The sequence below is a fragment of the Bubalus bubalis genome, chromosome 3, assembly GCF_019923935.1.
Source record: "Bubalus bubalis isolate 160015118507 breed Murrah chromosome 3, NDDB_SH_1, whole genome shotgun sequence".
NCBI lineage: Eukaryota > Metazoa > Chordata > Mammalia > Artiodactyla > Bovidae > Bubalus > Bubalus bubalis.
Window position 1 is genome coordinate 173,068,346 of NC_059159.1, and position 70,159 is coordinate 173,138,504.

General features: G+C 58.5%; 1 long non-coding RNA gene across 1 annotated transcript; it reads left to right on the top strand.

Moving 5' to 3' along the window:
- Positions 1-17,440: 17,440 nt before the first annotated feature.
- LOC123332448 lies at positions 17,441-23,816 on the top strand. The gene is made up of 2 exons (XR_006549239.2): positions 17,441-19,004; positions 22,308-23,816. It is a non-coding gene; the product is annotated as an uncharacterized LOC123332448 (long non-coding RNA).
- Positions 23,817-70,159: the final 46,343 nt, after the last annotated feature.

Sequence of the window (70,159 nt, forward strand, 5' to 3'; positions counted from 1 at the left end):
ACTCTACCGCACCCACAGGTAGAGATGGTCAACACTTCACCGTGTTTCCTCCTTTGAATCACACCTTTTGTCTACACGTCTGATCTCCAGCAGGCTTTTGAAGTCAGTCCTGGGGACTTTAAGCCACAGGATCAAGACTCCTTAAGCAAAAAGTTGGTTTTGTTTTCAAGAGGAACATCTAGGCTCCTGGGTGAGTCATTTTCTTAGTGACTGTTCAGAAAATTGAGCAGGGTGGGTCTTGGTCCACCCGTCACCTGAGAGTCCATGTGAAACAGCTGTAACGCTTTGTGAGGTTGTTAGGATGAGCGAGAAGCAGGCGTTTGTAAATCTGGAGTCACTTCACACTGCACAGGGCAGATGGTAGACACCCAGCCAGTGTGTTTGAATTCTTATTTGCTGTCGATGGATAGACGTACACAAAAGCAAGATGGGCAAAATGCTTCTGAAGAGAAAGGGGAAAAGGAGCGAACGGGGTGTCAATGGCTCTCATTGCCATAGACGCCCACAGCACTTCATAGTTTATAAAGTGATTTTTCCATTTCCTATTTCGTCATTGTGACAGGACTCTGGGTAGGTAAGAAAAGGAACCTCATGTCTTTATTTTTACTTTTCAATGAGAAAAGTGAAGCCCAGACTGATTGAATGATCTTCCTGTGGGCACACAGCTGCTGATACTGAAGTTAACCTGTGCTTAAGTGGCCGTACGCCGGGCACCCTGGAGGGCTTCATGTGCTCCGTGTCCTTTAACCATCAGATCGGTCTCAGGGCCTCTTTTAGTCATGTTCCCATTTGCAGAGGAGGGAACTTCTCTGGAGGCTAGGATGCTTTCTCAGGGAGACGCAGGAGCAGGTGGAGAAGCTCAGGCAGCCTGAGGACACAGCCCGGGCTTGTGGCCGTGGCTCTGTGCTTCGGGAGCGGGGTCATCAGCTGCTCACCGTGTTCGTGCACCAGGGCAGGCCTGTGCTGGCCACTCGTCTGTGTGGCTAAAGCTCAATCCCAGGACCCAGCCAAGGTGAAGAGTTTTCCCTTGAGTTATGTCTCATGAGAAGCTTCTCCACGTGTGCTGACGCTATGAAAATAGTTCAACCAGCAGTGACTACCTAGGAAACAGCAGAGGTGAAATGTCGTTACCTAGGAAACAGCAGAGGGTGAAATGTCGTTACCTAGGAAACAGCAGAGGGTGAAATGTCGTTACCTAGGAAACAGCAGAGGGTGAAATGGCGTTACCTAGGAAACAGCAGAGGGTGAAATGGCGTTACCTAGGAAACAGCAGAGGGTGAAATGGCGTTACCTAGGAAACAGCAGAGGGTGAAATGGCGTTACCTAGGAAACAGCAGAGGGTGAAATGGCGTTACCTAGGAAACAGCAGAGGGTGAAATGGCGTTACCTAGGAAACAGCAGAAATGAAATGTCGTTACCTAGGAAACAGCAGAGGGTGAAATGTCGTTCATGGCAGCAGCCGCGGCTGCAGGTGGGCAAAGAATTAACACGAGATGTCTGAGACCCTCGTAAAGAAAACTTATAAAATTTACTAGAAGACAGACATCACATAGGATGTGAAAGAAGGCAAGACATATACCATATTCATGGATGAGGCAACTTGGCATTGTGAAATGTTTCACCCCAGCTCAATACATCTACCCAAGCAGTGCTGTTCCAATAAAAACTCTAGTATAGTTGTTTTAAAGAATCAAACCATTTAAAATTTGTGAAGCAACAAATATCCAGAATAAACAAGACACTTTTGAAAAAGAAAAGAGAAAGGGGAATTAGGCTAATGTATATTAAGACACACTGGAAAGAAGTGATCAGGAAAATCCTGCTTCTGGAGAAAACTGACTTGTAGACAAGAGACAGAAAACAGATGTCAGAAACATGGTTAGAAATTTGGGGGCCTGGCAAATAACAGCACTTCACTGAGGAGAGGATGGGTGATCTGGTGCCCGGCAAGGAGGTGACACGCAGTCTACGGAGAGAAAAATCCTTGGATGCACAGCCTCAGACCAAGCTAAGGCCATCGCTGGAAGGACTGAAGACCCAGAGGGACAGGGGCAGCTGTAAAGGCCACTGAAGAAACGCGAGAGGGTCTCTGTATTCTCAAGTGAGGAGGGGGTTCTCTACCCGTGTGCTTTCTTCCAAAGCACCGCCCGTCACAGAGGGATGGATCCGCTGACCATATGGTGAGGAGCTGGGGGATGGCTCAGAAGACACCGTCAACATTTAAAGCCGACAAGGCATGGCCAGCTGGAGGAGGCGCAACGCTTCTTCAAAATTAAGAAGGAGAAAAGGAGGACAATCAAGAAAAATTTGCCAAGAAAATGAGTAGGCCATTCAGAAGAGGGGGAACCTGAATGCCTGGAAGACACAGCACATGGGCAACCAGAGAAATGCCGAGTTAAACAGCATTGCTCCTTCATCTCGTACTCATTGGACTTTCAAAATGGAAAAGCCTGATGAATCCAGCTGCTGGTAGAGGATGGACAAAAATGGGAATCCAGGTGATGGGGTGGGAGTGGCCTGGGTACCAGCTCTGACAACTGTCTGCAGGCACGGGGTGGTGTTTTAGCACACTCAGTGCAGCGTGAACAGGAGATGCCGGCACCCAAGGTGTGTGACCCAGAAGAGGGGTGAAGGTGGAGGAGACGTGGGGGGCTCTGCGTCGGCCGGGGCCGCATGCAGTCTGCAGCGGGGGCTGGACACGGAGCGCTTTGAGTGCACCGCAGGGCAAGCAGTGCGGAGGCTCAGCCCCATGACAGTCAGTCGGTTCAGACATAAACACGCAAGCTCTCCTGTGTGTTCCTGTTGGGCTGCACCCCGCAGGCTGCAAGCCCGGTGCTCACCCAGCTTTAAGACCGAAGAAAGAGCCTGGAGGCAGAGACAGAGACATCAGTGGTTTCACGGAAGGGGGAGCGTGTGTGTCTGAAGAAGCTCCTGGAGCAACACCCCACCTGGTGCAGTGGGTGGTGGACAGGACGTGTGGCAGCGTTTGCTCCCGGTGGGGAGAGGAGATTGCCAGGTGTGGCTCATCGGTTACCAGGGAAACCCGCAGAGGGGCATGCCCCTTACGACCTCTTTGATAAGAACATCACAGCTGGGGCCTGGGGTCAGTGTGCAGGAGGGTCAGTCACATGGCTAAGGTGTAGGTGAAGCAGGTCCTGGACAGCCGTTCTGAACGACCTGACCACACAGCTTATTCCAAGACAGAAGCAAACACGTGCGGTGGCTTCCTGGAGGTGGACTGGGGCAGGCAAAGGACTGGAGGGTGAACACAGGCGATGAGCCGGAAAAATGTGAAAACAGTGAAACAAAGGCAGGGTGTTTGGCACACTTCAGTGACGATTGCTCCGCACACTGGCTAGAAAAACTCCCGGAAAGTACTTAGAACAGCAAGAGACAAGTAGTGAGAGACGGATCACCGTGCCCGCGGCCGAGTATGGATTTGTGAGCAGGGGGGGTCCTGCTCCCTGTGGCTGATGCTGGCCAGACACGTGCTGGCTCTGAATCCAGCTCTGCTAGACACCAGCCTTTACTGTTTTCCCACTAACCAGACACGTTTGCTTGTGATGCAAAAGCAAGTGGAAGGACTCAGTCTGTGGTCCAGAGGCTGGCTGGTAGCCCTGAGCGAACCCGCACTGACCCGGGCTGGACCCTGATAGCTCTGGCCGCTGGACCAGAGGGGGCGTTGGTGGGTGTTCAGTGTCGCAGAAGCCAGGGGCTGGGGGACGGGAACAGAGTGAAGAGGGGTGGCTGGACATCTGATTCTGATGTTGGCTGTGTGGCGACCAGGAGCCAGGGCCGTGTCCAGCACGGAGCGGGAAAACAGCTTTGGTGTCATTGAGGGGGTCACTTTTCGGGGTAGAAGAGGGCCAGCCAGTGTGGGGGGGTCACACTGGGTGGGGAAGCAAGGGCTGCAGGGAGCCCACATTTGAGAGCAGCATACAGCATGCGGGGTCTGTGCCCTGCAGGGTTCAGGACGCGGGGGCCCGTATGTTGTTTGACTGCCATTATCCCACAATCAGAAGGACCTTTCTCATAAGGAAGCCCTGAGTGCTGGGAGTGAGGATGTGAAAAAAATGTGCTGTGCACACATCACGCCTCATAGGAGTGGAGACCCCCCTAGGAAATCTTGCTCACTTAGGGTGTTTCTAAAACAATTAAAAATCAGTGATTTCTGATAAATCCTCCAAGGAGTCACGGGTCCCACCGTTAGCGGTGGGAGGTGGAGGGTGAGGCTGGGGTGGGTGCTGGGACACCCGCAGACCTTGAACGCTGGTCAGCCACTGGGCGCTCTGGCCGGCGGTCACAGGGTCACACAGCGCTTATCATGGGGTTCGGCCTGCAAGGGGCTGCGTCGCCCCTGAGCCAGCTCCGGCCCCCGTCAGAGGGTGACTCTGCCAGCCCCCGACGGTGTCACTGTGCGAGCATCACCTGCGTTCAGAGACAGAGGTGAACAGCTCGGCTTTGGGGAGACCTCGTCCACAGAACCGGCTCACGTGGAATCCTGACCCAGTTCGCGTGGAGGCAGTCAGCGTCTACCTCCACAGGACAGACTCGCTTTGCACCGCTTTACTGGCAACAGTGCTCTTTGGTCCAGTGCCTGGTGCGTGCACGCTTGTAAAGAAGTGCCGTCAGTTCTATAGCCCTGGAATGACAGTGGAGCAGTTGAAATTGGCGGAATGGCTGCACTTCCGGGTGGTTGATAAACCCACTTACCTGTGCGCGGAACGGTGGGTTCCCTCTGACAGCCCGTGTGGATGGGAGGGGCTGGGCCCCCGAGCTTCGGAAGGCTGTGCCTCCAGGAGCGGGTGCCACGGGGGCACCTGGCCCGATGCGTCAAGGAGGAGCCGGGGCCCCTGGCATCGAGTATGCGTTTCTAGGACAGCGACCCCGTGGGAAACTCGGGACAGAGCCGTCCTGGCCGCCCCCGCCCTCTCCTCCCCACACCTAGATCTTTTTGCTGGAGACGGAGGGTGAGTGATTTTAACCCCGAACGTGCTGTCGCTTTGTGTTAAAGGTGAGAAGGGACCGTGCCTGACAGGTGAGTTGAAGATGAAAAGGACAGTTTCTTGATTTTCTGCAATCCCAGCCTTTCCGGCTGACGCAGCCTCGGCGAAGAGAACCTTCTGCCAAAGGAAACACTCGCTTCGGGCCGGACATGCTGTGCAACGTCTGCCCGTCCTGGCAGGAAGCCTCGGGAGGAGGACCCCCACTGCTCCCGGACAGGCTGATGGACAGCCCGCGCCGTGGGTCCCCTGGCCCGTGCCCGGCACAGACCCTTACGGGGGCTGGTGCGCCACACGGGGCCATAAATCTTCGCTGACTCGAGTGAAATGACGGGCCAGACCGGAGGGCTCTGATTCTCGGGTCCAGATGGCACGGGGGCCGCTTCCAGATAAGCTGGCGGGGCTGCAGAGAGTCCGTCAGGGACAGCTCTCGAAGGACGCAGGCATCTGCTGCCTGCGAACCAACCAGGGCAAAGGTCTGGCTGCCCAGACCCAGGGCCCGAGGGACCCACTGTGGACCCGGGTGTGGCTCGCTGTGCCTTCATCCACCCTGGGGCTACGGGCTTCAGGAGCCTGGCGATTGGAGGATTCAAGCTGGCCTGTGAGGAGCCGGGTGACGTGAGTGGTGCTGAGCTCAGGCCAGCCCCCAATCCTGCTCCCGGGAAGAAATAATTCTCACCAGGCCCAGGGGCCCAGTCTCCGCACGCTGGCTGTGGACAAAATTCCCCAGGGAAGGGCTTCCGGCCAGAGCGCTGCTTCCCAAGAGGACGCCCAGCTGGGCAGGGACATGCAAGGCAGGGGAAGGACCCTCCAGAGCGGGGGCCTCTAGGAAGTGAGATGGGCAGCCCTGGACTCGATCCATTTTCACGCCACCCCCATTAGCTGAGCATCTTGAGCAAGTCACACACATTATGGACTAGCTTTCCTCTCTGGTATTTGAAGGTTTTCGTGAGAAGCCAGTGAAAACAAAGTGTCCGTGAACAATGCCCTTAGTGAGATTCTAAGTACAAAGGGGTCCTAGGGCCCTCGCGTGAGGACCCGGCTCAGCGTGCTGCCTGCAGAGAACCTGCTGACCCTGAGCTCTGAGAGCCTGACCTTGAGAGGAGGTCTCCATCCTGAGGAGTGCGGTGTGCTCCTGGCTGGCTGCCTGGAGGCCCCGCCCTGGGGGTGGGCAGCCCCGGTCTGCAGGGCCTCCAGGCCCAGCACAATGCTAGGGGCCCTGGCTCCCCCGCGACACCAGGGTTCCCCGCAGTGGGGTCTGGCACCCTGCTCTGTGTGTTTTAGCTCTTCTCTGCACCCTCAAACCTCTGCACAGGCGCAGGTTCGTGTCCCACCCAGAGGGCCCGTGAGACGGATTTGTTTGGTGGGGACTCCCTGGGTTCATTTCTTCGTGCCCGGGAGCCCCCGCCGTCCTGCTGGGGACGCCCCTGGCCGCCTGAGGTTCCCAGCACCCTGGGCAGCATAAGGCGAGCAGCGGACACGTCCCCACCCCTGGAGGTGGCCCAATTGTCTCGTTGACTCTGAAAACCTGGGCGAGGGCCATCTGAACGTGCCACTTGTGCAAATAGATTCAAAGGATCATTCAAATGATTTAACACGGAAAGGGTCAGACTTCCCAGAGTCAGCTGTGTTTTTAATGTGCTGTCTGAGTGATTTCATTAGGTTGCAATGTTAAAGAGAAGGGTTCTCGATGCATAACTTATACAAATGTATGCAAATGCTATGCTCCCCTGCAAAGGCAGCCAGTGAGATCCCGGGAGAGTCCCGGGGACCCCGGGCTGCCTGGCGGCTCCAGGACCAAGGGCAGGGCGAGGTGGGGTGACTGTGGAGGTGGCGAGGGAAGGGGCGGCCAGGAACGCTCTTCCAGTTGCGCTAGCGGGGTCTCCAGCGGGGTGCGGGTGAGCCCAGGCTTCAGTCGCCACCCCCACCCCCTCCCCCAGCTGCGCCTCGAGCTGGTTTGCCGCAGTCCTGGTGTCTGGAATACTAATCAGCTCTCAACCTTTGAACTCCTTTTGGTAGAAAAAGAAGCAAATAACACAAAGACACCAATCCCATGCCCGGCAGACTGGAGCGAGGCCTTTCATTCCTCTTCAGGGATGGTGGCGGGGAGGCCGGCGGAGCCTGAGTGGCCCTGTGTCCTCAGGGCTGCAACCCCCCGACCTCGCTGACCCCTCGGCCACACCCGCCTCGGGGACTCTGTCCCGAGATGCTGCGGCTCCAGCAGGTCAGGCCACTGCTGAGGAAAGCTGAGCCTTTATTTCAGTTTCTAAGGTCCTATTGCAAAGAGCTCAGGCTGTGTGTTTGTCCAGGATTTAAGTTTGAGGAAAGCCTCCCTTGCAGGGCAGAACACTTTTCTGATCCTCCCCCCGCCGCCTCCAGGGCGAGGTGGTAAAAGGAGAGGAGGTGATGTGAGACTCTGTATTAGTCGCTCAGTCGTGTCCGACTCTTTGCGACCTCGTGGACTGTAGCCCACCAGGCTCCTCTTTGCATGGGATTCTCCTGGCAAAAAGACTGGAGTGGGTTGCCACGCCCTCCTCCAGGGGATCTTCCTGACCCAGGGATAGAACCCAGGCCTCCTGCATTGCAGGCAGATTCTTTACTATGTGAGCCACCAGTAAGACTCTGAAGAAGAGAAGAAGAAGCAAAGTTGCTCAGTCGTGTCCAACTCTCTGCAACCCCATGGACTGTAGCCCACCAGGCTCCTCTTTGCATGGAATTTTCCAGGCAAGAGTACTGGAGTGGGTGGCCATTTCCTTCTCCAGGGGATCTTCCCGGACATAGGGATCGAACCCGGGTCTCCTGCATTACAGGCAGATGCTGTACTGTCTGAGCCACCAGAGAAGCCAAGTCTTCAGGGAAGGCTCTGAAGGAAGCACACATCCCCGTCCCCCAGCCCCTGGCAGGCGGAGACCTTGGCCCTCGAGCTCCTGCATTAGCTGACCGAGCTCAATGGGGTGAACAGCTGCAGGCGCCCAGCCCAGGCCTGTGTGTTCAGACTCCCTGGGGGCCCACCCGGTCTCCCCACTAAGCCCCCCACTAGTCAGGAGGCGGCTGGTGTCTCCCCTCTCCCACCACTGTCCCCTGGTACTTGCCCGGCCCTGGGTGCAGCCCGCGTGCCTGGACCCACCTGCCCCTCCCTCTGCCCAGGGCTCACCTCTGCCCTCAAACCACCCTGCTGGCTGGACCTGCAGTGACTCCCCGCTGATAAAGGCGGGCCTCAGTCCCGGCCGGGCACTGGCCTCCCACCTTTGCTCGCATGTCCTTTGCCCCGAGGCCCTTCTCTTGCCTCCCCTGGGCCCGAGGCTGGAATCTGGGGGCAGCCCCTGTGGGCTGGAATCTGGACACATCCCCTGTGGGCTGGAATCGGGCTCTTCTGCGAGCAGGGCCTGGAGTCCCCGCTCCATGGAGCTGTCGCTGGGACCCTGGTGTCAAGTTTAGTTCAAACATGGATGCTTCTGGGATGAGGGTTTCCTGATTGTTTTCCCATTTCCTGCCTGTCTCCTCTGCTTGTAATATTGGGGCCTGTAGAGCTCATCCATTCTGCAGGTGCTCACTGAGGGAGACCCTTGTAGGTCCAGAGATGGTTCTAGGCACTAAGAGAAGAGGGACACAACACACACACTCACACACACACATTCACACACACACACATTCACACACACACATTCATTCACACACACTCACACATTCACACACACATACATACTCATTCACACAGACACACACACATTCACACAAACACACATTCATACACTCATTCACACACACACTCATTCACACACACACATTCACACACACACACATTCACACACATTCATTCACACAGACACACACATTCAGACACACACATTCATTCACACACACTCACACATTCACACACACATACATACTCATTCACACAGACACACACACATTCACACAAACACACATTCACACACATTCATTCACACACACTCACATTCACACACACATACATACTCATTCACACAGACACACACACATTCACACAAACACACATTCACACACTCATTCACACACACACTCATTCACACACAGACACACACTCATTCACACACAGACATACACACTCATTCACACATACATATACTCACACTCATTCACACACATTCACACATGCACACACACTCATTCATAGACACATGCACACACTCATTCATAGACACATACATACATACTCATTCACACACATTCACCCATACACACACACTCATTCACAGGTATACACATTCACAGACACCCACACATTCAGACACACACACTCGTTCACACACACACACATACTCACACTCATTCACACATGCACACACATACTCATTCACACACATTCACACAGACATAGACACACACACTCATTCACAGAGACACACACTCATTCACACAGGCACACTGTCACACACACACGTCACTGCCCTCATGGCTCCCAGCTTGCACTGGAGGAAGACATAAGATAAAATAAGTAAACCTCACACCGCATTGTTGGTGACGTGTTAAGGAGAGACTCCTCGGGGACGGGGTGGGGAGTGTGCTTACACGGGCTTCACATCTGCACGAAGCCCTGGAAGAGCAGACGGGTGAGTCACGTGGACGGACGCCCAGGGAAAGGGCTCGCTGTGAGTGCAGAGGCCTGAGGGTGGGGGCATGCTTGGCACGTGTGCGGGAACTGGAAGCCTGCAGAGCGGAGGTGAGAGGTGAGGTCAGGAGAGGGACGTGGAGGCCACAGGGTCTCCCAGGACACTTAGGACTGAGGGGAGCCTCTTCTGAGCAGAGGGGAGACTCGGTGTGACCTGTGTGGTCTGATCCATTGTCTTAGACGCTCAGTGAGAATGGAATCTTGGGCCCCATGTCATAATCAGATGCCAGGCCCCTGGCAGGCTTCCTGCAGGTGGTGGTGAAGGGACCCAGCTTAGCGGGGCCAGTGGGCACCTGTGGTCTGAGTGGACAGCAGAGGGGAGAGATGAGCATGGAGAAGGTGGCACCCCGACACTCAGGCAGGGAGCCATGCCTGTGCCAGGCCACCCACAAGAACCGCAGGGCCTGCCCTCACTGCGAGGTGCCGGGTCCCCCCCACTCCAACCCGAGAGATGGAGGAGGACGGAGGGGTGGAGGCAGAGGAGGACGCGCCCCTCACTTGGGTTGGGAGCGGCCTCTGGGTCACTGCGCTTCCTCCTGAGCCGCACTCAAGAAGAGTCAGGTCCCTGAGTAGAGTGCCCTCAGCGTCTAGGTGACTCTCATTCCCGAGGGGTCCTGGGAGGGGTCCATGACCCTGGTTTAGCTCCCTCTCCCTGCTGGTGGTCCTATGCTGTGGGCAGGGGGCTAAGAGCTCTTCTTGGCTCTGTTCCCCAGCTGGGCACCTGCCTGGCTCTGGGCAGCAGTCTGCTGTGTCGCCCCGGTTCCTAGCCCTCCGCTGCGGGGAGGGGAGGGTCACAGAGATGCATGCCGGGGAAGAGGCTCCATCCCTCCGCCGCATGTGGGGCTGAGGTCATCGCGAGCCCTCGGGGTCTGGGCAGACAAAATCAGAACCCAAACGGCTGATGCTACTGAAGCACAGCTTGGGCGGGGGGGGAGTTCACTCTGCAAATGCGCGCTGGGCCCTTACCCGGCGGGGCGCCTGTCTCCTGCCAGCTTCTCTTGCTCGTCCACGTGGGCAGGCGATGGGAATGGTAACGGGGCGGGCGGGTCTCGCACACCCCCGGCTCTTCCTCTCCAGGAGGCAGCTGGCGCGCCTCCTGCTTACTGACCATGGCCGTGGGCTGACCCGCCCGGGTGGGAGATGCAAGCTGTCCACACCAGGACTGCTTTCCTTAAGGGGTAAAGCCGTGCTCCTTGGAGAGAAAGACGTAGGAACTTACAGAGAAAGGGAAGGAAGGGTGAGGCCGCCTGACAGGCTGGCCAGAGAAGCCGTGCTCACGCGCTGCTGCAGGTGTTAAATTTCACGTCACTTTCTGGTCATCTAATCAGTGCACCTTCATCAGAACACTCAGTTATCCCAGAAACATATTAAAAACAGGTAAAAAAAACCCTGGGCATCCTTAACTACCCGCACAGTGATAAGCCCTCTTCCCATCTCCCATAGTTTGTTCAAGTTTTCTTCGAAGGGACTTTGGTCCACTTTCAGGCTTCACACTTAAGCATTAGCTCCTCTGCAAGAAATTAAAGACTTTGAAAAGTCACGTATTTAATGGTGGTGCTGTATGACGTCCAGTTACATCCGGACGATGACTTAGCTTAGATCTTCCCTGTTGCTGGCTGTCTGTCTCCACCTCCAGGGGCAGACTCGGGTCTGGCATCTGATGACACAAACGGCTGATTGTATCAGCCTCGCCCCAGCAGACCCCAGAGTCGTCCATGCTCCCTTCTCCTTGAAGTCCCTCCCACCAGAGGAGGGACCATTTCAGAAGGGGCAGCTGTCCACTGGGCCCGAGCCTGCAATCCTGATGTCGCCTCTGCTGGATTGCTGTCCTCTGAAATTGACCGCATCCCCAAGGGATTACAGGACCTGCCTGTGATCATGTTCAGGGTGGGGTTCGGATGTCAAGAGAGCAGGCCTCTAAGAAACTGGCGTAGAAGATAAAGTGCTTTTCTGTTTGCAAAACAGAATCCTTGTGCTTCAGAAGCGGGGTTACACCAGACAGCATTGTGAGGAAAACTCGGTCTGCGTCTCATGTTCTCACCTTTGATCAAAGAATCTGAATGTTTTAGAATCTCTTGATAAGTACAAGGACATCGCTTTCCAGAAGGTGGTAAAAAAAATGTAGATCTTCTAGAAGTATCTAAGAGAGCGTGGGAGAAATTTTGTTTCCATGAATACTTATTAACCTGCGTACTAAGTCGCTTCAGTCGTGTCCAACTCTTTGCTACCCCAGGGACTGTAGCCCTCCAGGCTCCTCTGTCCATGGGATTCTCCAGGCAAGAAGAATGCAGTGGGTTGCCATGCCCTCCTCCAGGGGATCTTCCTGACCCAGGGACGGAATCTATTTCTCTTAAGTCTGCTGCCGGGCAGGCAGGCTCTTTACCACTAGCATCACCTGGGACGATCATCTACTGAAATGTGTATTTTTTGTCTTAGTGCCATTTAACAATGGACTGTTCTGTGTGTCGTGATTAAGCACGTGGGTCTCCCATTCATTCATCATGGGCACGTTTCCACGATTGGTGGCAGAGGAGCCAGGGCACTCAGCAGCAGGGCGAGGTCCTGGGGCCGGCACCACGAGCTGACATGGCACGGGCTTCAGGTCGGACCCGAGGGGAGGCCGCTGCAGGCCGCGTCCCTGCACCCGGTCAATGGAGGTCCTGGCTCCACGCCCTCCTGGTGACCTGGGAGGAACACGCCCTGCGGGAGTTGAGGCCCCCAGAGGCACCTTGGATGGCGTCCCCCCGACAAAGGTGAGGGGCTGGGGAGGACCCCCCAGGGCTGTGCCTGGTGTCCCTTGCCCAACCCCATGCCACCCTCACACTTAGAGTCACGGGCGTGGCAGAGCGCCAGGAAGCCTGCCCACCGGCTGATGATCCTGGAAAGCGCAGGAGAGAAGTGTGAACATGGGCAATCCTGTCTAGTACAAGACACCCTCTGGGTCCCCTGCAGGCTGGGCTCTGTCCACATGGGCAGGGGTGGTGAGAACACTCGGAGGACTGACATCAGGGGACAGACGCCCTCTGGGGTCCTGGCAGGAAGGGCTCACACACAGGGTCGTGGTACTCATAGGCCTGTTAGCTTCTGCAGGGTGAGGCCAGGAAGGCCCCCCAGCTCTCAGGACCCCCAGACATGTGTGAATTAATGCAGGGTTTTAGGAGATCAAGGGAAGCTCCTGCAATGCAGGAGACCCCGGTTCGATTCCTGGGTGGGGAAGATCCGCTGGAGAAGGGATAGGCTACCCACTCCAGTATTCTTGCCCTTCCCTTGTGACTCATCTGGTAAAGAATCAGCCTGCAATGCAGGAGACCTGGGTTCAATCCCTGGTTTGAGAAGATCCCCTGGAGAAGGGAAAGGCTACCCACTCCAGTATTCTGGCATGGAGACTTCCATGGACTGTACAGTCCATGGGGTCACAAAGAGTCGGACATGACCAAGTGACTCTCACTTCACTGAGATCAGGAGGCTGTAGGACCCACAGGGAAGCCGCCATCGGTACCGGGTTGGCCAGGGCCCTGGGTGGTGTCCAGAAGCCACTAGAAAATCCCAACCTCTGTCCGCAGACATGGTAATACGTGCCCGTCCACTGCAGCTTCTGGAGAAAATGCTGCCTTCCCTTTACCGTCTCCTGAATTCCACCTGAGGCCTCTCGCTGGGAGTCTGGGACGATGTGAGGCTCGTGTGCTATCACTGGACAGTCGGCAGCATGGTTCTGGGCCCGGGAACTGCTTCCGGTCTAACGTGGCTGCAAAGAGGGGCGGGTGCTTGGAGGCACCAGCCCAGGAGGGCCCGGCCCGACCCCGGAGTGCCCTGTAGCGCCAGGGTGGCACTGTGGGCTCTGGGCTCCCGGCAGAGGTCCCTGGGGGCAGACGGTGGAGGTCGGGCTTGGGGTTTTCCGAGGCTCTCTCTGCTCTCAGTGGGAGAGCTGGCTTCACGTGGGAACCAGCAGTTCTGACAAAGGTGATGCCTTGGACGGTGGGGTGGAGAACGGGTACATTTAACTCACATTTTGGGTGTGACTCGCCAGGACGCAGCCATGCTGAGTGGACTGGTGAGGGCAGGGTGAAGAAAGGAGGCTGACGGGGACGGCTGGGGCTGTGGCTTGGATGAGTTGGCAGCGGTACCACCAGTTTCGAGGGTGGGGAGAAAACAGAGAGAGTTAGGTGTGGGGCCTGTGGGTCTCCAGGTGTCTGTGGGCGTCCAGGTGACTTGGCAGGTGAGCCTGGCAGCCCATCCCACGTTCAGGGAGGGGGCCTGGCTCCAGCTCAGGTTGTCTTCTGGGTTTGCAGACAAGGAGCTGAGAACCAGGAGGCGAGGAGGTCAGTCAGCGAGAGCCTGGTGGACAGACACGCCTGGCTCAGGATTCCCGGAGCAGCTGGGCTTAGAGAGGAGGTGACTTTCTCTCCACCAGAATTTTGTAGGGATTGCCAGCTCTTCCCAGCTGGACAGTTTGCCTGCACGGTGGGTGCTCCGTCCCCCACGGGCCCATGAGGATGGCTTCTGTTTTATAGATGAGGAGACAGGAGTCCAGACACTTTGGGCTGGAAGCCAGAGAAAAGTCGGGGGGCTGAACCTCCCACTCCCCCGCCGCCTCCTCTTCTTCTCCTCTTCCTTCTCTAACATGCCAAAGCCGCCGCCCACAGTTCAGGTTTAAAGTGGCCAAGTGTTACATGCTGCCTCCCCAGATTTTTGTGCAACTGTTTCACAAAATAGAATAACACAGGAATTGTTTTCCACTTATTCGAGATAAAGGCACCACATGCAGCGCTTTACTGATATTCAGCGCGGTGGAAACTGGATGTGCCAATAGGTCACGCAGCAATATTGGCAGTAGCATGAATGTAAGCTCCGACTCAATGGACGTGAGTTTGAGCAAGCTCCGGGACTTGGTGATGGACAGGGAGGCCTGGCATGCTGCAGTCCATGGGGTCGCAAAGAGTCGGACACGATTGAGTGACTGAACTGACTGAACTGACTGAACTGAAGGTCCAAATAACTGGAAATGCGCTTTTTCATGTGAAAGTGGAAGATGCTGAGAACTGTCAAGGCTGGGTCTGCACACAGAGGGGGAAGCACGTGGATTTCTCAAGTTCTTGCAGTTTTCAAAGCTGTGAGGCGGCTGTGGTTTGGAGAACATGGTGATGTGTTCGCAGCAAAGATGAGCATCAAACATGAGTCCAAGGGTCTCAGGGTCCAGCCCCACCTCCAGCCCTGGTGTCAGTCGTCCCCTTTCAGCCTGTCTTAAACTGCTTAAGTTGCTCCTTAGCTGAAATCCCATCAACCTCTTAGGAATGTTGGACAAAATAATATCACAGAATCTGCCATGTGGCCAGCTCATTGGATGGAGGCGTAAGAGTGTAACCTGCAAAAGGCGGCTGCCGCTTCACTGGGTCCCAGAAGCTGTACATGGGGCTGGCGCCGAGAAGGAGGTGGACGCTGTGATTGTCTCTCAGTGGTTCACGCAATGTGGGGACCAGGAAGTGTGCGCCGAGCCTGTGTCCCCCCCAAGGTACCCGGGATGAGCTGGAGGGAGGCTGGCAGGAGCGTTTTTTCCGAGTCAGGAGTGTGCTCAGCTGCTGTTCCAGCAGCGCTGAGGTCACTCCTGAGCCTAGGACTTGCTTGTGGCCGCAAGAGTGTCCAGTGAGGGCTCAGGACGGTCAGCCACCAAAGCCCGTCTCCTTCTATGCTTTGTTTACCTGGCGGCCTTCCCCAGGCCTCCACCCCACCCTCCCCACCCCCGGCTGTCCACACATGAGCCCAAGGGCGGAGGGACTACGTCCACCCGTGCCTGCCCCAGTCCTTGTGGGCAGAGTGTTTCCCTGGGGAACCTGCTTTTCTACTCCCTTCTGCAAAACTTGCTCCTTTGCAAACGCCTGTTCCCACATCTAGTTTAAATAACGTACTTTTTAACATGCCTTCTTTTACAAAGGTTTCCTTTTCCCTTTACTTTTTATTAATGATGTGGTCTCAGTTTACATTTAATTCATGTATTTCTCAATTTATTCAGTGTTTCACTGACTAAATGTTTTGGGGTCCTCTTAGGTGTGACATGCAGGGAACCCCACAGCGGCCCAGCCCGTGGCCTCTGGCCATCATGTGACTGGGAAGACCCCCAATACAGAGAGGGTGCGATGACATAGGGCAGGTGCGGTGCTGACACCTGGGAGGCTCTGGGCGCCGGGAGGGCTGGGTGGGAGCGAGCGCGGTGGAAACTGAGGAGGCAGAGCATCGGAACAAGAAAGAGAAGACGGGGGGCTGCCCGGCCGCCAGGCGGGACCAGAGAGCAAGTCCTCTGTGTCCAGAAAGGGGGGCGGAAACTGTGAGGCTTGTGGAGCGTTCCCTCTGCTGTGCAACTGGGGCTTGTACACGTGTGTTCACGTGTATGTGCATGCACGTCTGGGTGCACGTGTGTGTCTACATGTGTGTCTGTGTACATGTGTGTCTCTGTGTGTGTGCATGTGTCTCTGTGTGTGTGTGTATCTGTGTGTGTGTGTCTGTATCAGTGCATGGGTGTGTGTATGTGTGCCTGTGTCTATGTGTGTGTACATGTGTCCATATCTGTGCATGGTGTCTGTGTGTGTGTGTGCGTGTGTCCTTATCTATGCATGGGTATCTGTGTGTATGTGTGTCTGTGTCTGTCTGTGTACATGTGTCTGTATCTGTGTATATCTGTGTGTGTATGTGTGTGTCTGTGTGTCTGTGCATGGTGTCTGTGTCTGTCTGTGGGTATGTATGTGTCTGTGTCTGTGTGTGTGTGTCTGTCTGTGTCTGTGTCTGTGCGTGTGTGTCTGTGTGTCTGCGTGTGTCTGTCTGAGGGTGTGTATGTGTGTGTGTCTGTGTGCGTGTGTGTCTATGAGTCTGTGTGTGTGTCTGTCTATGTGTGGGTCTGTGTCTATGTGTGGGTCTGTGTCTGTGTACATGTGTCTGTATCTGTGTATATCTGTATGTGTATGTGTGTGTCTGTGCATCTGTGCGCATGTGTGTCTATGTGTCTGTGTGTCTGTGTCTGTCTGTGGGTGTGTGTGCACGTGTGTCTGTGTCGTGTGTGGGTGTCTGTGTGTGTGTGTGACTGTGTGCGTGTATCTGAGCAAGTGTGTCTGTGCGGCCCCTTTCAATGTCCCTGCCCCAGCTGCTGGCGGCCGCTGGCCCTCACAGAAGCAGCATGCTGTCACCAGCAGCGGCCTGGCTCTCTGACCTGCTGGCCCCGCGGGCACGGTGCGCTGACAGGAGGGGCCTCCCGGGCTGCAGGGTGGCAGGGGGCGCGGGGCAGGTGTGGGGCGCGGGGCCCAGGCTCGTCCTGGACGTCACAGCTGAGCCAGAGGTGCCCTGCACATCCTCCCCAAGGACACGCACTGTGCGGTTCGGGCTGTGCCCAAGGCGCGCCCCCACGCGGGGCCCCCTCTCCAGCCCCCGGCCCCCAACCCTCCTGGACGTTCCTCCCCATCCCAAGCCCCCTTCAGCTCCCCGCTGGCCCCCCAGGACCCCCACCCTCCTGGGCGCTCCTCACCCACCCCGAGACCCCCCTCCAGCTCCCTGCTGCCCCCCCGGCCCCCCAGGGCTCCTACTCTCCTGGGCACTCCTCCCCACCCCAGGCCCCCCTCCAGCTCTCCCCCGGCCCCCCAGGACCCCCACCCTCCTGGGCGCTCCTCCCCACCCCAGAGCCCAGACTCCAGCCCCCGGCCCCCCAGGACCCCCACCCTCCTGGGTGCTCCCCCCACCCCAGGCTCCCCCTTCAGCTCCCCGCTACCCCGCTCGCCCAGCTCCCACTCAAAGCAGCAAGCATGCAGTGCTCCATATCCACGTGTGACCACAGACCCTTTCCTCTGTCCTCCCGGGCCGCCCCTGCCCCCCACCCCGTTTCCCACCAGCTCTGAGCCCTGGGCTCATGGGAGGCAGAAGAGAGGATGAGACGGCCGCTCCTGCAGTGGGGGATGTGGTGGGGGGGACTCCAGGTGCCAATGCTTCAGAGGGGCCAGAGGACCCCAGATCTGGCTCCTCTAACCACGGGCCGTGTCGGGAGGCATGTGTGAGCATAGGGCTGTGGTGTGCAGAGGGGCACGTGTGTGAGCACACGGCTGTGCCTCTGTGACTGCTGGGAGTGTGTGTGGTGCGTGTGGCATGTGTGTTCCCCCGTGGGCCTGGTGTGGCCCGGCGTGTGTACTGTGTGTGGTCAGGCGGTTGTGCCCAGGGCTTGTCCTCTAGAAGGCACGGCGTTCCTGGGGGTCGAATGACCCTGTCAGACGCTTCGGGCGGCAGGGGCTCCGTCGGCTCCTGCATGGCTGGGGCCCCCAGCCCGCTCTGTTCCTGGTCCAGGGCCAGCGGGTGGCTGGAATTCCCGAACGCGCCCTGGGGGGCTGGGACGCCGTCTCACCGGCTCCACTGCAGGTCCTGGGTGCCGGTCGAGCAGTGGGCTGCTGGTGGGGTCAGGGGTCGGCCTGGAGTGTGTCCAGGGATGCTCCCTGTGTTCTCAGGACGCCCCTTAAACCGGCCCCAGTCCTGCTTTGGAGGACAAGAAAGGCTCGGGGGGCAGTGTGACCCGTGCCCCTGGAGGAAACGCCCTTGGGTGGAAACAGCCCAGAGCCTGCCTTCCCTGCCCTCTCTTGACTCTCACTTTGGTTTTATCAGCAGCCGCTGAGCCCCTGGGGTGGCGCTGTGTTCCCTCCGCCTGAACCCTTGGGGCTCACACGGCCCTGAGGACCCTGCTTCCCGGCCGAGTTCCGCTTGTCACTGGACCTGTTTGGGAATGAAGGCAGCCATTTGGCAGCATCACCCGTTCCTTCTAACTCGAGGTTCCTGCCGTAGGGCGTGGCGGGACACGGGAGTCACGGAGCCTCCTCTCGTGGAGGAGCCAGTCCTCAGGGCAGGACCACCTGCCTGATGGCCAGGAGAGACCACCTGGGCTCAGACCCCTCCCAGCTGTGAGAAGCTGGGCTCTCCCCACACCTCGGTGGCCTCCTCGGGGCCTGATGATAACCTGTAAGGGGTGAGAGGTCAGCGAGGCCCCCGCGCTTTCCGAGAGCCGGCAGGCCCTCATGTCTCTGGAGCGGCTGCGGAGAACACGCATGTATGGCTGAAGTGTTGGGGCAGGGGTGGGGGGCTACGGAGGGGAAGGGGTGCCGGCCGTGGGTCCCACCCTACCCTCTGGGGGAGGCGCCAAACCCTGAACCCCGCACCCACCCCGGGCCTGGCTGGCCACCCTCCCTGGTGTTCACAAGACGTGTTTTGAATCAAAACACCTTCTTTGCAGACAGCTTCCTGGAAGACAGGCTTGAGAGTCTGAGATGATGAAGAGGAACTTGCTGGGTCAGCTTCGGACGTGAAAGCAGCTTCACGTGGCTTTCAGTTTTAAGGTCTGGTTCTAGCCGGCTGTGTTTCGCTTTGTAGATGGCTCAGCGTCATTCTGGGGAATCGCTCTGCGTTTTCTCTCTTTCAGTCTCTCCTTGGCTTCTTCCTCTTCCTTTCTGGGTTTTGGAAGCGGCTGGGCTGAGCCCGGGGATTCCTCTGGAGGGGGAGAAGGTGGCCAGGGTGTGTGCTGTGGACGGAGGACAAGGGAGCTGCTGTCCTCAGCGGGCACCTGGGGGCGTTGCCCGCCTTGGTCTTACCCATCTCCTCGGAAGCCTCCTCCACGGTGGGCTGGGGAGGGCACAGGGCCCACACCTCGGCTCCACTCGTGACAGCGGGTGCTTCGCCAAGGGGAGGCAAGGAGGAAGCATCCATAGTCAGCTCACCACCCCTGGAGACCTGGTGCTGGGGCAGAGAGGGACCCGCCCTGGCCGGCCGGCCATCAGGCTGCACCCCCAGGCACATGGGGTACCCGCACCCCCCGCGCCTGGTCTGGGCGCAGGAGGAGAGCAGCATGTGCACCGGGCTTCGGCCACTCTGCAGCAACAAGGACGGGTGGCCAGAGAGACCTCGTGGGCTTCGGTTCCGTCTCCGGCCGGTCGCCTCCTGCTGCCTCGGGTCAGCTCTGCAATTGTCTTTGATCTGGGAGACGCCATGGAGATTGCTGGGTGCCCCCCTCATCTTACACCTGGGGGAGCTGTGGGACTCAGGCCTGGGCGCCCGGAGGACCACACCAGCCCGGGTCAGCCGGGCACTGCAGGAAGCGCCCTCCTCTGTTCCCTCTTCTGTTTTCATTGCTGGGGCGACCTCAGGCCGGCACTCTCTGGGCCTGATTGATCGTCTTCAAAGTGATGGAAATAGGACTTCTCTCGTCTGCCTTTGATAATCTTTGCTGAGGATCAGGTGGGACGTGGTCGCCGTGGTACGTTATGGGGGTTCCTGTGAAGGAGAAGGGGCCAGGGCTGGTCAGCACCCCTTACCTGGTGGAGTGCTGGGCCTGAGGCTCTGCTTACTGCGCCCAGGACTCCTGATGGGGACAAGCCGGGTCCCCCACCCCACCCCCTCCAACCACACATGCATACACACTCGCAGTGTTCCACAAGCATGCATGCACACACACACAGGACTCTCAGCAGGATGAGAGTGGGCCACACTGAGCCCAGGGCAGCCTGTCCCTGTCTGGCTGTGTGACCTAGCATGACCCCTGTGACCTCTCGAGGATCCAGGGGCCTAACAGTCAGCAATCAAAGGGGTAAGTGGAGGTTTGCATAGGTCAGGGGCCCAGCAGCGAACAGGAGGCATTGCACACGGCCACCTGAGGAGGTGACATGCAGACAGAGCGTGGTTACACCCGAGAGCTGGTGGCCCCGGGGGCTGGTGTTGGTGTTTGCTGGGACCTGTACCTTTGGCCTGAGGCTGGTGACCAGTCCAGGTCACCACCCCTGATGGGGTGACCCCTCAGGGAGAGGGCTGTTGGGAGACTGGTGGCTTCCTGACTCACTCCATTATCTGGGCCCCGTGGAGTCAGAGGGTGCAGGTCAGCCGAGGAGCCGAGGAAAGAGACGGGCCAAGATCTCCAGCCCGGCCTTGCGCGTATGCGCAGCTGTGTGTGTGTGTGTGTGGTGGTGAATAAGGTTGTGACTAGGTCGACGTGATAGAAGAGCAGACCCAGGCCGGGCCCCATCGCAGGACCTGGTGACCCTCCTGCACTAACAGGGCCCCTCAGGGTCACAGCCCCGCAGGGTCACAGAGCCTGGGGGGTCAGCCCTGCCTTGGCCTGACTGGGAGCTGGTGCACGCGCCCCCAAGACCAGGCAGACCCCGAGTTAGGCGCAGCTCCGCCCCCACCACTGGGGTACTTCCTCCAGGTTCCTCCACCCCAGGCCTCCGCTCGGGGTCTGTGAGCTCGGCGCCCACCCGCCCGGATCACTTCCTGGCTGTGGGTCTCCCATCACGGGGTGTGGGGCGAGGACTGTGGAACAGCTCATGGTGTCGCCCCCCACGGCCAGGCAGCCCGTGGGTGGCAGAGCTGAGCTGTGCGACAGCCTGGGTGACCCCTGGCCCCCAGCGGCCCCTGGCCCCTCACTGTCTGTGGCCGTGGCCCCGGCCTGTCGCCCCCGCCTGTCAGTCACCCGAGGGAACACAGAGACCTCTCTCTGCAGGACAGCCGTTCTCAGCTCATCTCAGCTCCAGAGGCCGGCTGGGCCACCACCCCTCCCAGCAGTTCTGCAGTGAAGCCTGACTTGGACGGTGTCCCGGGCCAAGCGTCCACTGCAGTGGCCTCCTGGGCAAGCTCATGGGCAGAGACACCCGCAAGCAGAGCAGGGTGGGTGGGCGGAGACACTACCTAGGGGTCAGAGGCACTGTTAGGGGCTGGAGGCAGAGAACCTGAGCCTTCTCATCACAGGGCTTCACGTGACTGCAGAAGGGAAGGGCCCAGCTGTCCCCTCACCTGGGACCCCCCTGTCCTCCTGGTGGCTCTGCAGGAGGCTCAGACTCCCACAAAGGGAAGGGTCAGGAGAACCATGGTCAGGATAGAGTCCCGTCCTAATTCACTCTGGAGCCCGGGCACCAGGCTGCAAGGAGCCAGGCCATGCTCAGCTGACATAGCCCATCTAGGGAAGGTTCTGGGTGGGGAGACGTGATCTGCTGGGGGAGGAGGCCCTGAGGTGGATTGTGGGGGGTAGGGACGGCCCCCAGGCCCTCTGCTGGCTTCTTCTTCATTTGGGGTTCTTCCCTTTGAATCTTGCTGCCTGGAGAGGAAAAGGAGAGATGAATAAAGAAAGGGGATGATCCCCAGGGGTTTGTTTGAGACGGAATCAAAGTGAGGAAAACAGATCAAAGCTGTGGGAAGACAGGTGCCTTCCCCTCCTTGGCTCTGCCCACGCGAGCATGGTGGTCACATGGTTGTAGCCCCTGAGACTAACCGCACACGTGTGAGTGCACATACGTATATGCCTGTGGTGTGTGTGAACGCGTGTGTGCCAGAGACACAGACAGAGACAGAGACATAGATGACTCCATTTGGTGTCACCCAGCATCCGAGGACCAAGTGAGCCCCGTGTGAGGTACAGGAGGGAGGGTTCTGATCTGGGGCCCTGGGGGCACAGCCCGTGGTCTCCCCTGCCCTGGGGGCCCACTGAGGATGGAAGGATGCAGGGAGCCACCTGCTGACGTCCGGCTTCCCAGCCACCTGAGGACAGTCCATCTGGAAAAACTCAGGGATGGAGGGGGCAAAGGTCTTGGCACATCACACATAGGGTTTAACGCAGTACTTTAAACCCGGGTTAAAGCACAGCACTTTCTTTGCAGAAATTTCAAGGCAGACCCCGACAGCGCCAGAATCCAGGAGGCCGGCCTTGGCACCCCACCATGCCCACTGGTTCCTCCCCATCCCGCCTCTGCCCCCTTGGCACCTGCTTCTCTGCTGCTCGCTGAGGATGGATCCTCGGTCACTCCTGTCGTCCTGGGGAAGTGCAAGAGTTCAACTGAGTCCCTCCTCCCTACCCCCACCCGGAGCTGAGGCCTGGCTGTACCTGCGAGGGGAAGGGCTTTCCACCTGGAGAGGAGATCTGTGTGCACCCAGGACCAGCGTGTGCGTGCACATGCACACACATACACACGCGTGCACAGCGTTCTGTATCATTTTAGCACCAGCATGTGCGTGCACACACACACACGCACGCGTGCAGAGTTCTTTATCACTCTGTCTGTGCTGATGTCCCAATTTCATTTCCAGCCCTGACTACTCCTGGCCTCCAGTGCCATCTGTGAGCCACAGGGAACAGGCTGAAGACAGAGCCAAGATGGATCTGACCCCGAAACTGGGAGCACGTCCAGGAGAGACGGCCGCACAGGCCTTGGGCGCTGGGGACTCAGGCAGCAGTGACAGGCAGGCAGGACGTAGAAACAGGCTGTTCTGACCCCAGCAGATACACGAGAGGGACCCCCCTCCTGGAATTACACACTCCCCCAGTCCTGGTCCCCAGTGCCTGGAGAGCTGCCATGCCTTGGGGGACACGGGCGGCTCAGTGGTAACGATGTCCTGCAAGTTCAGGTGTCTGGTTACAGCCATTCCTGCAGGGGTCAATTTTTTTTTTTCTTATCTTGGTACATATTAAAACAAAAAGAAAATGACCAGGGAATGACTGAACCCGCTTCCTGGAGTGAAGATGGTGTGCACGTGACCTCAGAGCCCAGTAGCAAACGTGGGGAGCCCCCGCTGATCCTGAGGACGGTGTGCAAGTGACCATGGAGCCCAGTAACAACAGGGCGCGGCCCCCGCTGACATCTTCACCAGGGCCTAGGGCGGCCTCTGAGCACAACGGGCAGGAAGGAGTGTTCTCAGGAGCTGCTCTTCTGCCCATCCGAGTTTCTTCTCTGGTTATAAGTGGCCACACGGACACCAGTCATTGACTCATTAAGGGCCAGTACTCAGGGACGCCCATGGAACCTGTCCAAGCAGCCCTGGCTGTGGACCAGTCTCTCTTGAGCGGTGATGTGGACGGGAGGTCAGTGCCTCCCAGGCTGCCTGGGACTCTGGCCTCTGGCTCTCCTGTGCCGGAATGAGCTGGAATGAGCCAGATTGATGTGGAATGAGCTGGAATGCCTCTTGAGATGCTCCAAGGTCGGCCTCCAGCCACCTCCTCCAGAGCCACGGCTCCTCCCACCACGATGGGTCGTGGGCCCTCCCCGTGAGTCCGTGCTCTCCTCCCATGCCATCTGCCCACTCCTGGCTGGTGCCCCGTCAGCCCCCTGACTGCAGCTGTGAGCCTTGCAGAGCGCACGCGTGATGAGTGGGAAAATGAATCTGAAATCTTCCCTCTGGGCTTTCCTCTTGCCTCCCCCGCCTCGCCCCCTCCAGGATCAGTTTATCTGTCAGTCCGGCCTCCAAGCGGAGCCAAGGCCAAGTTGGCGACCTGCCCTCGCTCGTCAGCTTCTCTGACCGGCTGACAAGGAGCGAGTCTGAGCCAGAAAGGGCTGTGTGTCCCCGCAGCCTGGGAGGCGGCCGGCGGCCAGGAGGTTCTGCTGGGCTGTGAGGAGCCACGTGTGTGGCGGGGGGATGTCCCTGGGCCTGGGGACACTAAGCCATGGGGGGCGTGTGTGGAAGCGTGTGTGCACATGTTCATGTGTGTGCAGGTGTTCATGTGTGTGCACAGACATGTGTTCATGCATGTGCATGCGTGGTACTTGGTATGGCATCTGAACATGCCCAGGTTACTTGCAGCCCCTGCAGGTGACTCGAGGCACCTACGCCTACCTTGGCCTTGATTGGACTCTGCTCTAGGCCCCTCCCCCTGCTGTGTCCCTAGGAGACCTGTGCGTGGGACCCGGATTCCGGAAACTTCTGGGTCTGTGCGCAGTGGGAGCCGGGGGCCTGGCTACAGGGCTTCCTCGGGAGGTAACAACATGCAGAGGCACCACCTGCTCTGTGACTGTCCTCTAGGTGGGTGGTCCCAGGCATGCAGACACCCACGCCGTGGGAGCGCCAGAGAAGGTGCGGAGAGGGGCTGGAGCTATTGGAAGAGGGTGGAGGAGGACAGGAGCTTGGGAGGAGCCTCAGATGTCTCCTGGTGCCACTGGACACTTGATCGAAGTGTCCTTCTCCTTCTATAGAGTTGGACACTCATCCACTCTGTCCTTGTGGAAAACTTCTTGGTTTTTCGGGGCCACGTCCGCCTCGTTCACCCATCCCTTCCTGCCCCCCCTCTCTGCTCCTGGGTTTCCATGCTTGGCCTCTTGCACCCTGGGCAGTCTGGGGGTCTCAGCTTCACACAGGCTGCAGTCACACCCACGCAAAGACCCTACCTCTGTTTCTATCCCAACTTTTCTGCAGAGCTCCGGAATGGCACTTCCAGCTGCCCCTGGCCCCCCTCCGCCGGGAAGACCCACAGGTCCTCAGAAGCAGCAACAGGGGGCCAGGCTTGCCTGGCTTTATGCCTCACCCGCCCACCCCTCTCTTCTGTCCTGGGGAAGCCCCGCACCCCCGTTCTGGAATCAGGAAGCCCAGCCCCACTCTGTCTCTCCTTTCCCTCTCCTGGCTCCAGCTCTCGTTACCCGGGGTCTTGACCACTTCTGAAGTCCCTGGACGGGCTTCGGCCTTCAGTCTGGCCAAAAGCCCTCCCTGCTAATGCTCGTGTTCTCACCCCGTGCCACACCCTACTGTGGAGCGCCTTCTCCTGTGCGCTCGGGGCCCCTCTGCTTGGAACCCGTCCAGGCCTGTCTGAGATCTGGGGGAGGGGAGAGGGGAGGGGAGGGGGGAGGGGGAGGGATGGGGGAGGGGAGGGGGGAGGGGGAGGGATGGGGTGGGGGAGGGGAGGGGGAGGGGGAGGGGAGGGGGGAGGGGGAGGGATGGGGTAGAGACAGAGGTGGGGTCTGGGGAGGGGGGCTCCCTCCTCCGTGGCCCTGACTACTGGAGCGTCCCCCTCACAGACGGGTCTGCGTCTCTGTCCCTCCCCCAAGGTGTGCAGTGTCCCCTCCTTTCCTGCTGGACAGCCCTGCGGTGTCCCCCACTGTCCTTGAAGCCGAGCTGCCTGACACTCGGGGAGATGCCAGCAGAACACATGCTCTGCTGGGTGGCCGAGATCAATCCTTCCCCTCTTTCAGGCCCTGGGGCACACCGCCATCCTCTGACCCCGAGCTGGCCTGGGTCTGCACTTCTCACAGCTTGAGGTGAACGTCAAGCAGCTGGTGATCTAGAGCTAGGGGGGCCCGGGCTGGGCAGCCTCAGCCCCCAAGCCAGGAAGACAGTCCTCTTTCGCCATGAAGCGCCCACCCCCTCCCCTACCCACCTTGTGCGTCCAACGTGTCTAAGTACTGAGTCACCAAGTTACTGATCTGCTGGGACATCGCGAACACCCCCCACGTGCAGACCACCAGCTCTCCGCTCCTAACTCTCCCCACCAGAGCCGAGAATGTTCTGAGAGAGAAATGAGGTGCTCATCAGAACTGTGTCTAAATTTAGCAGATAATTTCAGAGCTTTAAATTACTGTTTTAAGGATGACCTCTGCAATTTTGGCAAGCACTAATGGATTCTCTCAAGCAATGGTGGCTCAAAGAAAGAGGATGGATTCTGGCAAACCAGGGTGAATTTAGTCCTTAGAGAGAGGGCGGCAGAGCGGGCGGGTGACCAGGCCTCACAGAGGCTCCCCCGGCGTCTCAAGCAGCTCCCCAGCCACGGAGCACAGCCCGAGTCGCCGCGAGCCTGAGCTGGGGGCATGTAACCTGTGTCCTGTGCTGGGCCTTGGCGCACATGCGCTACCCATCCAGCCCCGCCAGCCCGAGCACCGCCGAGACCACTGCCCAGGGCGGCGGCTCTCAGACACGGACATGCGGACCTGCCAGGCGCTCACAGACCTAAAAGGAGGCAGCTGGGCTGCGGTGTGTCTTTTAGAGGAGCCCTCATTTTAAGATGCTGGGATGAGTGTTTTTAAAAAATTCAGTGCTCACAGGCCAGGGATCTTTCCAGGGCGTCCTGCTGACTTAATGGTGCATCTTTGCACGTGCAGCTTTGGGGAACCAGATAAGCATAAGGCAGTTCGCCTGCCAGTGGGTCACAGCAAGCCAGGGTCCTAGGTCTGGAAACCAGCATCCCAATCCTGTTGCTTCTCTGATAGTTGCAGCCGGTCACTGTTCCGGCCCTGAAGGCGTCTGGCTACCAGGACCCATGCCTGGGAAATCCCGTGGACAGAGGATCCTGTAGTCCATGGGGGTCGCACAGAGTTGGACACGACTGAGTGATTAACACTTCCACGTCCAGAGCCTGCGCTGCAGCCTGGGCCGCCGGGAAGCGCGGGTGGAGTGTGGGTTGTGACCCCAGAGCGGAGCTGCTGGTGGGAGCCTGCCCTGCCTCGTGGGACGCTCAGCTTCCAGAGGGAGGGGCGCGGCTCCCGTCACCGTGAGCCCTGGAGTCAGCGGGCGTTCCCCACTCCCAGCACCTTCCCGCCTTTCCGTGCCGTGAGAGTCAGGGCACAGGGCCCACGGGCGCTGCCACCACTGACCCCAGGCAGGCGCCTGCGCCCCGTCGCTGTGCATTGTGATCCTGGCGGTTTAAAAGGACAGCCACAGCTCTTCATCCCTCTGCCAGCGGTGGCCCTGTGACCTTTGGTCTCCCATCCTGGTGGGTGTGTGTCTGCTCTGACGACAGAGGAAGGGGAGTGAGGTGACCTTCCGAGCTGGATGCTCCGCCTGGGTTTGGGGATGTTTGTGTGGACACGGTCCCTGGGACCCAGCAAGCTGTGTGGGAGCCTGGGCCGCAGAGAAGGGCCACGTGTTGACATTGGTCAGCTGGCTGGCCGAGGCCCCCTCTTGAGTCATCCCAGCTCCGGTGCCAGATATGAGGCAAGAATCTTCTAGAACATCCCAACTCCTGGCCATTCCGGCCACTCACAGCTGTTTGAGTCTTCAGGGAGCAGAGGCTGGCACCCCCGGCTGTGCCCGGTCCAAATGGCCAATGCACAGAATCCATCCTGAACTTCGGAATACAGCTGGCTTGCCCTGCAGCAGAGGGGCACTGAGCCACCGTGGTGGGCCTCCCTGTTCACACGCGTAGCCGGTTTTGTTGAGAAAATCGTATCTGCCAGGCATGCCCCGGGGCCGCTTTGTCAAGCTGAGTGAATGCTGTGCCCTGAACACAGGAAGTGGGGTCCTCTGCTCTAGGTCTCTGGCCGCGTGCCCACCCCTCCCGGCACAGACCTGGGAGGGGTGTGTAGAGCCTTGCCCTCCTGGGGTCCTCATGCTCTGCCCACTAGGGTCTAGTGGGCAGTTGAGCACTCGGCCTCTAACCAGGTGGGCAGACGGCCTCACCGGGGTGCAGTCACCCTGCACCCCTTGTCATCCCCCGAGGTCTCCCAGGGACCACAGCCCACAACTTGGGCACACACCCTCCCGCGTGGCTTCATTAGCACCCCAGGCGAGGGTCTCACCCTCTCACGGCGCGCAGAGTATCGAGGCAATATTGGGGCAGAGGAGGTGTTTGGGGCCCCGACTGTGAGGAGAGGGCCCCGGGGAGCAGACAGTGGTGCCAGCGGAGCAGACAGTGGCGCCTGCCCAGGCCCCGCTTCAGGGTGGCCCTGCCCAGGCCCCGCTTCAGGGTGGCCCTGCCCAGGCCCCGCTTCAGGGTGGCCCTGACCAGGCCCCGCTTCAGGGTGGCCTTGCAGCTGCCAGGGGGAGGAGTGGGCGCGTCTAGAGGTGTCCTGGGGTGGCTTGCAGGGGCCGTGGCTGCACGAAGGTGGGGGTGGGAGTGATGGGCTCACTGCGGTTTGTTCGCAGGATGGCTGCTGGGCATGGAGAAAGTGGAGTGAGCCCTCCCTTCCCGCCACCCGAAAAATGCAGAGAACGGGGGTTCTGACTTGGGTGTGGGAGAAGCAGGCTTCCCTCTGGACAGGTTACATGCGGCATGGCCTTGGCGCAGCTCAGTGGGAGCACTGGGCTGGCTCGGGCTGTTTGCGCCTGGAGCTCAGGGACGTTCCAAACTGGATGAAGGTGGGGCTGCTCGACTGAGGGCTGTGTGAGGTACAGGCCGGCCGCTGAGAGGTGGCAGGGATGGCGCAGGCCGGTGCCACTTCTCAGAGTCCACGTCTTTACTCTCCAGTGACTGCCTTGTGGCTGCTGCAACAAAGGGCTGCAAACGGGCAGCCTTAGGACAAGACAAATGCATCCACTTACGGCTGCGGAGGCCAGAGGGTCACAGCAAGGTGCCGGCGGCCCGCGCTCCCTCAAGGGCTCCCGGGAGCGGCCTTCTCGCTTCCCCAGCGTCTCACGCCCAGGGGTCCTTGGCTGGTGGCTGCATCCACCCATCTCTGCCTCGGTCCTCACATCGCCTTCTCTGTTATTTGAGTCTGCAAATCTGCACCTCTCTTCTCCAAGCATGCTTGTGACTGGACTGAGGCCCCAGCCTGATGATCTGGGGTAGTCTCTCCACGTCAGGGTCCTTCATCACGTCTCCAAAGACCTTCCTCCTTGTGAGGTCAATCACAGCCTCTCACAGTTTTCTCCACACCCGGAGACCTGAGGAGACAGTATGGAGAACAGAGAGCTCGAGTTTGCAGTCAGAGCTGCACTTGGAATTGAGTGCCTGGGCTGATGGAACTGGTCTGGGAGTGCTGGTTATTTGCCCGAGGCCCGTCTCCGGGCTGCCAGGGCCTCAGTTTGCTCATCCACCTGGGTGATGGCCTTGCCTGTGTCTGTGTCCTCAGCTGCTGACAGAGCTTTATGAGCACACATGTCAGGTGCGTGGCCGGGAGCTCGACACACACAGGCCTGGACAGATCTGAGCCCCGGGCACTCAAGGCCCCCCTCAGAGGTGCCCTGGCTCGTTTAGCCGTATCTCAGGCCGGGGGCTCTTCTGGGAGGGACCGGCCTGGAGAAGGAGAACCATGGTGTCTGGGCGACCTCCAGCGCTGCGGCAGGGCTGCGCTGGGGGAGGGAGGAGGCGGACAGCCAGGCCAGGCTGGGCCGGGAGGCTGCGGGGGAAGAGGGCCCGCGGGCTCTAGCACTAATGAGCCTTCGCTGCCCGCAGCTGACAGGGGCCTCCTAGGGGAGGAGAGCCTCAGAGGCTCTGCTGAGCCTGGTTCTCTGCACACAGCTCTCTCCATGGCAACGGGGCAGGCGGGGGGCAGGATGTGCCAGCTTGCTGGGAAGCGTGGGCGCTGCTGTCTGCAGGCAGCTGGTTAGAAGGACAAAACCAGGGCCGGCAGCACTGAGTCCAGCCTGGAGCTTGACATGTACCCACCACGGCTTCACAGGGAAGCTCAGGGGCAGCGGCCTCTGTCCCACGTCCTAGAAGAGGCAAGAGAAATAGAGAGGCGGAAGAACTTGCCCACAGACACAGTTAGGAAACAGACTTGGGGCCAGAGCAGAGGGCTTCTGGCTGGTGGGTGACCTGACGCCAGGGGGACCCTGCAGGGCCCCTCCAGGACCCTGGAGCCTTATTAGACCACAGGGCAGAGCCAAGCATGTCTGATGCTGAGAAGGGACGTCTGGGGGGGTCCTGAGAGGGTCTGCACCCCGAGTTCATTTTGGGGCCTGCTAGTGTATCTTTACTTTCATGATTGGAGAAGGAAATGGCAACCCACTCCAGTATTCTTGCCTGGAGAATCCCAGGGATGGCGGAGCCTGGTGGGCTGCCGTCTATGGGGTCGTACAGAGTCGGACATGACTGAAGTGACTTAGCAGCAGCAGTGTATTTTCTCTTGGAGGCAGGCATGGCAACCACTCCAGCATTCTTGCCTGGAGAATCCCAGGGACAGAGGAACCTGGTGGGCTACAGTCTGTCGGGTCACAAAGAGTCGGACATGACTGAAGCAACTTAGCATGCACGCATGCACACAGTATGTCTGTGACCACGCGCACGTGTCCTGTTCAGAGGCATTAAAAATCCTTTCAGAGCAGGGGACCACTGCTCAGAGGAAAGGATCCTGGAAGATGGAGGTCACGGGGTCGGGCAGTGGGGCCAGCTTCTTGGCCTGGGGTCACTCAGTGCGGCTGAACCCAGCTGGGAGGCAGCCCCCTCTCCACCACCTGCCCGAGACTGAGCAGTGTTCATGCTCACACAGGCTTCCTTTCTCAATTCCAAATAACCCTTCCTGCACCTTCCACCCAGACTCCTGCCCTGAGGATTCTTGTTCTCTCCTGTGATGGCACTTGGGTGTTTGAAGATACCACTCACTCCCCTGTGGCCTTCCCACCCGAGGTGTCTGAGGACAGGGGTCTCCCCTGGGACCTGGGTGCCATGGCTGACCCCAAGGTCTGGGGGCTCTCAGGGGAGCCAGACTCAACCCTGGGCTTGAGGTAACACAGAAACTTGTCACTGGAAGGCAGGCGACTGTCCCCCAGGCAGGATGTGGCCTCCAGGGGGGAAAGAAAAGCCTGGGTGTGAGATATGAGTCCAGAGCAGAACCCTGGTGATCGGGGGATGTAGAAGCTGTGGTCACACTGCAGGAAGGGACGGGGTCCTCTACCCCTCCCCACCCAGCTCAGGAGTCAATGGCCATCTCACCTCTGCCAAATGTCCTTGAGGATGGTGGCAGATCAGCAGTGAGGGGACACCTTTGCTGGTGGCAGGTTTCTTTTTAGAGTGATGGACAGGGAGGCCTGGCGTGCTGCGATTCATGGGGTCGCAAAGAGTCGGACACGACTGAGCGACTGAACTCAACTGAACTGATGGTTTTTCCAGTAGCCATGTATGGATGTGAGAGTTGGACTATAAAGAAAGCTGAGCTCTGAAGACTTGATGCTTTTGAACTGTGGTGTTGGAGAACTCTTGAGAGTCCCTTGGACTCCAAGGAGATCCAATCAGTCCATCCTAAAGGAAATCAGTCCTGAATGTTCATTGGAAGGACCGATGCTAAAGCTGAAACTCTAGTACTTTGGCCGCCTGATGAGAAGAGCTGACTCATCGGAAAAGACGCTGATGTTGGGAAAGATAGAAAGCGGGAGGAGAAGGGAATGACAGAGGATGAGATGGTTGGATGGCATCACCGACTCGATGGACTCTGGGTAAACTCCGGGAGTTGGTGATGGACAGGGAGGTCTGGCGTGCTGCACTCCATGGAGTCAAAGAATGGGACACAACTGAGCAAATGAACTGAACTGAACAACGTGCAGCTGGGTCTCCTGCCCCGGGAACTTCGTTCCAGTCCCTGGGGAGGGTGGCGCTGGCCCCGCCCTCCTCACCAGTCCCGCCCTCCTCACGGCCCCGCCCTCCCAGGCCCCGCCCTCCCTCCTCGGGCCCCGCCCTCCCTCCTCGGGCCCCGCCCTCCCTCCTCGGGCCCCGCCCTCCCAGGCCCCGCCCTCCTAGCCGCCCTGTGGAGCCTGGCCACGCTGCCTGGGAGCCCTGCTGCTCTCGAGGGGCAGTTCAGTGTGTGGGGTGAAGGGTGACCGTCCGCCAAGGACAAGGAGACCACATGCACCAAGCGTGCACTCAGGCTCGGCCCGTGCGAGGTGTCCACCCCTCCTCACTGTGAAGAAGGCTGTGTCCTCCTGGCGCACGTTGGATTGTCTCTTGTTTCTTTCTTTTTTTTAATTTATTTTATTTTTTATTTTTATATTTTAATTTATTTTTTAACTTTACAATATTGTATTGGTTTTGCCATATATCAACATGAATCTGCCACAGGTATACACGTGTTCCCCATCCTGAACCCTCTCTGTTTCTTAAAAACGTACCAAGTTTGAGTTTATGATAACCTGAAGCCTGCAGCCTGGGCAGGTTTTTCTTAAAGCTCCATCTGCTTTTAGGTTAGCGACGATTCCTCCACGATTTTCACATTAATGCTCGTCACTCTGAGTTTCGGGGCTGCACGTGTTTGTTCCTGAGGGTGCCCCCCACTCCTCGCTGGGGGAGGGGGCAGGGGCCGGGGCCGCCAGCTGTTGGAGTCATATCAGACCCCCTGGACCGTAGGAGATGTGTTCAGCTCACGATTTTACATCGTTGGGGATGTTTGCCAAGTTCCAAATCCACCTTCCCCACGACACAGCAGGTCACCGTCAAAACCATCAGAGTGGCCCGGCCAAGGGGACTGAGGAAGCTGGTCTGGAGCGGGACAGTTCTGGCCCCTCCCCTGCCCCCAGGATGTCACCTCCTGTGGGAGGACCCCAGACCTTCCAAGGAGCCCCACGGCCCTCAATACTCAGGGAAGACCACCGATGAGGGGACAGGAGATGTTCTGACTCTTCTCTTCATGTTCATCATTTTTAAACTATTATTTATTTAAAGAAAAGTAATCCCATGTGCATGGGCTTCCCAGATGGTGCTAGCAGTAAAGAATCCCCCTGCCACTGTAGGAGACGTAAGATCAGTTCAGTTCAGTTCATTTCAGTTGCTCAGTTGTGTCCGACTCTTTGAGACTCCATGGACTGCAGCATGCCAGGCCTCCCTGTCCATCACCAACTCCCGGAATTTACTCAAACTCATGCCCATTGCGTTGGTGATGCCATTCAACCATCTCATCCTCTGTCATTCCCTTCTCCTCCCACCTTCAATCTTTCCCAGCATCAGGGTCTTTTCCAATGAGTCAGTTCTTCGCATCAGGTGGCCTAAGTATTAGAGTTTCAGCATCAGTCCTTCCAATGAATATACAGGACTGATTTCCTTTAGGATGGATTGGTTGGATCTCCTTGCAGTCCAAGGGACTCTCAAGAGTCTTCTCCAACACCACAGTTCAAAAGCATCAATTCTTTGGCCCTTGGCTTTCTTTCTTTATAGTCCAGCTCTCACATCCATACATGACTACTGGAAAAACCATAGCCTTGACTAGATGGACCTTTGTTGGCAAAGTAATGTCTCTGCTTTGTAATATGCTGTCTAGGTTGGTCATAGCTTTTCTTCCAAGGAGCAAGCGTCTTTTAATTTCATGGCTGCAGTCACCATCTGCAGTGATTTTGGAGCCCTGAAAATAAAGTCTGTCACTGTTTCCTTTGTTTCCCCATCTATTTGCCATGAAGTGATGGGACTGGATGCTTAGTTTTCTGAATGTTGAGTTTTAAGCCAACTTTTTCACTGTCCTCTTTCAATTTCATCAAGAGACTCTTTAGTTCTTCTTTGCTTTCTGCCATAAGGGTGGTGTCATCTGCATATCTGAGGTTATTGATATTTCTCCTGGCAATCTTGATTTCAGCTTGCGCTTCATCCAGCCCAGCATTTTGCATGATGTACTCTGCATACAAGTTAAATAAGCAGGGTAACAATATACAGCCTTGATGTAAACTCCTTTCCCGATTTTGAACCAGTCTGTTGTTCCATATCTTGACCTGCATACAGATTACATGGGTTCAATCCCTGGGATGGAACGATCCCCTGGAGGAAAGCATGGTAACCCATTCCAGTATTCTTTCCTGGAGAATCCCATGGACAGAGGAGCCTGGTTCATGGGGTTGCACAGAGTCAGACATGACTGAAGTGAGTGGGTGCATGCGCATAGTCCATGCGTATAGATGAGAAGGTCACGTTGTCCCACTCCTGCCACCAGCTGGGGGACAGTCCTGGAGAGGCCTTTCCCACACTTGTCCTCTCCCTGAGGGACAGAAGACCCACCAGCTGGTGACTCTGCCCTGGGCTTCCCTCCTGGGACCAGCCTCTGCTGGGGGCGTGTTTCTCATAGCCGAGGCACTGCTGAGTTGCATTTGGATATTTTCATGTGTCTATTTCTATTTTAACAGCTGCTCTTTAAAGTCACTTAGATCTTCTACTTTAGTGGTTGTTGTTCAGTTGCTCAGTCGTGTCTGACTCTCTGTGACCCCGTGGACTGCAGCACACCAGGCTCCCTTGTCCTTCACTATCTCTGGGAGTTTGCGCAAACTCTTGTCTTTTCAGCCAGTGATGCTATCTAACCATCTCATCTTCTGTCGCCCCCTTCTTCTTTTGCCCTCAATCTTTCCTAGGATCAGGGTCTTTTCTAGTGAGTCAGCTCTTCACATCAGGTGGCCAAAGTACTGGAGCTTCACATCAGTCCTTCCAATGAGTGTTCAGGGTTGATTTCCTTTAGGATTGACTGGTTTGATCTCCTTGCAGTCCAAGAGTCTTCTCCAGCACCATGATTAAAAAACACTGGAGGAGGGAATGGCAAATGACTCCAGTGTTCTTACCACAAGAACTCCGTGAACAGTATGAAAAAGAAAAAATGTACTATGATTGAATCTATTGACTTCCTACTGTAAGCAGTGAAATGATTACAGTATATTTTCAAAATACTTTTTCTCTCTTTTTTCTACTTATCACTTGTACTTGCTCGTTTTTCTCTATTTGCTTTTATATCTTTACACATACTTTTGTCTCTCTCACTTGATCTATCTACTGTAAATGATGACTTCTGACTCTCCCTCTATCAAAACAAAATGAATGAGAGTGTCGGTGAGCCTCCTTCCTGAGCCATAAGATGTGCTAAATAATCTGATTTGTCTTTTCGTATTATTGTCCCCCATATAATACGCACACAACATATTTCCACGATTTATTTATGAAAATAGTATCACTAACGCATAGTTTCAACCTCTTGTGTTCTTGCTCAAAAGCAACTAGTGAAAATCACCTTAAATTATCCAGTGCAGCTAATTATTTTTAATGACTGTATAACGGTTGCTGGTACAGATATAATAAGTTTTTTTCCAGCTTCTCTCTAATTGCTCTGTATTCAGTTTCCTTCCAGTTCTTGGTCAAAAGAACTGCAGCGAGGACCTTTGTGTATTACTGATTCATCCGACAGGCATCTTTGGGTGGACATGTCTTACGTTGTGGTGGTTTTACTTCTGTCGACATTTCTGAGGGGATCGCCAAAAGATAGTGCCTTTCTCCTCCATCTAGGTTCTAAACACAGTGAGAAAGTAAGCAAAAGGTATGGAGGCAAAATCCCTTACATCACTGGGAGCAGCTGAGCTGGTGGATTCGCCAGGAGGTCTGTTTGCCAAGGGGGTCTGCAGGGGCCATGACTGGGCCAACTTCTCCTCTGAGCTGCGTGTTCAGCAGCAGCCTGGTTCCAGCAACGCCTGGCCGTCCATCCCAGACACACCGGCTCAGCAGGCGTAGAAGCAGAGCCAAGCGTGCTCTAAGCCAGGGTGGGAGTCACGGTTCCTTCTCATGTTGTCCCTGGGGGGGCCCTCCGGGAGTGCCGCTGCAGGGCCCAGAGTGTGCACGTTTGTGGTCAAGCCACACCCCCCTCCACTGTGGCCCTGAGTGTCCATCACAGTGAGGACTGTGGCTTCTGCCAGTGTGGCCTGTGATGGTGTCAGGGGACACCCGACTCAGCCCGTTCCCAGAGCCCTCGCAGGCTGCCTGCATCGTGGCACCATGGCCATGTGGCACCTTCTCAAGAAGGACTCATTTAGCAAAACGTGTCCAGGCGCTGCCAGACGCCAGGCCCACCCCAGGCGCTGCGAGCCCGCCGAGCTCGTCTTATTTCGTCTCCACTGTGGGTCCTGCTTCCCAGACGCCTCTCCTCCCTGGTGTCCACCCGCTGGGCACCTCCTTCCCACTGCTCTTGGCCGAGCATCCCCATGCTGGAGGAGCCCCCTTGGCCGTGGATCTGCATGGACGCCTGACGCTGCCCTAGGGGCCGGACCGCAGTCCTGCTCCAGCCGGCTGGCCCGTCACTGCCTCCCTGGGCCTGTCCCCACTCTCCCAACGCCTTGAAATCTCCGCTCACCAGTTGGCAGCGTCCATGTGTTTCTCATTCCACTTTATGTAACTGTTTATCTGCTTACCTGTCCTCTGGATTTCCCAGCTGGAATCAGAGCTCAGGGAGGGCAGGACCTGTCTATGCTCCCCAAGGTGCCTTCTGCACAAAGCCTTCCTCCCCGTCGCCTTCCACAGCATCGCCCCCACTGCCTCTCAGGCTGGGTGTTCCTGGGCTCTGGGTGGGCGGGCCGGGCTCACTTGGTGTCCCTCTGTGCCCTGGGGTGCCAAGTGTCCCTTCTTTCCTTGTCTCCCTCACTGGGCTGCATCTCCAGAGATTCCCGGAAACTCTCGTCCACTGTTCTCCTGCCTCCTTGCCCTTTAAATGTCCGTGGTGGCAGCGGGGTTTGGGGAAGGGGTTGCTCCCTGCATGTGGCTTCCTCCTTGTTGGCCCAGAATCCTGTGGCCTCCGTCCCGGGCAGCAGGGGACGGACGCTCAGAGGCAGAGGTCAAGGCGCTGCCCACGTGGCCAGAGCCGGCCTGGGTCTCGGGCCCCTGGAGCCCCTCCCTCAGCCTCAGACCGTGTTCTGGAACCTTCTGCTCCCCACGCTGAGGCAGGGTCTGGACTCCCCCCACCACTGGCAGCCTGTGGTCTCTCCATCCACAGACCATCTGGGGCCCTGGGCACAGTGAGAGGGCGGCCCCCTCTTATACTTCCAAGTCCTGGCGTCCACTCTCCAGCTGAGCCTAAAGGACAGCGGGCTGGTGGGCTGCGATGCCAGGAGGCGTCCTTGTCACCGGGCTGAGCGGGTGACGAGGGGCGATGCCCAGGAGAGGAAGTGACAGAGGGTGAGTTTCGGGCCCGAGGCTGGCCTGGCCGGCAGCCTGGCCCTCCTGCAAGGAGGTGCTCTGGCCAGGGCAGGCTCAGCGGGCCTGACCGCTCACCCTGGGGCTCCAGGGACCTCCCTCTAGACTCTGGGGGGCTGGGATCTCCTGGGACCCTGGGGAGCAGTCTCCCCGCACTGCCCTGCTCCCTGAAGAGCTGGCCCTCCTTGCTGGCTCAGAGGACGCCCGAGGCTCTGTTCTCGGTGTGGGAGGGCGGCCGCTCAGCCAAGCAATGAGGCTTCGAGAGCCCCGCCTGCCCGGCTGTGCTGGAAACCCGCCCAGCGGAACTGCGCCAAGGCCCTGGGGAAGGCCACGCCCTGCGCTTTCCCATGACTGCACCGCCGCCCCCAGCCCCGCTCCTGCTGACGGCTGGGGATGTGCGCAAGAGGTCATTTTCTCGCCGTCTGGCGCAGTATTCATTGTAGATGAAACGATCCAAAGCCTTCTTAGGTATGTTCAGAACACAGTTGAAATCCAAGGCCACGCCGCGTGGAGGGAGGAGTGGCTTCCATCAGAGCAGGGTGCTGCAAAGCCTTGCACGGTCCTGCTCCCCAGATTTAAATGGCTTGAAACATTTGGGAAAAGGGGCACCTCATCTGGAGACTGGAAGCCGGCGGAGGTCCTGGGCATCCTCTCCCCACGAGGGCAGGAGGAGAGGCAGATGAGGAGACCCTGGGGTGACGAACGTCCGCTGCTGGAGCTGCAGGAGGAGGGGTTGTCCGTGGGTGGGCAAGGCTTCTTCTCAGGACTTTGCAGACTGTTTGGATCCTAGCGTCCTTCCTAGCCCTAGGCTCCTAGAGGCAAGTTCCTTCTGGATCGGGGCTCTGCCCTCAGCCCAGCCTCCGCACCCCACTTCCCCTCCCCAGGCCCCTCGTTAGCCTCTCCTCCAAGGGGGAGGTGGTTAGCGAGGTGTCCAGATGGCCCACCCTCACACTGACCAAGGACGCAGCAGACAGAAGTGCGCTTTATTAAGAAACCCGTTTTTTACCAAAAACCTTAGTGGCTTGAATAGAAAAGCGTATCCACCAGTTTGGGGGGTCAGGGTCCTCTCTGGTTTAGTCTGCCCCCTAAACCTCTCATGAGCCAAAGAATGAGCTCAGAGGAAGCAGGAGGCACTGACTCTTGCTGGATCTCGGAGACGACGTGGGGGCTTTGCCAGTGCGTTCCTGTGAGATTCAAGAGCCGGGGGTGGTGTTTACGTGTGTTCACGTCCGCAGCTCCTGACAGAGGTCTGTACGTCAGTGGTTTTGAGTAGATGTCTCTCAAACACTGACTGGAGCGATTCTCACTATGAGCTGGTTTTACTGACGCCCCTGAAGCGAGTTGAATAGACAGGTTTCTGGGTCACTGCGTCTACACTCAGCAGGACTCGGGTCTGAGCCCAGCAAGGCTTCCGTCTCGGGTCACGCTCTTCGCCATCACAGGTAGTGAGAACTGGTTTCATTTGTCCTGAAACAGCATCCTCAGGGTTTCTAGCAGTGCGTTCGCGGCCGGGGTCTCGACGGTCTTGGAAACTTGATCGACTCCCACCGTCCCTGTCGCCCTCTGTCTGCCCTGTGAGTTTAAGACCTTCACACACAGAAGGGGTTCTGTTCAGTGCAGTTTGGTTTGAATGAACAGTTGGGTACCGTTTCTGTGCAATAAACTACTCCCAAACTTGGTGGCTTGAACAGAGGAGCATGGGTATCCACCAGTTTGGGGGGTCAGATCCTCTCTGGGGTCTCTGCAGTCGCCTTGGGCAGGGCTTGGGGGCAGCCCCGTCCAAGGCCCCTCACGGGGCTCTGGTCCCAGCCGGCCGCTGCCAGGGGCCCCTCCCTGTGGGCTCACGGGGTGGCAGTGGCTTCCCTGGGACGGGACTCTGGGGGCCTCCATGGGCTAGTGAGGAGGACAGTCATCAAATCTCAGGAGAGACGCCAGTCACCTCCTGCTCTGTTCTCTTGATTGGCAAAAGCATCCCCAGGTCCAGCCTGCAGGCAAGGCGAGGGGGCACATGGGGGCAGGAGCCCCAGCAGGTTTCGGAGCTCAGAGGCTGCTGGCCAGGTGCCTCCTTGGTTCCAGGCACCTGCGTAGAGCTGCGGGTGCAAAGATGAGTGAGATTCGGTTCTGGCCCCAAGGATGTTATAATTTAGTATGAGAAATGGATATATAAGCAGTGTCCTGGTATAGTATTGTAAGTAAAATAATAGAAATATTGAAGAGGCATAATGGTAGCTCAGAGAAAGAATGAGAAGGGGCCAAGAATGAGAAGCCAAGGAGGGCTTCCTGGAGGAGGTGAAGCATGAACTGACTTCTGAAGAATAAATTCCCTCCCCAGTGCTGGGCAGCGGTACTGCGGCCAAGGTGAACACAGAGCCGGCCCCCCCAGCCCCCAACCCCCTGCCCCGGCAGGCCCGAAGTTTGTGGGGCTCCTTTCCTTCTGGGACATGCCCGCATTTCCCTTCAAAACACCCCCGAGAAGTGGCAGAGACCAGCACAGCCACGTTGCTCATCGACAACGTCGATGTTGAAAGTAAGAGCAGTGTTTCCATCGGGTCCCGCCAACCTGCACGACGCTTTTGCCAAAATAGCCTTGTAAACATCAAATTTTGAGGAAGTCAAGGAAATTATGTTAATCATCTTCCCGAGAGCACTCAGGCCAAAGGGCTGTTGCTGAGAATGTTGATGCAGGAGACACCCTGCTCCAGGGAGCGTCCCGGTGGGCTCCCGGGCCTCTGGGGATTCCAGAGGCCCTGCTGGAGGCCGGGCGGCTGACCAGCGGGTGGGTGGCCGTGGCTGGGGCGGAAGCTGGGGCGCTTGCGGTGAGACTTGGAGTCGGCCGCCCTGGAGGGACACGCCTCCACCGTCAGTTCAGGGCCTCAGGGCTGGTGGCCTCTCACTGCCCTGCACATGGGGGAGGCGGGTCAGGGCCAAGAGGGAGGGGTGCCCCAGCACCCCCGTCCAAACTGGGGGTGTCCCAGGCTCACATGCACGTCTGGGGAAGCTGCTTCACCTTAGCCCAGGTCCCCAGGGCATCCTGCCAACCCCCCACACTGATGCTTACCAGCAGGCCCGCCCCTGGAAACCTGCTCCTGGACCCCACGGCACCGTGTCACCTCTGGTTTTCTGGGTCTAGGATGGTGCCTCGTACAGCGTGGCTACTCGCCAACATTCACTGGACGCCTCTGGCTGGGCAGGTAGTCGGCCGCCCACCTCAACCCTAGGAGAGGGAGGGGGAGGAGAATGTCCTGGAAGCTTCTGGAACACAGGCCTCCTCCATCTGTAGTCCCTGCAGTAGCTGCTGCTGGTAGGTGGGCGCCCAGAGCTGAGGATAGACTCTGATCCCAGACCCGTCATCCCCCGACTCTGCGACCTGGGCCGGGGGTCCCTCCTCTGCAGGGACCTGGGGACGGCAGAGGGTCCCCCGTGGGGCTACGGGTGGACCTTGCCTGCGGGTGAGCGCCCGCACAGAGAGGTTCCCAGGGACGGCCGCCGCTCACATGGCCGCTCACACGGCCTCCCCGCTGTACCGTCTCTGTCTCCTGCTCCCGCCCCGTCTGCCTGTCCATCTGCCCCAGGACAGGGCCCGCCAGATGCTCTGTGCCGCGGCGCGGGAGCCGGCCCCTCAGCCATCACCAGGTCAGGCAGCCCCTCCCTGTCCCCCACGTAGGGTCAGGGCCACGGTCACTGGCAGAGACACGCGTCTGCCTCCTCTGGGGGTGGGCAAGATGGGCCTCGGAGAAGGGCACCTCTGGGAGCTGGTCCTCTCCCCGAGGAGGTGGCCCACCTGTGCGGCCGGCGCTCCACTTATTATTACTTATTGTGACACCTTCATTCCCCTTCTAGTCAGGGAGGCGGAGGCTTAGAAGAACCAGGGTGATGTCTGAGTTTTGGGGTGATGGGTCATTTTTGCTTCCATCACGGTTTTTGCTTTCCCCCCTCTATTTCCTAAACATTTTGCCCTGAGCAAACGTGGCTTTTATAAAAACAGAGCTTTATCAGGGTCTCTCCTCCTCATCACAGCTCCTTGAAGGGTCCTCAGGGGATGGAGCACAGACTGGCACTGGCTCTTTGGGGAGCCCTTTGGGGCTCCTGTCTGGGAGTCTGGGCCTCTGTCTGAGGGCTGCGTGCATCTCAGCACGGTCCATCCTGGGCCCCGTGCTCAGCTAAGGCATTTCTATGGGCAAATCATTATGCCTTGTTTAAAAATACCCTCTCCAAACCCATAACATGACCAGTATTTATGTTTGGTCAAAAATAGATCCTTTATTATAAAGAAACATTAAAAAAAAATCCATGAAAGTTTTAAGAAATCTTTAAAGGAAAATGCTTGCGGAAGTGGTTAATTACATGCTTCTGCAGAGCTGTAGGGGTGCATTGATTCTTTTGTTTCAGGGAGTAGATGTGAGATCCTTGAGTGAGCACAATGGCACCTAACAAGAGCTTCAGGAGGAAGTCAGTGCCCTGGAAGGAACCACCTCTAAGCGGGGTGGGGGCCTGGGGGTGCTCCGTGGGGACTGCGGTTAGCTGGGGAGCTCGGGCCGCCCCTTGACCCTTGTTGGAGCCCTGCTCCCTGCCCAGTCTCCCCAAGCTGTCTGATCTGACACGGCAGGCCTTCTGGGGGTCTGCGCTGGCCACCCCCCACTCATCTGCCTGCACCAAGCTGCCCTCCAGGACCCTCCAGGCCGCTCCAGGCCCGGGGTCGGGGGTGGGAGCTGCTCCTTTGCTGGGACCCACCTGGTGATGCTGCCTCTGCCCGGCACTGTGCCAGCAGCTCCCCCAGGCTGGCTGGGCCCGCGGAGGCTGCAGGGACCCTGGGCTTCGGGAAGCAGGGGGAGCTGGAGCCGGGAGCAGAGCCGGGAGGCACTTTCCTGCCCTTTCCTGCCTCTCCTTCCCAGTGCCCCCTATAGGACTCCTGTCTCTGGCTGAGAAGAACCTGAACAAGGTCATCTGAAGGTCCTTGAACTCCCTCTTCCCAGCGTGAACCCCCTCCCTGGGGTAGGGGGCTGCAAAGCCATGCATCTGCCCCGGTGCGTGAATCCGGGCCAGCTCCGTGTGGGCCTCTGGCGCCCTGCTGGTGTCCGCGGCTCTGAGCCGGCTGCCCCGCCTGCGCTGAGCCCCCATCAGGGTCCACGGAGCCCCCGACTGCGGGCACAGCCTCCGTCACTCTTAGGTCCGCTGCCGTAACCTTCTTCTCATGACCGAGCTTGTGTTCTAATTCTCAGAGAGTTCGTCCGTCACCAAGTGCGTGGCCTGAGCATCAGACTCTGCACGCATGCGGCCGCCCCGCCCCGGCCTCCCAAGCCTTCTCTCCAGTACCCCTCCTCCCAGGAGGTAACGTGGCCCCGCCCACCCGTACCTGCCAACCGGAGGCTCGGGGTCCCTCGACCCCCATCCCATCTCATCACAGCGTCTGCTAACAAGGTTGCTACAGTCCACTCCCCACCCCGTGCCTCCCCACCCCACTCCTCCCTGTGTCTCCCCACCCGTGTTCCCGCCTCCCCCGACCCAGGTCGGATCAGCCCTCCTCAGCGGCCACCTAGTCCTCGATGCATTTCTGTTCTCCTTATCTGTGTGAAAGCGTTAGCCGCTCAGTCTTGTCGGACTCTTAGTGACCTCAAGAACTGTAGCCCGCCAGGCTCCTCTGTCCATGGGATTCTCCGGCCAAGGATATTGGAGTGGGCAGCCATGCCCTTCTCCAGGGGATATTTCCAACCCAGGGATCGAACCCAGGTCTCCTGCACTGTGGGAAGATCCCTTACCGTCTGAGCCACCAGGAAAGCCCATCAGATGATGCTTTAATGACATAAATGAGATCCTGACACTCCTCTGCCCAGAGCCCCCCTGGTGACTGAACACCCATCACCCCCAGAAGGAGACGTGGGCGCCTGGCTCCTCCCAGCTTGTTTGCCTGGCCGCCGGAGACCCTGTTCTGAGCCCCAGACACCCCATGAGTTCTCTGGTTCCGGTGGTTGCCTCTGGCGCTTATTCCTGGAATGCGCTTTTTCTAGCTTATCATGTGGCCGAGTCCTGTTATCTGTGTGCCCAGAGCAGCTGTCCCCTCCCAGAGGCCATCCTGACCACAAGATTCTCAGCGTCCACTGTCTGGCCTCCCGCCCTGCCCCCCGCCACCCTTACTGGGATATTAGAGACATCATCCTTGTAAATTATAAAACCCCAGCCCCGAGTGACTTGAGGAAAAGGGGAACCAATGGCTCTTTAACCAGAGAAGGACTGGTTTGACCCCAGCTGCAGGGAGGGACCCATCAGAACATCCACACTCCTCTTGCTGGGCCCGTGGCAGGCTGACCTCTTCATTTCAGGGCAGGGCTGCGGGGGGTTTCCTCCATGCGCTCAGGACCCAATGAGCAGCTGGTGGAGAAACCGGCTCTTTCCTGATTTCCTAAGACTAGGCCCTGGGAGGAGCTGCCTGGCCTGGCTGGTGGCCAGGGCTGGTCCTGGCGTGAAGTGAGGCTGAGCGCCGATGGTCCACATCGGGGCATGTGCCCCGCCAGAGCTGAGCGCAGCAGCCCCCACCTGCTGGACTAAGCATGGGGGAGCTGGGTCTCTGGGGGGGGGTGGTGACTGACGAGGCGGTGCTGGGCCGCCGGGGGCTGTGGACGCTCCAGGGCAGGCTCCATGTCAGCTCCTGAGACGCAGCAGTCTGCCGTTTCCCCTTCGTTTCGTTTATTGCCATGCATCTCCCCACTGGAACGTAAGTGCAGCGGAGCAGAGGCCGCCTTATTTTTGAAGCACTGTGGTGTGCAGCTGACAGCAAACATTTGTTGAGTGAATGAATGATGGAAGAAACGCAGCAACAGACCCGGGGTCCAGGCTCAAGCGTGTCTTCCTCTCTCCACTGCCTCCCACGTCTCGAGTCTCAAACTCACCAGGGTCAGAGTCTCCCTTCAAGCTTGCAGGTCCCATAAAGGTGCCCCCACGTCCTGCGTCAGTGACCACGGGCCTGCCGTCGGTCTGTGGGTCAGTTTGACCCGAGTCCTCCTTGGTGTGAGAAGGGCTGGGGGAGGTCGGTCCTCTGTCCTTGCCAGGTAGATCAGCGTCGAGGTCAGCATCCACGTCAAATGAATCAGAGAACACTTCGGTCCAGGAGTCTGGGTCGCCTGCTTTCTGCAGCATGGCCTCAAAGCAGCGTGAAGGCCCTGGATCCGTGCACTCGCAACTCCCCTTCCCCTGCAAAACACTGATACTGATCTGCCTGTCTCCTAAGGCTGTTTGAATATTCATTAACCTTGTCTCTCCATCACGAAAGGATGCATTTCCACCTGTGATTCGATTCAAGGAAGACTTCCATCTCCTCAGTTTGGCTGAGGGGCAATGGCAGAGATTACAGGCTGTTGGCAAAATGCATGTTTCCTTCTTCGTGGGCGCACAGTGGGATGGGGTTTACCGGCCTCCCTGGCAAGGAGGAGTGACGGGACTTAGGGTTAGCTCACAGGATGTGAGTGCGAGCGGCTGGGCCACTTTTGCCTGGCCCAGGGAAAGCTCAACACAGGGCTCCTCCACCTGCCAGTGGGAGACGGGCCGGGACAGCCTTGGCGGCCACCTGCCGAATGGCAGTTGGGCCCGTCTGCGATCCTGAAGTCTGTCCTCTCCGCCCCGTTACATGGAGAGAAATGAGTTTCCTCTGTGCTTGAGCCTTTACGCTTCTGGTGGTTTTATTTGTTTCACTGAATAGATTCTAACTTCACTCCATGATGCCCAGTGATCTTGGAAGGAGACTCCAGTGAAATCTCAATCTTAGGATTTTTGCTAAAGAGAAGTAGTGGCTGGAGGCTAAGTGGATGAACAGAAAGATAGAAATACATATCAGTGGCTGCTTCCAGATGTCAGCTAGTAGTGAGGTGCTGATACACTGCATGTATTCATTTACTTGTGCACTATAGATCTGTGCATGTGTGTGTGTGTGTGTGTGCGCGTACGCTCAGTTGCTCAGTCGTGTCTGACTCTTTGTGACTCCATGGACTGTAGCCCGCCAGCTCCTCTGTCCGCGGGATTCTTCAGGCAAGAATCCTGGAGTGGGGTGCCGTGCCCTCACGCGTGCACGATAGATCTATATTGTCGTACATACATGAATGTGTAAAATGGTGTCCCAGCCCCTCTCCAGATGCAGAAATCTGAGAAGACCCCATTATCAAACACATTTACTTCAAAAACTAGCACCTTCTTTGAAGCTCAGGTTCAGCATTTTTTCCAACACAATTAATTGGAGTAACATCATAAAAGATGAGAAAAACTAAAATATTTTTATGAAAAGTGATACGTTATGTGATAATTAAACAGGCTAATTAAGACTGTTGGAGCCCTGGATTTTAGTCCCAAAGATTGGGGGGAGCTGGACCTGAAGGGGGTCCTGCCGTCCTGGGGGGGCAGCCGGGAGCCCGTCCGCGCCCTGAGCCCAGCCCGTGGTGGGTCCTGTCCTGCAGGATGGCACTGTCTCAGCCACCTGCCCCTTGAGCCACCCTGAGAGCGATGGGAGACCCTTTATGACAACCCCAGGGCGGTGTTCACACCTCTCCAGTATTCCCGTGAACGACAGGCTGGGAATAGAGTCTTCTGGAGAGACGGAACCAGTGTGATACCTGTCTGAGGGACTGGCTTACACACACGTGGAAGCTGAGGAGGCCACCTTGCAGCCTGAAGACCCGGGGAGCTGACACTGCCTGTGGGCCCCAAGGGCATCTGCTGGAGAACTCGCTCTTGTTCAGCAGAGGTCATTCTTGGGCTTCTATTTGGGCGTTCACCTGAGTGGGTGAAGCCCACCCTGCTGGAGGGAGCAATTTAGTCAGTCTATCAATTTCAATGTTAATCTCATCCAAAAACACCTCTATGGAAACAGCTAGAATAAAGCTTGACTGACTATCTAGACACGTGTGACCCAGTCCAGATATCAAGACCCTGAAATGGACAGTTTCAAGGGATCAGCAGATTTTATCACTAAAAGCAGAGCATAAAATTCTAGGTTTGTAAAGTACGTGGCCTTGCTCAGAATTACTCAGCTCTCCTGCCGCGGGGTGAAAACGGACAATGACAAAGCACCAACACGTGAGGGTTCCAATAAAGTTTTATTTATATGAACAGAAAGAGGGCCAGAGTTGGCTGAGTCCTGACACAGGTAAATAGTAACTGAGCCCTTGGAAGGTTCTCTAAGTTCTGTCCATGCATAATTGGTTAAACCCTTTAAAAATTCCCTGAGAAGATGCAGATACTGGCACGAATGGGTAAGCTGCCCAAGGTTATTGGGTGGTTAGTGATGGAACCAGTATCCCAGCCAGGCACAATAGCCCCCAGCTCGGCTGCCGGGTAACCCGACTGTCCCAGCTGCCCTGTTCCCACAAGCAGAGGGCCCAGTGGAGGCTCAGTGCGGCGTGAGGCCCCTGGCGGCCCTCACTCTCCCCTGACTCTGGCTGTGGACCGTCGTGTGATGGGCACCTCCATCGATGTTTGCAGGAGACGTTTCTCTCCCTTGGAGCCCCAAGGCAGTAGGTCTAGTGACTGTGCTTCTGTGAAGGGATAATCATGCGACGTGAATAATCACAGCCAGGCAGGGGGCCAGTGCCCTCTCTTCTCCTTCCGCACAGCAGTCACGCTCCACAAAGTGGCCACGGCCTTGAGTCAGGGAACCTGAGCCGCAGCTCCTGGGAGACATGGGGTCCGTGTGTCGGTCGGGGCTCCCTGAGGAACAGGGCGTGCATATGCAGAGACTGCAGGCCATCTCAAGGACTGGCTCCGTGGCGGTGGAGGCCGGGGAGTCCTGTCGTCTGAGTGGTCAGCAGGCTGGGGGCCCAGAGCAGAGCAGGTGCTGCGGGTCAAGTGCAAAGGTCACCAACTGCAGAATCCCCCATTCTCCAGACGGCCAGGCCGTCAGCTGACTGGACGAGGCCCACCCACACTGGGCAGGGCGATCTGCTTCACTCTCGGCCAGTGGACACAGAAACAGAGCGCCACAGCTTCCTGCCGACGTCCGCTCGCAGCGTCGTTACGCACCAGACCGCCCACCGCCTTGTGTTACGTGTGCCCCTGTCTGGAGACACCCCCTTATCAGCCACGCTGCCGCCGGACGGGGGCTTCTCCGTGAGGCCCGCCACACGCTTCTTACGGCTCGGGCGCCGACAGCGCCCCGGTGACACTGGGCCACCCGAGGCGAGGGCACCGGCACAGTCAGGCTCCCCGGGGGCTCAGACGGTGAGGAGTCTGCCTGCAACGCGGGAGATGGGGGTTCGAGCCCTGGGTCGGGAAGATCCCCTGGAGAAGGGGATGGCAACCCACTCCAGTATTCTTACCTGGAGAATTCCATGGACAGGCAAACCTGGCCGTGACAGCTTATGGTGAACGATGTTGGATTCGTGATCTCCAAAGAATTTAGCTTTGGGACCAGGGACCAGGGACCAGGCTTGATCACTCAAGAGCTTTTGTGTAGCAGAGTTATATTAAAGTATAAAAAGGGACAGAAAGCTTCTGACATAGACATCAGAAGGGGGACAGAGTGCCCCCGACCCCGCTAGTCTTATCAAGGCCTTATATACTTTTACCAGACCCACTACCGCAACATCCATCTTAAATTGACAAGATGAAAATCAACAGTAGAAAGGTCTTACCAGACCCACTTCTACAACATATGTCTTAAGATAACAAGATTAGTCAAAATGTTCTCAAGAAGGAGAAATACATCCTCAGGCAGCATGGTGGTTCTGGCGGTTTAGTCACTCAGTCGTGTCCGACTCTTGCGACCCCATGGACTGTAGCCTGGCAGGCTCCTCTGTCCATGGGATTCTCAGGCAAGATACTGGAGAGGGTTGCCATTTTTGTTATATAATCCTTGGTGCAGAGTTTAAGGAAAAACATATCCTTGAGCAAGATGAGTTGTTTTGTTGTGCTCTGGGCTTAAAGAAAAAAAAGTTTGTCCTTTTCTTCTTCTTGAGAGCCCCAGACCCCTTTCTCCTCCTCAGGGACCCTGGACTTCTTATCAACCCACCTAGGAATTGACTCTCTCAACTAGCTACAGTCCATGGGGTCACACAAGTGTGAAGGACATGGCACCGTGTAGACCACGAGAAGGACGCTTGTTCACGTGTGAGCTGATGGGGAAGGTCGCGTGTGGCTCTGACCCAGTGGAGCCGGGGCAGTGTGTCCGGAGGCGCACATGTCTCGCTGCTCTGCAGTGTCCGAGGATGACCGTGAAGGCACGTGGGTGCTGACTGCAGGTCACCAATAGGTCTCAGTGACCGATAGATGGATGTGCAAACACGGCCTCCCAGACCCACAAGGACAGGCTGTGCGCCGCCTGGCGGGGACTCACGGTCCAGTGGCCATGTAGGTGGAGCTGGGCAGTCGGGGCCAGGGACACGCATGGGGCTAAGTGACTTTCTCGTGAGCCTGGACGGGGGTCTGACCCTTTCATTTTAGCGCGTTGAAAAGCGAGCAGTGATCTGGCTTGTGTTTGTGATGTGTGTAGCTGTTTTCATTTATAAAAGTGGATGAAGAGGGGGCACTGGAACTGGAGCTCCTGATGAAGCCTGCTCCCAGGACTCCAGGAGAGAAGGTGGTCCTCTGTGGGGTGGGGGCTGGAGGGATGGATCTGGGAGGCGTGTCGGGGGGGGGGCCGGAGGAGGAGGAGGCCTTGGGGAGGATTCTGGGGCCTCCAGCCCTGCAGCCCCTGGGTCCTGAGCCCCTGCCTGACTCCTTCCACTGCTTCCCTCTCCTGCTTCCCCAGACTTTCCTGGGAGATCCCAGAGCCCCCAAGCTCCTCCAGGGCTGTGTGGTTAATGTCTCCCACGTTTCCCCCACAAGCTATCGGAGGGGCTGCAGAGGCCCTCAGCTGTCCACCAGTGAGGTCTTCCTTCACCCTTGGGGACAATTCCATTCAAACCGGTCACTCCAGCATTTAACAAATTGGGGCCCTCTGCCCCAGGGTGATGGCTCTCAGTCCTGAATCAGGGGCCTCTGCACTGGGATGGTAGCGCTCAGTCCTGAATCGGGGCCTCTGCCCCGGGTGGTGGCTCTCAGTCCTGAATCAGGGGCCTCTGCACTGGGATGGTAGCGCTCAGTCCTGAATCGGGGCCTCTGCCCCGGGTGGTGGCTCTCAGTCCTGAATCAGGGCCCTCTGCACTGGGGTGATTGTGCTCAGTCCTGAATCGGGGCCTCTGCCCTGGGTGGTGGCTCTCAGTCCTGCCTATGCTGGGAGCTTCCCCGCGAGGCTGGAGGGCGGAGGTCCCTGCTTGGCAGCCCTTCTGTGGACTCCGTGGCAGGGACAGATCTAGCGGAGCCGCTCGGGCGGCTGCAGGCCTGGCCTGTTGTTCACCTCTGAGCTCTGAGCCGAGCTGCGTCTGGAAATGAATCACCACCCACCCGTGACGAGGCCCGCTTCTCGTCCGCCCTCCGTCGGCCCTGAGCGGCTGCAGGGCTCATCCCTGTCTGTCACTGTCAGCCACGTCGAGGATGTCCCTTCTCCACGCCGGGCTCATCTCGGGCCTTTAAGATGCCGGGCGCGTGGAGATGCTGAGACGCACGCTACAAGGAACAGACTTTCCGCGATCAGTGGCAGTCAGCTGGGTCTCTCTCTTCTTCCCCGGCCCTTGATCTGAGTATTTGCAGGGAATTCTGATCAGACGCTCACTGTCCCAATTGGTATGATTTCATCTGGAAACACAAGAGTGTTTTTATCCAAAATCAGCTATTATTTTGAATCCCATCAGCACATTATGTGGCAAAACACACCAGAGGAAGGTGGCAGGTGACGGCATTTGACACGCTGGTCAGTTATGGGGAGGGCAGTGTCAGGGCGAGCGTCCACTCTCCATGCCACGCCTGATGCTTCTTCGAGTCCAGAGTGGCCTGCCAAACTCTCTCCTCCCCTGCTCTCAGCCTGTAGCGGAGCCCCACCTTGGGGTCTTCCTAGAGGGGCTCACGACCCTGGAGAGGGGTCCGCCAGGCGCCCCGGGCCCCAGTACCCATTTTCACTTTTATTACAGTCCTCGGGGGATTGGGCTTCCCTGGTGGCTCAGCCTGCAGCCTCAGAATCTGCCTGCAATGCAGGAGACCCTGGTTCCATTCCTGGGTTGGGAAGATCCCCTGGAGAAGGGAAGGGCTACCCACTCCAGTATTCTGGCCTGGAGAATCCCATGGACTATACAGTCGCAAAGAGTTGGACACGACTGAGCGACTTTGACTTTCCCTTTCACTCGGGGGGTCGCTTCACACCAGGAGTAAGGAGCAGAGTGTGGGGATGAGGAAGTCCTCTCGCTGTTCAGACATGCCACGCTGTGGCCTGACAACCGAGTGGCCGGTGGGGCGGGCTTCTAGGTCAGGGGGGGTGCGGAAACAGGACGGGGTCCAGGCAGACTCGAGCGGGGACGGGCGCTGCCGCCTTGAGGGCTGTGTGTCCGGGTGAGCAGCCGCCTCGGGCAAGCCCACTTCTGAGCAGCAGGTCCAAGCCCTCCTGTTCCCCAGAGACCACCGATTTCTCCCTCATCTCCCCCCTCCCCTCCACCCCTGCCTTCTCAAAGTCCAGCGTGCTGTGAATCCAGAGTGCAGATGGTCTCCTGGGAACATGGACCATGTGCAATATGTCGGAGATTCACACATCCTTCCTTCTCTCCTAATTACAATGAACTCAGAAGGTGACTTAGTCCCATCTGTATGGGAACTGAAGTCAGGGTGTCTCCCGCCCTGGGACTCCAGCAGCCATGTCTCCTGGAGGCTGAGGCTAAGGTTCTCCTGTGTTTGTGGCCGTCTCCCTGGTCCTTATCTCACCAGTTCTGGTATCTTCCTAATATTTAAAAAAAAAAAAAGACTCCCAGTCCAAAGTGATACCATCTATAGGAATTTGATCTGCTAGTGAGATTTCCTTGGAATGGTCTTAAGTAAATTCAAAATCATGGAGACAGAAGAACCTGGAAGAACCCTGTGTTTGTGGGGTCCCTGTGTCCTTGGTCATGACCCCCGGGTGACAGTGTGGGGTCAGTGCTGGGCTCCCGCTTAGCTCTGTCTCTGATGCCAGCTGCTTGCCCCCTGGAGAGCCCCCTCCCCTCCCAGACGATCAGGCTCCAGGGACGTTAGCTGGGAAAGTAAGGAGCAGCTCCCGGGAACGCGGTGAGGCTGGTGTGAGGCGGGGCCTGCCGGGCTGAAGAGGCCCGGCCCTAAGAGGCCCGCTGCTGTGCCCGACGCTTGAGTTCACCCACGTGCCTTTCGTCGCGCTCCTGCTCGTGGTCCGCAGCTTCGTGCATGTGTGGGCTGGCTCCATCCTCCAGGGAAGGGGCTTCTCCCAGACCAGGCCGGCAGGTCCTTCCCTTCGCCAGAGGATGTTTTTGACTCAGGGTTGTGGTGCAGTCTGGCCCGGGGAGGGGGGGGCAGGGCGGGGCCAGGACGTCTGGAAGGACTTTCCCTGGAGGTCGTAGAGGAGCTGGGGTGCCAGGGCCCCTCCCCCTTCCAGGGCGCTTCACTGACAGAAGCATCGGGTATCCCCGGGAGGCCGTCCCTGGGGGACAGGCCACACCTACAGGTGCCAGAAAGGTCCCGACCCACCAAAACATGGTCAAGTCACTCACACGCCTGCTTCTGGCGTGAGCAAGGGACAGAGTCTAGAAAACCGTGCCTTAGTAGCCGTCCTGGGACTCCCTGCACCAGCTTCCTACCAGCCCAGATACGTGAAACGTGGTGGTAAGCCAGCTGGAGTAGTTGCTGGGAGACTCTGAACGTGTTAGGTTCTCAGCCGGGGTGATTCCACCCGCAGGGGACACTCGGCAGCGTCCGGACGTGGGGTTGGCTGTCGGGTCGGGGGGCTGCCGCTGTCATTGGTGGGGGGGGGTCCCGGGTGCTGCTAACCATCTTATAGTGCCGGGACGGTCCCCACAGGGTCACCTGCCCAGCAAGTGGCACTGGCGGGGAGAGGAGCCCAGGCTGAGAGCCTGCGGGAGCTGGGAAGGCATTCCCTCTAACGCAAGAGGAGGAAAGAAGGGAGAGAGCAAAGTCCTGGAGAGGCTGGAGACAGGTGTGGTCCTTCTGAAGTCCGCATGAGAGCCCTCCTACCACCCCTCTCCCACAGGGGTGCAGGTGAGGGTCCAGACCAGAGGCTCCCGGAGAAGGGCCTTCGCCGGGTGGGGACCCTGTCCTGGTCACGGGTCACTGAGGAGGAACTGACTTCACGCAGATAGCTGGCGATGGTTGGTATGAGCTTCCGGAGGTGAAACTTAGGGTGATGCCTCAGGCAGGCCGCCACGCAGCTGAGGGCCGCTCCTCTGAGACCACACGCAGTCTTTCTCATCAGGATGCGCGTAGCAGTGCTCCGGGCCTGGAAGTTCAGCGTTTTGGTTCTGCTGGTTCTATCTGACGTCTCTGTTTAGCCCACAGACCATGACCTCGCCAGGGCAGACCAGCCCATCCCGAGCATCCACCACCACCCCGCCCTGCGAGGCAGGCACTCAGCCACCAAGACCTATGCTGTCTTCCCCTTTTTCATCTGCTTCTGATCTAAAAAAAAATGAGGTGGAAAACTGGTTCACGGTGTGGTTGACAGGAAACGCCTTATCTGCGCTGTTCAGACAGGCCGTCCTGCGGCTCCTTACCTTATAAGATTCTATCGTCTAAATAAGGTCACGGCTGCGGGACAGATGATGCTGGGGCAGGCCGGCGGGGAGCCAGCTCGGGCGCCCTGGGCGAGATCGCGGGGCCGGGGCGGCTGAGCACTCACGCCAACAGGACCCAGACCTGCCCGGCAGAACTGCTGCAGGCGGAGCCGGGGAAGTAACCAGAGGCCGATCCAGCGGGGGCTGGGGCAGGCCCGCCGCCCGCCCGGCTCCCCGCCGGCCCCTCCCACTGCGGTCCAGTCTGTTTGTCGAGGGCACTGTCCCTCCGGCGGGCAGCGGAGAGGCTGGTGGGGCCGCCTTCTCTCTCTCAAGTGTCAGGACGTGGAGTCCCTGGTTCACACAGCACCGCGGGTGTGTGCTCTGCCCGACGACCGGAGGGCCCCTGCTGGGGTGGGGCTGGGGGGGCACAAAGCCCAGCTGAGTCCAGCAGGCTCACCACGGTGACTTCACCTTCAGGGTCATCCTGGGGGCCAGGCACAGACCCTGGGGACCACTGCCTCTGGTGTCCTCGATTCCTGCCCACGGGAGGGCGGGAGTTCAGAACGGGCTCAATTCCACGGAAGCCCCCGGGGCCCCCAGACAGGTAACGCCATCCCCAACAGCAGTTATAGGTTTTCAAAGCCTTGTTTTTGCATGTGCTACACAATTTCCTTTTTAAAGGAAAACTAGGTTCTCTCTCTCTTTTTTAAACCTCCTTAAAAACGGACTCTTCCTGACCCTGCTCCCTGAGTCCTAATTGTCGCTGCCGTCTGCCCAGCCCCTGGGCATCGCAGTACCGCCGCAGATTTGGTCCAGCAGCCTGAATCTTCTGCTTGTCCAGGTCCAGGTCCGGAGAGAGTGACCGCAGCTCCCCTTGGCTCTGGGCGTGGCTACCGCAGTGGCTCCACCCATGAGCGAATGAGACCCTATCAGAGCAAGCAGGCCCACAGGGAACCCTCCTGCAGAACTTCAGCCCTGACCCACCAGGGCTCACCTACTTAATCCGGGCCTCCTCCTCTGCCAGGAGGCTGACTTCCTGGCTTCCTGGCTGGCCTGTCACGGAGATTTAGAGGCATTTGGTCTGTAAATCACAGAGCCAAGGACCCACCGCAGGTCCCTCATGTCCGCCCTCTCCTGTTCCTCTTAACCAAGATGCTCACTCCGGAGCTGGGGACTCGGGGCTCAGGATGTGTCACCGTGAAGACCCCCAACGGGCCCTCCGTCAGGAGGCTGCCTTTGGGGTCAGCGATCCCGCGGGGCGGGGCGGTCAGGGCGCCCTGATGGGAGAATGAGCTGACTGTGACCCATCGGGCAGCTGAGAAACGCAGCGTTCTGACAGCTGTCTGGGGAAAAGGAGAGCGTTTGCTCATTATTACTGAAAAGTTTTATAAAACACACACAACTGTGATAATGAAAACACTGACCTCACGTGGCTCCTTCCGCCCGCCAGCCACGTGCTCTGTGAGGACGGTCTAGAGGCAGTGTTTTGTTTAGTCTTTGTGACACCTTTTCTGTTTATACAAAAGGAAAATGAGGTGCAAGCAAGGTGAGTGGCTTCCTGACCTGGACCACTCCGACCCTACAACCCCTCACCTGCCAGGAAACATATGACGACTACTTGTACTCTACAGGACTTTATTTTGCTTTTATAGTTTCCTGTTTATTTTTGTATGACATGAAACAAAGCTTGTCATTTGACTTTTTCCCACCGAGACCACTTTCAGTCTGTCCCTTCCCCATCATTTTGCAATTCTTCGTTATCGTTCATTTCTTAGTCCTCTGGGCTCTGGTGGTTCTTTCTGTTCTTGATAGATACGTCACTGTCCCCGTGGAGTTCTTTCTCCTTGTCCGGACCACACCCCCTCTTCTTGTCTTTACTGAGGTGATGGGGTGGGCTTTTGTGTAAGTCATCACGAGTCACACCCCCTCAGAACTTCAGCCGCGTCTCAGGGTCCTTGTCCCGCGCACGCGGCAGAGGGGAAAGTGAAGCCCCAGAGGCGATGGTGATCTCATGGAAGGAGCCCCTCCTCGGTGTGGACGGCCCCCTACAGTCCCACCTGGGCCCTCGGAGCACATGCCCCCAGGTCCCCTGGGGACACAGCTGCGGGGCCTGCTGTTTACACCCAGAGCAGATCTGTGCGCCCCCACCCCCCAGGAAACAAAACCTTCTCCCCCACGTTTCCTTGTCTGTGTAGCCTGTCTCAGCACCTTCTAATCCATGTGGACTGAAACGTCTGTCCCCCCAGCTTTCAAATCCAGCTGCTCTTCCTGTGACTCTGTGCCCCCAGGTCCCCAACACCCCAGCCTCATGCCCACTCCTGATTACGCGCTCACCCGACCCAGGATGGCATCCAACCTCCTCGCCTGCCTTCGCCTTCTGTCCTGCCCACGCCTGCTCTCCCCAGAGCTGGGAGAGCTTTCCAGAGCATGAACTGCCTGCTGGCGCCTTTCTGCTCAAAGCCCCTTAATGTGTCTAATTTTACTTGGATAAAACCTGAAGTCCTCTTCCTGGCTTCCAGAGGTCCTCAGATGCACCAGGGGGTTCCCACTTGGGGCCCACCCGGGCCATTCCCTGGACACAGTGTCCTCCTGCCGTGGGAGGCTCCCTGGTGCGGCCTCCGCTGTCCTGGCCATCAGAGCCACACATGGAGGCTGTGCTGACGGCTTGTCCGGGTCGGCAAAGCCAGCCCTCTGGCCCCGGGCCCTCGATGCGTCTCTTCTGCTTCGGCTGGAATTGTCCCCAGTGCCCGGCGTGAGGTCAAAGATGCAAGGCAAATATGAGAATGGACGTTGGGTTTGGGGCCAACTTGCCCCCACATGAGTCCATTAAATGCTCCATCTAAAGGGATCTCCAGCCAAACCTGGGGGGTGGCAAAACCCAGGGCACGTTCCTGATTTCATCTACCTATGGGTGTTTGCTCACCTCCTCTGGCAAAGCTGGAGGGTGGCGAGGAGGAGGAGAGACCTGGTTTCATCTGATGAGCGGGCAGTGGAGCCCCAGCACCTCCTCCAGGCCTCAGGACTCACCTATCCGCACGGCTGAGAATGACCCGATCCACCTCATGGAAGAACGCGCGCAGGAATTCAGTTTGGAGGTCTCCACTGCGTTAGGTCCATAACAACAGGAACACCCGCGTGGATTCAAGATGGCGGCCCCTCCCGGGCGTCTGGACCGGCCTGACCCATGCTGGTAGCGATCCGTTCCGCAGCTTTCTGAGAATGCTGATAAAATGGAGAGCCTCCCTCTTGGCTTCCAAAGAACATTAGGGCCCCACACCAAATTGTCGAATCTGGTCTTCCAGCGACTCTAAAGCCTCAGAGATGCAGGTGTGATGAACCGAGGTCTCGCTGGCCAGAGAGATGACGCTAAAGCCTTGCTGTGTGCATCTTGCACTTTGCTCCTCGGATGCCACAGAAATGAAGAGAGAGCTTCATTAGGCTCGTTGGAGTGTCTTCACTCCCCAGGGCTTCTGCACATGTTTAGGCGCTTGTTACACCCTCTTCCTTCTCTAACCCCAGAGTCTGCTGTGAGCAATGCACTTCCCAGCAGGGGTGGGAGTCCCAGCGGGAGAAGGCGGAAGCCAGTGTCCTGTCAAAGCAGAGAGCTCAGGACAAGCTGTGGAGGAGCTGGTCGGGGGGCAGTCCAGGTGGGGCAGGGGTGCTGTGCACACAGAGACCCGGGGCTGATGCAGAGCTGGGGTACTTGTCCTGCAGACCCCCACCTCCAAAGTGCCTGCTGGTGTGGCAGTGTGGAAGCCCTGCCCCTGAGACTGGCGTGCACCTCGGAGCGCCTGCCGCTAGCTGTGCATTCCCGTAGGTGTGCATTCCCGTAGGTGTGCATTCCCGTAGGTGTGCATTCCCCGGGGTGTGCCTTCCCCTGGGTGTGCCTTCCCCTGAAGCCCTCCCACCCGGCCTGCTCCAGCCATGCTCTGATGACCCCCTCCCTTGTCTCCCCCTCCCGCCTTCTGTGCCCGCTCCACACAGATTTCCCCTGGGAGCTCCCACCTCATGAACCAGGCACCTGTACACAGACCTGCTCATCAAGGTCAGGGCTGGACAGTCTGGCCCCAGACCCGGGCCCACGGGAGCTCTTGGAAGCTCTGGGCACTGGGTGAAGGGCACAGGGGCCTGGGGGCTTGGGGGCTCGGGGGCGTGGGGCTTGGGGTGTAGGGGCACACAGGGGCGCAGGGGAACGGGGGCTCGGGGAGGCGGGGGCACGGGGGCGCGGGGGCATGCAGGGAGGCGGGGGCTCGGGGAGGTGGGGGCTTGGGGGAGCAGGGGCGCGGGGGCTTGGGGAGGAGGGGCTCGGGTGCACGCAGGGCCACGGGGGCGTGGGGGCTCGGGGGCACGGGGGCGTGGGGGCATGCAGGGGCGCGGGGAGGCAGGGCTGCAGGGCCACAGGGGTGCGGGGGCACGCGGGGGCATGGGGGCGTGGGGAGGCGGGGTCGTGGGGGCTCGGGGGCACAGTGGCTCGGGTGCACGTGGGGCCGCGGGGGGCGCGGGGGCTCGGGGGCGTGGGGGCTTGCCGCCCCGTTGTGCTGCGTGTCACCTTTGACAGTGAGCTGGAGAGGGGAGCGCACGGACCCTGCAGGGGTGCTCTCCAGACCTCCGCTCGGCTTGTCCCCAATAACAGGAGGGGCAGGGCGCCGCTGGAGGCAGGAGAATCTGGGCAGCCCTGCCCTCTGTTCCCCTCTCTGATAGCCCCCAATACTGAGCCTTCACCTATCAACCTGGGATCAGTGTGGCACTGAATTGCTCTAGTGTTCAGTTGCTTGAGTCGTGTCTGACTCTTTGTGACCCCATAGACTGGGGGCGCCTTGGTCCGTGGGGATTCTCCAGGCAAGAGTCCGGGAGTGGGCTGCCATTTCCTCCAGGGGATCTTCCGGACCAAGGATCGCATGCAGGTCTTCTGCATTGCAGGCGGATGGATTCTTTATCATCTGAGCCACCAGGGAAGCCCAAGAGTACTGGAGTGGGCTGCCATTTCCTACTCCAAACTGCCCTCAATACATACACTTAATCTTTAAATCAATCCTCTCACACGTATTTGGCTGTGGAACCGTTTCTGCACTTAACTCTGATGAATGCTCTTGGTGAATGATTTTCCACATAGAACGCCCCAAAATCATGTTCAGAGACAGACTCTGATGGCGGAGGAGGGAGGTTGGGTCTGAGGAGTGGTCCGTGTGGACTGTGAACCCCACCCCAAGGCCACTACGGGGTGTGCAGAGCGCTCTGGAGGTGAAGCCATTTTCAGCCGGAGGATGATGGCCAATCTGCTTTCTATTAACCAAGCGAAGTGTGTAATTGTTTCAGATGATCATTTTTTCCCTACAAGACAGGGCAGAGCTGGAAATTAGGCGGCTGCTCTGAACAGCTGAACCTAATGAATCCTGCAAAGGCTGAGCTCTAAGGGACGTCTGGAATTGAAGCAGATTGTGTGTTAGCGAGAAGGGTGTTTGGGCATTCGTTGTGTGACCGCAGGGCAGGGTGTGGTGCAGACAGTGACTGGGCCTGGGTGACCCAGCGACATCGCTGAGGTCAGCCCCGAGCTCGGCCACCTGCCTGCAGAGGCAGGAGGTGAGGGTGCGGGCCACAGAGCCCGCTGAGGAGCCGCTGCAAGTCTGAGCTGCTGGAGACGAGGCCAGGCTCCTCGAATCTCCCCGAGGGCGGGCAAGGAAGGGCCGCTGCGGGCAGTGCCCACCCCGGGCACCTGACTCAGCCTGCATCCCAGGCGGGGCACTTTCAGACCCCCAGCCACCCTCCTGGAAGGCTCAGGGCTGAGTGAAACACCTGCCGGAGAGGGAGCTTTCACCCGGGAGGGCTCGTAATCCGGGAGGGGGCCGCGGGGCGAGGGGTGGCCCTGAAGCCTGGTGGGGGCCCTGTGATGGCCCCTCAGAGCCAGGCAGGGCTGGGTCTCGACGCTGCACTCCTTGCTGGCTGCGGGCCGCCTACGGTCTGCCTAGAGTCTGCCTATGGTCCCGGGGCTCGGCCGGAGCTCTGGCTCCTGCCGACCTTTCCTTCTTGCCCACTCTCAGCTGAGCTCAGCAGAGCTTTGGTGGGCCCGCAGCATGAGTGCCCCATGTGCCAGGCGCTGAGCTGCAGGAGGTGTGTGAGTGTGGGGCAACCTCTCTCCGGGAGGCACCTAGGCTTTGGAGGAGAGGCACTGACTTCCTAACCGAGACGCAGCGCGTGGGTTCTGTGCAGATGAAGAGGGATCAGTGAGCCTGGGGCTGGGAGTGTGGCTCTGCTTCTCTGGACTACCACAGGGCTCGAGTCACAGAAGGGAAGAGTCTCACAGCCCCTTCCCTCTGGCAAGCCCTGTGATTGCGTCACATTCCTGGGCGGGGGCGGCTGGAAGGGGCTCACCTGGTTGGAAGGTGCCTTGCTGGAGGTTGAACCTGGGGCTCTGAGCTGGGGTCTCCCACAGCGTGGGCTCCCAGCACAGGGCTGAGGGGAAGGCAAGACTCTCAGGATCCACTGACTCTGGGGCTGGGGGGTGGACCATGGTGTTCAGAGCAGATCCCAGGTTCCAAGATGCTTCTTTGGGCTCCTCTGTTCACGGCTGCCTGCTCTGTGAGCCTCTGGCCAGATGCAGTCCGTGCAGAGTGAGGCGTCCCCCAGGGATGAGCGCTTCCTCTTATGCCCTTGCCTCAGAAAGCCCTTACAGCTGGTCCTTGACCTGATAATCCAGTTTTCGCAGCTGCACATCTCCCCGTATTTCCTACACCTCTGGTCTTTTCCCCTGCCACGTTTCCTGAACAAAACACAGATGCCCCAAACGAACGCTTTTGCAGGTTTTAGACCCAGTGGTTTCGAACGTTCTCAGAAAAACCTGCCACAAAACCGAGCAGCCCTCCATCCGCCCGGGCACCCTTGGGCGCAGTTTGCTGGAACGCAGGCTGATTTTAAAGACAAGCTTCTGTAGTGCAGGACAACCATGACAACCGAGGAAAGGAGAGGGTTTTGCGGAAAACTGCGACCCTGAGCACAGGGCCCTGATCTCGCCCCGGGGCTTGAGAGGAGGCTTGTGCCATGGTTCATTCATCCTGTCCTGACGCGTGTGTGGAGCATGGCGTTTCCTGGCGTGTGGGGCCGCACACTGGCCGCAGGGCAGCGCCTAGGCCACCCCGCGGGCTTGGCGGGCAGAGTCCACACAGAGTAGGGGTCTGTGGGGCCCTGGGCAGAGCTCTGAGGTTCAAGTTTAACTTTGGGAGTGAACAAGATCAGAGGAGAAGCAGGGGTGCGGGACTTCCCGGCCGGGGAGGCCTCATGAGCAGAGCTGGGGGCACGACGCACAGAGGCGGGGAAGGACCCTGAGTGTCGGTATCGCTGGACGGAGCAGGTCGGGGTCCAGGGGCTGTCGAGGGCCTGGAGCCAGGAAGGCAGCTGAACCCAGGTGGGGCCAGACCAGGATGAACTCCTGGCCGCCGCGGGTGGATTCTGTTCCTGGCAACCCTGAACCTGCAACCGCCGGGCCCTGGCTGGGGCCTTCTGCGGAGTGGATGTGCGTAGCAGCCAGGGCTCCCAGAGAAGCAGAGCCAACAGGAGGCGTATAGGGAGACAGAGGGACAGACGGACACATAGATAATAGGTAGATCGATAGATAGGTAATAGACAGATAGATAGTAGGCAGACGGACAGACAAATAGATAACAATAGGTAGATAAATGATGGATAGAAAGACAGACACAGATGGGAGAAAGTACTGCGTTTTAGGAATTGTCCCATGCGATTACAGAGGCCCAAAGTCCCATGACCCGTCTGCTGTCCACAGCTGGAGACGGGACAGATCAGCCTGAATCAAGCGCACGAGAGCCTGCGGCACTGATGATGTGAGTCCTGGTCTGAGCTTGAAGGCGGAGACCCAAGGCAGGCGCCTGAGGGCAGGAGAAGGTGGCGCCCTCCTAGAGCAGGAAGAGCGAATTCACGTGCTCTCTGCCGTTTGTTCCTACTGCAGGCCTCCCGGGATGCCGAGGCTCACCCCCTCAGTTTGCTCACAAGCTGATCTGACCTGAAACCCCGCTGATCGGCTCCCCAGGCATCCGCAGTCAGTCAGGGCGACACTTGGGGAGGGAGGGGTGCCCCAGCCCTGTGGCAGCACCCCGGGTGGTCCCCGAGTGCCTGCTTGTGCCCCTTAGCAAGACAGGGGTCTCTTCTCAGAGACTCTGGGGACCTCCGCAGACCCGGCCTTTGTCCCGCTGGTGGTGGGGAGCATTGAATCTCTGTGTGAATGGGCAGCTGGGGGCCGGGGGCCCTGTGGACAGACAGACTGCTGGAGGCAGACAGGTGACCGCAGAGTTGGGCGCTGACGGTGCGTGGGGAGGAGGCAGGGCCCGGCTCCAGCCCGAACGTGCACGTGTGTTTCTCCAAGTCTGCAGCTCCAGTTGGGGGTCAGTTCAGTGCTGACGTACCTGCCACACACCTGGGTGTGGCTCAGACCCACAGGACTCCCCTCTCCAGATCCCGGGGTCACTGCACATCTGAGCATTCGGCTCTAAATTCAGGAGCACTTGCGCCCCGCCCCCAGGCTGGGTGATTTGCTGGAATGATTTGCAGAACCAGAAGGCATCTGTCCTTGTGATGGCCGGTTAATTATGGGGGATGCAGTGAAGAGGCCGTGGAGGCCACACGGGCCAGGTCCGGGGTGGGGGGCTGAGCTCCCAGGCCCTCCGGGGACCCCATCCTCCCAGCATGTGAGGTGCCCACCAGCCCGGAGGCTCCCAGGACTTTCCCTGGGGCTGCACCATGCAGGTGTGATTGCACGGATCACTGGTCATCGCTGATTGAACTCGACTGCCTGTCACCTCCACCTGGAGGGTCGGGGTGGATGGGAAGGTCCAGCCTGCTCCTCAGAAGCTTGGCTTCCCCGGGGCCAGTCCCAGTCCCAGCCTGACATGAAGTGTCCAGGTCCCCAGGTGGCATTAATGGTAAAGAACTTGTCTGCCAATGCAGGAGAAGTAAGAGATGGGGGTTCGATCCCTAGGTCAGAAAGATCCCCTGGAGGAGGGCATGGCAACCCATTCCAGTGTTCTTCCCTGGAGAATGCCATGGACAGAGGAGCCTGGCAGGCTACAGTCCATGGGGTCACAAAGGGTCGGACACAACTGGAGTGACTCAGCACACACACAGGCTTCACCTGGGAGTCTTGTTAGCATAAACCCAGGTGTGGGGAGAGGAGCTTGTTGGAGTAAATTACGCCCCATCTCGGGAGACCCAAGGGCGTATGTCCTCAGTATTGGGAGCCTGTGAGAAGGACCGCAGGTATTTCCTGCCCCACGGATGGACGACTGGGCTGATGGGGACCCTGGCCCCGCTGCTGAGATTCTGACCTTGAGCCCCGGGAGGGCGCCAGCCAGAGTGGCTGCTCACGAGAGCCCTCCTGGCCTCGGCGGGGTGGGGGGAGCTGTCTGGGGGTGGCCGGCTCTGCTCTCGCACCTGCTCAGGCCAGGCCCGAGACTCCATCCAGACTCAGGTTCCGTTCTGCCCTTTTCTGCTGGCCCCAGCCCTGCACAGCTTCTTGTGGAATAGACGGAAGGAGACACGTGCGTGTCCGTGCTTGTGGGCACGTTGGTTAGAGGGGACTCTGCTGCAGAGGGCACGTCAGTAACATTCGTACTGCCCCGTATTTGAAGCAAGTCTATGAAATGAGAAAAATAAGTTTATCCTAATAAATAAATAGAATACACAGTATTTCGTAAAGTCTATGAAATAAACGCATCTGTCTTTAGACACAGTTTACAGACCAAGTGAGATTCAAAGAGATGGAGTCTCCCAGAGTCGACGTGATGAAGTGAAGAGCTGACCCCTGACCCCAAAGTCCCTGTTGCCCCACGAGGCCTCACTCACAGCAGTTCTACAAGGAGTCATGTGCTGCGTCGCACTCAGCGCAGACCCTGCTTGCTGGGGGGTAAACACGTCCCGAGAAAGATGCCCCAAACACCCAGTGTCTGGAGAAAGCAGACCCTTCTGTCAACCTGCATTTGAGGCTGCCCTCTACTTGCGGGAGAAAGAGACGCATCACGTGAGCCTGGATTTACCCAGGTTGCATCTGCGGGGAGGGAAGCCCGCGCTCCACTGCATCGGAGGCCTGGGGCAGCGGTTCTCAGAGCGGGTTCAGGCCCACAGGAAGCGGCCGTCCACGAGGCCCAGCCCTGCGGCTCGGAGCTCTCGGTGGGCCTTCCAGGGACAGCACTTGAGACGGTCACCCAGCTGTGCCTCCAGCTCCCATCAAAGGGACCCGTCCAGACTCACACAGACATCAAGACGAGCACGGGTCTACTTCAAAGTGTTTTCTTTCCTCTAATACCAGAAAAGAAGACAAAGCCTGGGATTACAGGGAAACGCTGGAATTATGGTTCTTTGAAAATAAGGGCCTTATAAATCCACCTTTATTTGTATCTGTTTTTATAAGGGAGCTTGTGCTGGACACTGGAAAGGGGAGCCTGGTCAAACACCATCTTGCCTCCAGGGGGCTCAGAGTCTGAAGGAGGGAGGGTTGTTTGAAATATAGCAGCAATGGCAGGACATGGGCTCGCGCTTCTGGGACATGTCGCCCATGGGTGCTGGGAGGAGGTGCTCGGTGCGGGGTGGGGGCCAAGGCCAAGGGGTCCAGCAGAACCTGGGGAGGCGTGCGCTGGGGGCAGCAGGCATTCAGGTGAGCAAGGCTTGAGCCCCGAGGCATCACAGCACAGGTGCGTGGACACACTTGTGAGTACTGTGCGCATGTGCATGCACGCGTCTGTGCAGGCTTGTGTGCATGTGTGCTCATGTGTCTGCATGCATGTGTCTGGGCTTGTGTACATGTGTGCACACATCTGTGCTTATGTGCATGAGTGTGCCCATGTATGCTGTGTGTGCATGCATGTATGCATCTGTCTGTGTGGACTTGTGTACATGTGAGCCCATGTGCCTACGTGTGTACATGTGTGCCTGTGTGTGCATGCAAGTATGCGTGTGTCTCTGTGTGCTTACATCTGTGCACGTGTGTGCCCATGTGTGTACTCATGTGTGCGTGCATGCAGGTGTGCATCTCTGTGTGCATGCACGTGTGTGCTTGCATGTGTACCCATGTGCCCACAAGTGTAGTGTGTGCATCTGAGTGTGCATGCATGTGTGTGTCTCTGTGTGCTTACACGTGTGCATATGTGTGCCCACGTGTGTGCCTATGTGTGTGCATGTGTGAGAAGCCTCGGCAGAATCTCTTGGGGCCCTCAGGGCCCGGCTCAAGTCGGATCCCAGGAGGCACAGTTGAGTCTGCAGAGTCTGTGCGCCGCCTGGGCAGAGTGAGCGCGGATGAAGGGCAGTGTGTGTCTGGAGCCGGGCAGTGTGAGTCTGTGCTGGAGGAGAGTGGTGACGCCCCCAGACTGGGGTCACTGGGGTTAGGTGGCTGCTCCCACGTTAAGCTGCAGGTGTGGGCTTTGTCTTGTGGGCTGTGGGGGGGCCGCCAAGAGGCTTCGGGCAGCAAAGCAAGCAGAATGCGACTGTGCTCCGCAGCCTGCCCGCCTCCCGTTTCTGCAGTTTCTCTCCAGGTCAGAGCTGGCCTCTACGGCCTCTTCTGACTGCATCAGGGCAGTGGTACTGTGCTCACAGGAGGTGGGTGGTCCCTGGAGTCAGGGCGGCCCACACTCTGCTCCCTGCTATCCTGGGCCTCCAGTTCCCCCTAGTTGGGCCCTGATTAATGAGAGCCACTAATTAGAACCCTGAATTCCCAGAGTTCTGGACGTGGCTGGAAGCCAAGCTTGGAAGACATGATTCCCTGTCAAATTGCTGGGAGAAGCTGGCCGTCCCAGGGGAACCAGAGGCCAGTCTTGAGATGCTGCCAACTGCCATCACTGACCCTGCCCACTCACCAGCCGCGTGGGCACCTCCCTGCCCAGGGCTGAAGTCCCCTTTCTGCTGGGCCAAGTCCTCCCCACTCTATGGCCCATGTCCCCCCCTCATGGTGGGGGCAAAGACGTCTCTGCACAGACAAGGGCTCAGGGAGGGGGCCCTGCGGAAGAGACACTGGCCACTGTCATGGTCCGGGTGGCCCTGGGGCCCGGGCAGGGTCGCGGTGGACAGTGGTTCTCGACCTCAGCTGCTCAGAACCATCCGAGAGCCCCCAGGTCCCTGCTGTCCAGCCGAGCAGGGTCTCTAGAGGGAGCTCAGCCCCAGGTGAGGTGATGGCAGGGCCTGCCTGGACCTGCCTCCTCCTGCTTCTCCAGGGCTCTGACAGCTGACGGAGGGGCTTCAGTTGCTTGTTTCCAGCAAGTCTCTGACGTCTGGGGAAGTTTCATACCTTTCCTGGCGCTTATTTCCAAAATGTGCTCAAAGTCAGACTCTGGAGATCCCTCCCCCTCACTCTGTCCCTCCCCCTCCTCTCCCCTCCCCTCCCTCAGCCCCTTCCCCTTCTCTCCCCTCCTCCTTCTCTCCCCCTCCCCACCTCCTCTTCCTTCCTGGTCTCAGTTTCTCCCTTTTTATAGAAGTGGGTTCCTGAGACCATTTTGAGCCCTTCCATGCGAGAGATCCTCTCAACAGGCAGAGATGGGCAGACACATCATTTCTGTCTGCTCCCAGGCTGGAGGCGGTGGAGGAGGCTGTCAGGCCAGGGAAGGACCTGGAGATGTGTTGAGGCCTCCAGCTGGGGGACCCGGCTCGCCCAGCTGAGAGTGAAGGTGCTGGAGGCCTCAGGGCCCCCACCCCGGCCTGTCACGGCAGCACTTGTTGAACATGCATTTTCTGAAAAGACCAGCGAGTATCCTCCTCTGAAGAAGCACCACCCTCCCCGCCACCCCCCGTGGTGTGTCCTGCCTTCTGATGAGTTTGAATCGTCTCAGCATGTGTTGGGTGGTCCTTTTCTGATGCAGGGTTCCCAGCATTGACCAGGTGCCTGGGGCCCTGGACCCCAAGGCTTTGGGTCCCAGACAGACCTATGTGGGTCCCTGGGTGCCTGTCCCGGGTCGGACCTCTCCTGGGGAGACTCATCTTCCCCCATGACCTTTGCTCTGTGCAGACAGAACACCCCAAACACAAAGTTCATTTTAGCTGCTGGTGCAGGATCCTGGGCTGGATGCTGGAAGAGGTGCCCTGCACAGCCCAGCACAGACCCTGATGCACGGTCGACCATCTGAGGCCTCAGTTTTCTTATCTGTAAAATGGGGAATGACAATACACAAATGCAGCCTGGGAGCAGTGTCAGGACTGTGTCAAATGGGCCAATCCCGGGACTGGCATGCCCTAGGCGCCCAATAAATGCTGATGCATGGCACAGAGGCGCGCAGCAGGCAGACCACGAGAGGAGTAGGCTCTTGCCTCTGTGTCCAGATGCTCGTGAGAGTCGTTTCAGAGCTTTCTGAAGGATTCAGGTCAGAGCAGGAGGCTGTTCCTGGTTGAGGGGGGCTGGCACGGGCAGGAGGGGTAACCACAGCACCCTGAGACCCTGGCCCCGTCAGAGATGCGCCCTGCGGGGACAGGCCTGCTGTACCTCTTTGAGACACCCTCTGTCTGTGCCCCCCCTTGTACTGCCCAGCACCGTGTGCCCCCTGGCCCCTGCCATCCCGGGGCCATAGGGAGCTGCCTGCACACAGAGGTCCTCAGGAGGGCCGTGATCCCCGCTCGTCAGACAATGCCTCTTTTCTGTGTCCCCAAGGAGGTGGCCCCACAGCCCCCATGCTCATCTCCTTTGGGGTCTCATCCTCCTCCTCCCTTTTATGCTTCTGGAAAGTGTGATGGAAAGGCAGTCGCTTCCCCTTGACTGTGCAGGTAACGCCAGCCACAGCTAATCTGATTTTCTCAAGATTGATAGTTCTGATTTCAGGGACAGGACCGGCAGGGCGGCGGGCCAGACACCTCGGTGCGGATCCCACCCGGCTCCTTCCTGTCTGGGATTCCTTTCACACAAAACCAAGGTCTCCACCTGGGGTTTGTCTTAGAGAACACACTGAGTCCTATCCCAAAACTGAAGCACTCATGGGGTAGAGGGCTGGGCGCCCTGGGGACCCACCCTCTTTGTGAGTCCGGGCTCAGTGAGGGGCTGGGTTTGCCCAGAAGCATAGCCGACCAGCCCTGGTGGAGCCGCGTGCTCCTGGCGGCCGGCTCGCCCTGCCGGGGGAGGGCAGATCTGATGGATGACCCTCCCTCACTGAGAAACAGGCTAATGCATCATCTCCCCGCTATCGGCATCTTGGCAGCAGAGGCAAGGGCAGGGGGAGGCTGTCCCGGGGCCTCTGGCTCCCTCTTCAGAGGGCCTTCCCCCGTCCTGGGAGGCGACCCCCTGCACCTTCCTGGAAGCTCTCTCAGGCACGGGATGGGGGCCTGTGTCCTGGGTGTCTCCCAGGTGGCCCTATAGGAAGCCCACAGTGTCCAGAGCTCACTGAGGCCATTGAGGAGGCCCACAGTGTCCAGGGGTCACCATGAGGCCCTGTAGGAGGCCTACGGTGTCCAAGGGTCACCAAGAGGCCCTTGAGGAGGCCCACGGTGTCCAGGGGTCACTATGACTCACTGGGTTAATGAAACCCTGCCCAGGGAGGCACGCTGAGGCCCTGGGGATTGAGGGTCCAGGAGGTGGGGGTGACCGGCATCCCAGAGCAGGGCCTTGGCAGGGAGCACCCAGGGAGCTGGCCCTGGCGCCCAGGCTGCTGGCCTCAGTGCAAACCAGACCTGCTCACCGGACCTGCTCACGCTGCCCGAGTGTGGAGCTGGCAGAGGCCAAGTGTGGCTGGGGGCACCCAGCCTGCTCTCCCCACGTGGACACTCCAGGTGTGGACGGAGCCCCGCCAGCCCCCTCCCTCCTGCCTGGCCTGCAGCTCAGCCTCTCTTCGCCACATCCCCTGGCTTCTACAGGTTCCTAGCTGGCTTCCGGATGGAAACTGAAATGCAGCTTCTGAGGCTTGCTCTCCAGTTGGGAGCCGGCAGTCCTAAACCCGGCTCTCCCGTCAGCAGCATTAGCCATGAGGGCTTGTTCCTGGGGAAGAGCGACCCCTGCACAGTGCAGGCATCATGGGTCTGGGGGGAGGGGGACCGGGAGAGGGGGAGGGGTCGTTTTCAGCAAGAAGGGCTCTGCGGGTCTGCAGTGTTTGCCAGTTTGCGTGATGATTGGCCCGGATTCCTGGCCCCCAGCATCCTGAGACATAATAAAGTCAAAATTAAATGGCACTGAAAAATTTAGAGGAATTTGCCCTGCAGCCCTGAATAATCGATAGCCTGATTTCGCGCCTCTTGCGGCGTGGCTGGACATGGGCCCACTCCCTCTGGCGTGTCTCCCGCCTTGTCGGGGTGGGGTCTTGGCAGTCTGGGCCGTGGGGAGCTGCCGAGGGCCTCAGGACGGCCACCAGCCTCGGAGGGCCCCTCTGGCTGTGCAGTGTGGAGTCGGGAGGACTCTGGCTCAGCTCCGCGCCCAGGCACTTGGCTTGGCATCTCTCCCGCTGCAGGCACTTGGGGGCTGTGGCAGAGTGAAGCCGTGTGAGTGGAGGACCCCCATCTGCTGGCCTGGAAGGGGCGGCAGCCCACAGCCACAGGAGAAGCCAGCCCTGAAGCCACAGTGATGTGGGGCCTTCTGGGGAGAGGGGCAGCAGTCCGGGACCAGCTCCCGGGACAGGGCGGCTGAGTGAGGCGAGAAGGTCACGTGGACGCCCAGCCGGCATAGCGGCTGTGGTGAGAATGATTCCCCCAGATGTGGGGTGCCCGGCTGACGGAAACCGCACAAAGCCAGTCCCGCCCTGGGGACCCTGGACATGGACGGGCGAGGTGTGGATGGCCGTGGGAGGGAATCCACGGAGCGGACCTCAGCTTCAAGTGGTGGGAACCTGGGTCAGGTTCTCGTCTTTGCCATGTTCTCTGAACCAGCTTCCCCTGGGTAACAGGGAAATTAGGGGAGTTAGCGAGACATGCTGCAGTCGTGCATCACAAAGGCAACACACCTCCGTCTAGAGACAGCTATTTCATAGTTAGGGTGCTGGTGGAAAAGCAAGAAGTGATGCCTGGAGTGGTGCAGCCAAGTGGAGAGAACCCCGAAACGCCAAATCCCAGATCGCCGCTTCCTTCCCACGCCGTAGGCAGCGGTCAGAGTGATGGAAGAGGCTGCAGTTTCCCCCAAGAACCACTAAGGCTGTCAGCAAAATTAAATTCTGCTCCATGTAATCTTATAATTAATAGACTCTATTTTTAGAGCAGTTTCGAGTATACAGAGCAGTTGGGCCTAAAGAACAGAATCCCCACGTTGCCCCCAGCGGACCCTCCTCTTATTCACATCTCGCACAGGTTTGTTCCAGTTCCTGAGCGGCACTGAGATGGTGTGGTTAACTGAGTCCACGTACATTTATACCTTCGGGCTGCACGTCCTGTGGTCGGACACGTCACCCCGTTACAGCCTCACACGGAAGAGTCTCCTCGCCCGACGTCCTCACTCAGACTGCCCTCCGCCCCCTGCCCCGGCGACCGCAATCTCCTGTCTCTACAGTTTGCCTTTTTAGAGCGTCATATGGCGGGAACCCTGCAGTTTGCAGCCTGGAGTCTCTGACTCGATGGCGTGCATGTCGCTTCCTCGGTGTCTTCCCCTTGCTCTCTGTAGTTTTATTTGTAAACGCCTTATCGTGCCCTTGTTTCCAGATGCTGAGAGCCACCTCACTGTGTTCAAGCGGCAGCCACAGCCCCCACCTCTGCAGGGCTGATAGAGACAGGGTCCCTCAGCCCCCACTCCAGGGGTCCCCCAGCCCCCACCCCGGGGATCCCTCAATCCCCACCCCGGGGGTCCCCCAGCCACCACCCCGGGGATCCCCCAGCCCCCACCCCGGGGATCCCTCAATCCCCACCCCGGGGGTCCCCCAGCCACCACCCCGGGGGTCTCCCAGCCCCCACCCTGGGGGTCCCTCAGCCCCCTGGCCCACCCGCACCCACGCCCTGCTGTCTTTGGCCGGTGGGCTCTTTGTGCCAGGCTGTGCCCTGTGGGTGGTCCTGTGTGGCTGCTCAAGGGGCCCCTCCCCTGGGCAGACCCTGGGACCCTGCGCCCCCGCCCCCGGGCCCTCAGGGTGCAGCACTCCCTTCGAAGGGCCCTCTGCTGCTCCCTGCAGCCCTGACCTGTGGCAGGGAGTTCTTGCTGCCGCTCAGCCCTGCGCACTGTTAGAGAAATCCAGAGGCGGTCCTGTTTCTATGGCGACGCTGTCTGGATGGCGGGAGGGATCGGGCAGCCATGAGTCTCTGCTCGTCTGGGCTGCCCTCGCTGCCCTCGTGCTCCCCTCGCACGGCCCCTCTGCGGCTGTGACCACAGTCACGCTGCCTCCTGGAGGCCCGAGCCCCTCGCGCGGCGTGTTAGGCGGGGTTTCCGAGCCCGCCTCCTGGGAGGAATAGGAAGCAGGCCTCACGGACGGCGGCTGCCAGGTTCGCACAACGGTTGCCTGAGATGCTGTCAAGAAGAGCTGGGTGTGGAGCGCTCCACAGATGCTCTTTGTTCCTGCTTTTCCTTGTCGAGTGAGGCAAGCTTTCAGCTGAGCACAAGAGCATCTCAGTTCAGTGTGGGCAGCTCAGTTCTCCCAGGAAAGCCTGACTGTCAGTGTCTGCCATGGACAGTGCCCATCACATGCACATGCGCACACACCCACACACTCACTCTCACACACACTGACTCTCACACACCCAC